Source organism: Homalodisca vitripennis, chromosome X (genome assembly GCF_021130785.1).
Source record: "Homalodisca vitripennis isolate AUS2020 chromosome X, UT_GWSS_2.1, whole genome shotgun sequence".
Taxonomy (NCBI): domain Eukaryota; kingdom Metazoa; phylum Arthropoda; class Insecta; order Hemiptera; family Cicadellidae; genus Homalodisca; species Homalodisca vitripennis.
The window spans coordinates 125,917,356-125,989,444 of record NC_060215.1 but is presented as its reverse complement, the minus strand read 5'-3'; the positions used below and the strand labels follow the sequence as shown (position 1 = coordinate 125,989,444).

General features: G+C 33.1%; 1 protein-coding gene across 1 annotated transcript; it reads right to left on the bottom strand.

Moving 5' to 3' along the window:
• Positions 1-15,251: 15,251 nt before the first annotated feature.
• Positions 15,252-70,181, bottom strand: LOC124369611. Its single transcript, XM_046827661.1, has 5 exons — positions 70,055-70,181; positions 32,546-32,718; positions 26,056-26,166; positions 15,470-15,556; positions 15,252-15,365 (listed from the first exon to the last, which is right to left on the bottom strand). Exons 1-5 carry the CDS (start codon positions 70,179-70,181, stop codon positions 15,252-15,254), a joined length of 612 nt encoding a protein of 203 aa, XP_046683617.1.
• Positions 70,182-72,089: the final 1,908 nt, after the last annotated feature.

The following is a 72,089-nucleotide window of genomic DNA, read 5'->3' as shown; positions in this document are numbered from 1 at the left end:
AATTTAACACGTTACACAATTAAGTGCCTTGGACAAATCATAAAACACTATTGGAGCACTCTGTGACCTGTCATGCTCTCCACAACTTGGTTTGTGAGATTTGAGTCTGCTGTATTAATCATAATTATAATTTGTATTGCCATTGGTCACATTTGACATATAATGAAATAGGCATAGTCATGTATTAATAATAATAGACAAAATAGAGAAAATAGAATAAAATATTTAAAAAATTAGACATGTATAATTACAGTACAATTTTACAATTGCGGTTTTATAATGTGTCAGTTTAATTACTATTTTGGCACTATTTAGTTATTCAGAATCAAAATTCTACATCCACATCATGATTTAGAAAATCCTCTAGATTATAAAATGGATTTTGTTGTAACCAATGTAAATACCTTACTCAACACCCCAGTTGAGCCAGTCCAAGCTGTTACATTAAGTTTATTAAAGAAAACAATGCTGTTCACCATGTGAGATGAACCTGTTTTGGCCAGCCTGTGCTGGGGTATATCAAGCTTATCACAATTTCTATTATTATAAGAATGTAAATCTTTTCCAAGTGTGAATGAGTGCAGATTAGTTTTTACATATAATAATAGATGGAAGATGTATAGGTTTATAATTGTGGGAATTTTTTAACTAATGAAAAGTGGTTTACAGTATTCTAAGAATTCAGACTCTTCATAAAACCCTCTTTTGTATTATCAAAATATCTTTAACGTGAGAAGAATGACCCCAAAGTATTAATCCATAATAAATATGAGACTGGAATATACCAAAGTATGCTGTCCTCAAGTATTCAATAGAAACAACATCTCTTGGTTCCCAAAAAAGATAACATACTCGCGAGAGCCTACTGCATAAGTTATTAATGTGATGGGACCAGTTTAGTTTAGAATCAATGTGAATACCAAGTAATTTTGCGGATTAGACATCTTGAGTGTTATTGGATAAGCTAAGAATAATGTTTTGAGTTTTTTCTTGGTTACATAGCAATTTGTTAGAGAAAAACCATTTTAAAGCTTCATTTTCAGCTTGTTTCATTATAGTGAGTAAAGAAGGGAGGTTTTTATTACTTGCAGAAAGAGAAGTGTCGTCTGCGTAGACTACTGTAGTAACATTCAAATTATTTGGTAGATCATTTATTATAATAGTAAAGAAAAAGGGGCCAAGTACTGAGCCTTGGGGGATGCCCATTTTCACTGGTTTTACAGAAGCATTATTACCCCCAATTGAAACATAATGCTTTCTATTAGTTAAGTAAGACTTAATTAGATTAGATAATTCTTCTGAGACTCCATAAAATTTCAATTTCTCTATGATAATATTAAAAGGGACACAATCAAATGCTTTAAATCCATCATCGAAAGGGCTACTGATTCTCTGTTTTCAAAGGCATTAACAGATTTAATTTACTACTTCCATGACTGCTTTTATAGTTGAGCGACCTTCCCAGAAACCAAATTGGGAATCGGATAGAATATTGAATTGTTTAAAGTACTGGGATAGCTGTTTATGCATTAGTGACTCTAATATTTTAGAAAATATTAGAACAATGGATATGGGTCAATAATATTGAAGCAATAGCCTATCGCCCTTCTTATAAATTGGAACAATTTTGGAGGTTCTAAGCAACTCAGGAAAGTAACCAAACTTGAAACATTTGCTAAGAATAAATGCTAATGGTTCTTTGATGATATGAATAATTTTTTTTACTAAACAATTTGAAATCCAATATAAATCCGTACTTTTGGAGTTGGAGAAATTTGATACAACATTTACTACCAGGTCCGCAGTAACGGTTTGCCAATAAAAAGCTTTAGGAGGTACTGGATTATTTCTTAGAAGGTCAGAGAATAAAACGTTAGTGGATGGGATATTGTTTGAAAGTTCAGAGACAGAATTTAGGAAAAAGCTGTTCAATTCTGTTGGTTCAAGTGTAACTGTGTGTTGTGTACTGGAATTACTTTCTTGCTTGATGATATCCCAGGTGGCTTTACATTTATTAGGGGCTTTTTCTAAGTATCTTTCACATGCTTGTCACTTGGCATGCTTTAAATGATTTCTATAATTTCCTTTACATTGAAGGTAGGTCCTTTAACCCTCGAGCTGGCAGTTGAAATTTCCTCAAGTGGCAGGCCATTTTGAGGTGTTTTGCAGTAGTATTGGTTTTTATTTTTTTTAAAATATAATTTGATTATAAACCTATATGTATTATATATCACTGTTTTCACAAGAAAATTTACTTTTTATTCATGGAAATAAAAACCCAAAAATATAAGAAATTTATCACTTTTTTTTACAAAGTTTGTTTTCATAAAATAAAAAAGGTATGTAAAAGTGGTGGGGGTGCACCTATAAAAGACATATTGTGTGAAAAAAAATATTTCCAAAATACCCAAAATGTTGAAAATTTTTTATAGTTTTAGAAAATGTATAGTTTACTACACTTTTTTTAATTAAAACAATTATGAAATACTCTAATCTGAAGATAGTACAATACGGCTAAATTCGTTGCTATGGATACGACTGTGTTACAAAAATTCATCAAAACCTTAATTATTACTCGAAAAATTCATAAAATACATTAAAAGTAAGCCTATAAAAATAAATAAAGAAGCTTTATATCATGATCATCGCATATGAAAATGATCCTAAAGCTAACTAAAACTATCACAACACTGCACATAGCCTAGAACACAAAATCTCACTAATATATTTTTTTCACATATATTTCTTCATAACATGACAAAATAAACTGATAAAACACAATATACGAGAATTTATTCGCATAAATAAACACACTTATTACATAAAAACACTTATTTTAAGTAATAAACTTACGTTTTAGATGGACAAGAATAACGCGACCGGGGTAACAATACAACAACAATGGCCGACTGTTTACAAACAACTCTCGTTTTCAATATGTCATACTTAAATCATGGCATACAAAACAAAACAAAATACATCGATCAAATCAGCAACTATTTCTGATTCCAGTGGTATATATGAATCATTGCAGTTTAGTTCGTGTATTGATTATAACAGATGTCAAACGGGCACGTGTCAAATCGACTGATTTTCAGGCGACTGCCACTACAGAAACATTAATATCGACTGATAATCAGGCGACTGCCAGTTGTAGGGTTAAGCTAATTCCCAACCCTCTTAGCTACTGTTTCTTAAATTTTTATAAATATTGCATAAATTAAGCATATAATTTCTCTTTTGTGCTAAACTCTGGTTGTACCATTGTACTTTTTAATTTTATCTTAAATTTTTCTACTAATAGGTGAAAAACAGTAATGCCAAAGATTTATATAGCATTTTAAAAAGTTGTCTCATAGTTCTTCTACTGTTATTTTATCACAGTTAAAGTCATCAACCATTTCCCAGTTTTCAGTTTTTAAAAGATCAATAAATAAATTAATTTCATTTTCTGACTGCTTGCTTACAAAATTTGTATTGCCTGCATTAATATTTGAAGGTTTATGGCAATATTTATTAGAATAAACCTCTAGCACATGAGAGTTATGGTCAGCAAAACATCCTTCAAAAGACTTAATTGTATACAAACTCTGTATAAAATTAACTAAGATATTGTATATACAATATGTACAGTGTGTGGGAACCTGAACAGCACATTTAAAATTTAGTGACTTAAGTAAGTTGGAAAAGGTTACAGCTTTATGATCCCGTAATAAAACCACTTCAATATTAAAATCTCCTGAAACAGTTATCAGTGTATCATTACTTGATACGTGTTTTATTGCCTGTTCAAACTTTTGAAAAAAATTATCAATATTACCTTGAGGTGATCTGTACAAACTAAAAACAACAATATTTTGTTCCAACAATTTTATACAGCAAATTTCACATTCTAGTTCACTACTATATTTTTCAAACAATTCAATTACAACAATTATTTTATTTATTCAATTGTGTTTATTTAATTTATTTTTTAGTCAGTAGAAACTTCTCAAAAGGGATAACTCTTCATAACAGTTGCTCTATACAAAACATCCATTCTCTGCAAGTTCAATATATGTGCTTAGACAAAATATATGTTACAGAGCGTGCTTGTAAGTACACTTTTAATTGTAAATAATTACTGAGAAAATTTGTTAAAAACATAGACTTATACATTTTTCACTAGTAAAATACTGTATTTTTAAAATTAAACTACAACACATAACAACTTGTACTTTAAATTAATAAATTTCATTACAACCACAGAGGTTTGAAAACTACAAAACACTTAAAAATGGCCACTTAATACCTTAGCCCAATGTGAAGCCCTGCTGATCATATGAAATATATTCTTGGTTTCAAAAAAGTTCATAATTTGGATGTATACAACTTTTAAAACTATTTTGGAGAACAAAACTAGAATTTAAACACAATTACTATACTCTTCCTACTTCTAAAATCTCTTGGTTATAGGTTTTTCTTAACAATAAGCTTTACTTCAGCAAACTTAAGCTAGGAAGGGAATCAACCTTCAACAAAGTATTTATTAATTATACTGATTAATAGTTAACAGATACCACAGAATTAATAGTTTCTTCGTTGCTTTTATAGGGTGTTCAAAAAAGTATGTTAAAAACTTCTCTGGCTGATAGTACTTATGATTTCAAGCAAAAAATGTCTTTTAAAGGTAATTTTCATATTGAGAGTAAATATCATTCCCAGGCTAATTTACTATTCTACATTTCATTAAATATACAAATAAATATTACAATAGGTTAAGGATTAATAAACGCAAGCTGAGTAGTTATATAGACCCATTTAAAAATAAAATTATTATTAGTTATTTTCCAATAAATGTCTCATTTTGTCCCCTCGGTGACAGTCCCTAACAGCTGCCATGACAATTTGTCTAAAAATCTTTAATATAAATCTCCACTCTTTAGTTGTATTACAAGGCGTAGGGAATCTTTTAATAATAATTTTGTTGCATTTTTTTCATGTCCCCAGGACTGTCTCTTAAGACAGCAATCTTTTGTCCAAATGCCACATAAACGTGAATTCAGTTCCAACGTTCCCTGTCTTGTGTGTTACAAGTTGTGGATATTCAGTACTACAGGTCAACATCATTCCAGTTTGATAAATTATTAAAATCTCCTTTTAAAACATATTCCAGGTAATTATTTATTCGAGGACATAAATTAATATACTACACCACCGTACAAAATTTAGATAAATTTTGGGTGGCAAGAACTCCAGTTGCTTATACAAAAACAATAATTCTATTTCCCACATTAGGCTATTATTAAACATGAGTTTAGAGTTTTAGTCAATGTAGCATTAAAACTGTAACAAGAGGTGTTTACAGGAGGCTCAGAAATTTTTCTCCCTTCATATTTGTTTCTTCCTGTATGCAATCAAAGTGAAAAGCCTGCTGCAAGACAAGTGGCGTGGCGTAGTACTTAGTATCCATAACTTGTACTTAGTAATTATTAGTAGTTATCATAAAAGATAATATCTATAATATCTGCATATTTTACAAGCAGGAAATAGTTAGATTACGGTAATAAAACCTTGTTAATTACTGTTTGGCTAGTATACTAGGTAAAAAAAGGACACAATTGTATGCCACCGAGTACAGTTCGAGTACTTTAGCTGTGCGCCTGACCTTGAGTGTGTGGTGATAGGTGGGAGGGGTGGCGGGGTAACGTTATGCGCTGCGTCCCGAAAACATTTCCTATGACTCATGGGTAAAACCCTCCATTCACAAATCATATTGGCCCAAATAACTCATTACACTCACATAAATCAGTCTGTTTTGTGACAGTGCTGAGTGTGGTGGTATAGCTTATGCTTCACTTTTACTGATAATGTCTGTTGAGTTAAAGTCTAAAGTCAAAGGCAGAACCATTCATAGTCAGGCTCGCGAAATTGTGAGTAATGTTTATACATTTATGAAGGAAGAGGCAGACCATCAAACTGTTAAAATTCTGTTGTCAATGGCTCGCCAAAGAGCTGCTACAGCAACTCGAGTGTCAGAGTGAGTTGTGACTAAAATAAACAGTAAACTTAAAAAGTTGAAGGTTAGTAACCTGTATGAGGCAAGTTTTACTACGCCAAACAAAAACCGTTTCAATGACATAGAACAGTTACTCATTTATATGACTTCGATAAACGTGTAGTGAGGAGACTAGTGTACAATTAGCATATTGAAGAGCATCGAATATTGACTGCAAAACTATTGAGGGAGGCTCTAAGGGACAAAATAAATTTCCAGGGTTGTGAGAAAAGTTTGAGTTGGGTATTAAAGGACCTGGGATTTACTTAGAGAAGGACGGCAAACAATAGGAAATTATTAATTGAAAAGCCAGAAATCCGAGAGAAAAGGATAACATACTTGAGAGCATTGAAAAATTACAGAGAGCAAGGACGCCCCATAATTTACTTAGACTTATCTCACGACGATAGAATCAGTCTTTTTACTGTCTTTCAGATTAATAAAACAGCAATGCCAGCATACTTCTAGACAGCTACCGTAATACTGGACCTTAACCTTGTTAGAATACTTCAATTATTGATAGTTTCTAGACTAAAACAACAGATATAAACATTTACCAACTCAGACACAACAAATGTTAGAATTTTACTTTGAAAATTTACACAAGTATGAATGACACTAATAATTTATATTATATGTAGATTTACTTAACATACATATGTAGTGCTAGAAACTAATGTTGAACAGAAATTGTGTAATGTTAAATTTTCAGTCAAAAGATCTTTGGTTTTTTAACTTTTAATGATTGTTAAAACAGTAATCCAATAAGTCAAAAGTATGAGTTTTGATATATGTAATTTTTCATTATCAACATTAGTCATAGATCATATAATATTTCAATGTGTATTATCATCAGATCGGATCTTAGGTATAAAGCGACAAGAAATGTGTAAATCTTACAATAAACCTAAATATTCTCAAACATTCAATTATTATTAATGTAATAATCGGTTTACTCTCTGTGTTATCTCTGATACTGCATTGGCAAAAAAGAGAGCGCGTAGACAAGCAGGTATGTAAAGGGGATTTCCATACTCTTATACAAGAAAAGCATCTTCTGTAAAAATTTTATACAACATTTTTTTACAATCCTAAATTGACAGTCCTTATTTATATACCTAATTTTCTATTATCTGTTGAGTCCTACTACCGTCTTTCAGAGAAAAAATCCTTTACATTACAATTATCATAACTCGGATTGAGGATTAATTTTTGTATATACTATATAGGATTGGATATTACATGTTGAAAGGAAAACAGTAACCACAATGATATCTCTGTTTCAAATTGACCTGACAGTTTGAGTTATTACATGATTCAACTCAGCTCTACAGGTAAATTTAGTTCAAATGCTGAAGTTGAGATAACTGCCTCCTTGAACAGTTGTTTTTCATATATGAAGCAGCTAAGAAGCTAGACTCAAACAACCAATTAAGACCCATCCATTCTCAGCAACTACTAGATTTCTCTTTAAGTTACAATACATTACTAAATATTATTTTATTATACTCCCTGAAAAGATATATCAGATACAAATCCAGCAGCACAGTTATCCTTTCCCAAGTGTAGATAAAGTATATGAAGTCACAATTCAGTGATTGTGTGATTGATTGATCAGTAAGTGTTTTGTTATATATAGTGCTCCTACATGTCACATTGGAGTATGAGCACAGTTTGTATGAACAGCATATAACATTGTGTGACTTGACTATAAATATACAAAAGAATGTCACTTAGAAAATTACTTAAACCTATTATCATTATTGTAAAGAAAATAACTGCACTATATTCATGTTATATTGTGTTATGATTAATATTATATTCGAAACAGTAACCCATTCTAAAGCAGAATCTATGAGCTCTTTACTTTGCTATATTACAAGTGCCTATAAAAGCGTAAGCATTTCATACTTATTATACCTTGTACTTATTGCTGCAATTTTGTCTTAAGTTTCAATGTTCATCATAGCGAGGAGTTATGTAAGGAGTGAACAGTAAACTCCAGTTCTCATATTTTTGACTTAACCACAGTTTGCTGCTGCAGTTACTAATAGCACTTGTTCCTGTCAGCAGTTAGTTGTTATTATTACTGGTCACTTTTAAAAACCGTTCAAATTCTGATAATGCGCTGGTGAAATTTGCAAGGGACTCCAGCCTGCACACTCATTTAGTTTCTGCCAGTAAACGTACTACAGTAAAACAAATAAATTACATAACGTAAATATCAGTTTTAATTTCAATTATTGTGTCAATTTTCATTTTCCTTGTTTCTGTATAAAGAAAGAATGCAATAGAGTGTATTTTTATGTACCAGACAGTGTAGCCACCTGCAAGATAGTTATGCTCCAAAAACTCTTAAATCTAAGTAAACCACAATTTACATATAGTTCCAGTTAAATATAAATAATACACATTTTATTGGAATTTTAAAAATATATTTGTAATAATATGTACTTTAACAATATTTTTATATATCACTTGAAGATTCTAGATAGGATTTGAGCATATTAAATAAAACTTAAAAATATTCACGCATAAATTTATTTTGTTTTATATTTGTTTTTACATTTATATGAACATTTATATTTTATTTTGTACATTATAATGTTTGCTTATAAACACAAATACCAGGTCAATAGCTTGCAATTTGATGTTGATATGAGAGTTGAATTAAACCTCTACAAATCTGTAATTTTTAACTTAGCACTTTTGGGATACAATATGCTACGAAACCCTTTCACTTTACAGATGAAATATCAAAAAATACTTAGCACCTAAAGAGTAGAGGCAAATCAAAGTTTATTATTCTTCTTGAGTACACCATAGACCAAATACGTGAATAGCAATTTATTTCTGCCCTCTTTCTAGGTTTCAGCAATGTGTTATTTTGCCTAGCCCATGAGCTGATTGTAAAAAAAAAACACGAACATGTTGGGATAAAAAGCTTACCAAATAAATGGTTTGCAAGTTACCTTACTGGACGATCTGAGTTAGTGAAACTCAACTGAGCTACACAACATACACTACCAATTACATAACCATATTTAACCAATCTAAACTACTACCAGTACTAAGTATGCCTCAAGGATCTGTTTTGGGCCCAGTACTGTTCACGATGTTCACCAACAACTGCAAATTACATTCGTAATGCTAGAGCCAATACTACCAGATTGATGTATGTAGAAGGTACAACTACTTAGAAACAGCAACACAGCAGATGGTATTCTTACAAGTACATCAAACAGCTTAAAAGCAGCCTTCAGATATTGCAGAACTAGTGACTTCATAGTAAATCCTTCCCCCTACACTTTAAATTAACTTGGTTAACTGTGCATTCAGATCATAAATACATGTGTATGTTATGTACATGTGTGTCATTGAATGTGAATGTTATCAAACACTTAAAATGGAATGGAGAACTAACTGGAAGCTGCATATTATGTGCTTGTTGAATCTCACCTTAGATATGGGGTGCCTTGACAATGGGAAACCTTAACAGAATTTTTCTTCAAAAAGAAAATGCTAAAGGCCAACCTTCATCATCACCAAAGCTGCAGATACGCCTTTCTAACACTTGGGATTCTTACTGTCAACACACTATATATACAAAAGCTATTCTTCACACTGAAAAATTAAGTCTTCGGAGAGGCAAAGAGCATGTGTGCACCTACAACACACGTCAATCAGCCAGGCACATACTGCTACACAGCACAAAACTCTTACATTGGTCGGAAACTGAGAAACATCTTACCCCAACATCTTAAGGTTCTGACAGGATACGTATTCAAGAAGTCTTTGGAGTTTCTTGGTAAGCAATCCGATCTACAACTTGGAGGAATTCATGGCCTGCTTCAAGAATCAAGAATCAAGAATCTTTATTGTCGGCCCACAATAACTGCATTGACAATGTCATCAGATGGTTTATACATATACACAGTATAACACCAACATTAAAGAATAAAATAATACATACTACATACTTATGGTAAATAGTACAAGTCACAAAGCATAAAAACTAAAAGAATAAATTGTCTACATTACAAGAAAGCATTTCGTCTACTGTATAAAAAGCTTTTATGCTTCAACTACCTGGTGCATTCTATTCAAGATTCTTAATTTAACCATTAATTTATAACTTTCACACCTGGAAATGCTGTGTTATTATTTTATTGGACACATACTCTACTTAAAATACGTATAACAAAGAGTTTTACTATTAGAGTTTATCAATGTTTAAAATAGTTTTAAATACAGTTCCATGCTGAAAATAATTTAATATATTCAAATAATTTTCTAAACGTTCTTTGGCTGAAAATATTTCAACTGGCCATTGACGTCTTGTATTTTTCTTGTAGAGGCCAAAAGAATTTTTATACTCAGGTGAAAAACATTGAGTCATTACCTTTTTTGTAATTTCATTTGTACGTTTTTTATTAATTTAACTAATTAAGTATTTATTTATTCTTGTGGTCAAAAGCCCCCCTTTGAGGCTGCCTAGTTTGTGTATATGGGTAAGTGTGCTAAAGTATATTGTTTGGTATTAGGCAAAGTTTATACTATTCTTTTGATAAGGTGAGATTAAAGGATTTTATTTGAATAAATGCTGCTGCAAAATGACTTTGAAAGCATTTGAGTTTAAAGATACTAAGAGGATATTGTTAGAAAATAAAATAACTGTCAAATATTCTTGTTTCTTTAATGGTTGACATGATGTAAAATAGTGGTATATGATCAAATTAATTTACTTTATAATTTTAAAAATAAGATAATACAATTTTCCGTTATAATATTACTTCAGATCCATCATTAACAGCATTAATAATGATGAGACCTGCAATAAACCAATGCAATAGGAGTAAAGAACAGTCTTGAAATAGTTTAAGTGAACTGATATAAATTCAGAAAATGTTATACAACTATTTTTTTATTCTTTCATTGTTAAGGTTATATAATGAATATTCATATTTCAAAAACATGCACTTACGTTATAAATATATATCAAGAGGTGAAACTGGAAGCAAAATCATACTCAGTAACTAAAGAATTTGTACAGAAACGTAGGATAAGTACTACTATTAAAATTAAACAAATTAAAACTAAAATTTTTCCACTTATTTCTAATTTTCTTCCTTGAGCTGCAACTCTGCCTTGATCCAGACCTCTTCTATTTGAGTGTTGGGCTGGTTTTGAGTTGACGTTGAAGCACAACAATGGAGCACATCCTGTGAACAAGTAATGAGTTGAATCTTAGACTAATTATAAAATACAATGGAGTATGGAACATTAAAAGCAACTGTCTAGTTTTTATCACAAGTGTTGTAAAGAACTTTGTTGGTACTAATGTATTTCAGTAACAATTATGTCTTGATTTTTCTAAACGCCTACTTACTTCTAATACAAAGAGGATTGTTATTACATAAATGGATAAAACATCAGTTAATATTAAATGTTTTTCACTCAAAACGGATAATAAACAGTATGCCCACGTGTAGTCGGGTAGTCCAATGCAAATATCTATTAATCGTTTGTCAAAATGATATCTATTATAAAATGTTTAGAATTACCATAGTGAAAAGGATTGGAATGTCTCCAAAACCAAATCGGAAAATACTGTGCACTAGTATATACTGATGTTAGTGATGGAGAATTAGGAGTCGTCAATGATATTGTCCCCTCTTGTGACCTTATATCTCTGTCTCATTAATCCAACTCATCATACATATCATCAGTAATTGAAGTCACTGAACAAAGTTTTATCAAAGGGGATAGATTAGGGATGTTTTCTAGTAAATAATGTAATGTTCATGATAAGTGTATATATAAATATAATTTCATTAAACATTGAATCACATAAAGTACTTGCTCCGCCGAGACTCAAACCCAGGAACCCGGATCTATCACTAGCCGGGTGAGTACACTACCACTACACCACGTACCCATTATTTATGCTTTAACTATTTTGTATTTTTTGCACAAAAGAATTAATATAAGCAAATGCACAGTCCTGTGTATTGCTCCGCACAATCTGTTACAGACCCTTACTGAGAGTGGGGTCACGTTGGTACTCAATGGTGAAAGTTTGGCCGTATGTAATAGAGTTAAGACTCTTGGTGTCGTGTTAGATCGTGGTCTCACTTCTTCCAATTACATTTCTCACCTCGCCCAGCGTGCGATTGGCAGATTGAAAGGTTCGTGCAGATTCAGCTTTTTACTGCCGGAGACTGCGAAATTGCGGCTTATGCAGACGTTAGTCCTCAGTCTTGTATTACTGTCTACCTGCTTATGAGAACAGAATTTCAAGAGAGGTTGTTGGCAAAATCCAAAAGCTGCAGAACTCAGCCATCAGGATAATTTTTAACCTGAGAGTGGTTGATCACATCTCTCCTTACCAGGATGCTGTCAAGTTACTTCCCATAGAGGCAGAGTACTTGCTGCTGACGTGTTACATGGTCCACAAAGTTCTCAAATTTAGAGAACCAAAGTATCTCAGCAAGAAACTCTTGTATCAGGAGAAATCTCTCAGTGAAGCACCCGCCAAGATGGAAGGCTGCACTTTCCAAAAGTTGAAAGTTGGAAGAAGAGGATACTCTTTTTTTAGTCCCAGCATTTGCAACGGCCTCCCCAAACATAGTACAAGTTTTATATCTTGTTCCTCTTTTAAAGATAAGATTAAGAAATTTTTAATCCATAACAACTAGTTCTTGGATGCAGAGCTATGATTTAGGTAGTTTTGTTAAATTTACTTACAGTATTTAGTGTTGACTTGAGTTGATTTGAAAAATATTTGTTTTCTGAAATATGCCTACCTACAAATAAAGAAATATTTAATTGTATAATAAATATATTTTTACACATACACTGAATTAAAATGATGCCATAATATTAAAAAGGCTACAAAATTGTCTAAAGCATTCATTAATTTTCTACAGCAGTTAGAGGGATGGGGAAAACTGTCACTAAATGTGCACTAATGGGTGGGAGGGGGGGCATTTTGTAATAATCAACTGCTTAATTTTCCTAATTCGAAAACTATTTTCAACTATTCGTATAATTTATTTTGGAACTTTAAAATATATATTATCATTGATTTATAATTATGATTAATATTCAAATATAACTTCATGACTATTTAAATTTACTAAATACAAGGCATTGTATATATGAAAATTCAATTTTGTTCAAATGCTAAACATTTTATTTTAACCGTCATCCAGCAACTATGAAAGTGAGCTTAGTTCATACTATTACTTGTGGCTACTACCTATACCCAGTACTTTCAGTATCCGAGTACATAAAGTACTAGTACTGATTTGGAATCATATGTTTCAAAATACTCCTAAACTGCTACAGGTTCCATTTACTGTTACTGGTAAACGGGTCCAAGTATTTTGTACCATAAACAGCAGTAAAATTGTAAAGTATCTGTATCATAAAAGAACCTGTAATGGGTACTTTTGGTTTGAGGTAACTTATACTCTCGGGACAGACAAGTACCCGGTACAAAGCATATTTTGCAGTAGTTCTTCCAAAGCAACGTGATCAGTTGTCACAGTAGTGAGTGAGTTGCAGAACTCTGAGCAATTCTGCATTGTGTTAATGGGTACTTAAAATTCGATGTCTAATTTGAAAATGATGAATGTATTCAACCAAAAACTACAAGAATATAATTATTTGTTTAGTATATATTACATACCTCTGGTAATGCTGATAATTCATTTTCAGCACTGTTGTCAAGCGGGTCAATTTCCTCAAATGACGGTTTTGCCTCGTTATCCATCTGTTATAAAAGAGTTCAAATGACAACACAAGGTACCTAACTATATAGCATTGCAATAGGTACAATAAAAAATGTAGCTAATAATTACAAGAAGTTATGTGTAATTGTGGAATAGATTCTTCAATTTATAATAGCCTAACTACAAACTAAATAATAATGGAAAGCATAAATGTTTGTTAAAGTTATATACATTTTATAAAATGCTTGGAGTGATGAGACAACCTATTACCTCTCATAACATGGATTCATCTTAGTACCCTACTAAATAGTAAGAATGAAGTATTGAAGATAATACTTATAATGTGCATGATTTGGTAATTTCAAGTAGTTTCTTACTATTACTTGTGGCTACTACCTGTACCCAGTACTTTCAGTATCCGAGTACATAAAATACTAGTACTGATTTGGAATCATATGTTACAAAATACTCCTAAACTGTTACATGTTCCATTTATTGTTACTGGTAAACAGGTCCAAGTACTTTGTACCATAAACAGCAGTAAATGGGTATAGTATATGTATCATAAAAGAATCTGTAACGGGTACTTTTGGTTTGAGGTATCTTATACTCTTGGCACAGACAAGTACCTGGTACAAAGCATCTTTTGCAGTAGTTGTTGCAAAGCAACATGATCGCTTGTCACAGTAGTGAGTGACTTGCAGAACTTGGAGCAATTCTGCATTGTGTTAGTGGGCACTTAAAATTCAACGTCTAATTTGAAAATGATGTATGTATTAAACCAAAAACTACAAGAATATAATTATTTGTTTAGTATATATTACATACCTCTGGTAATCTTGCCAATTCGTACTCATCGGCACTGCTGTCAAGTAGGTCAATTTCCACAATTGAGGGTTTTTCCTCTTTATCCATCTGTTATAAAAGAGTTCAAATGACAACACAAGGTACCTAACTATAGATCATTGCAATAGGTACAATAAAAAATGTATCTAATAATTACAAGAAGTTAAGTGTAATTGTGGAATTGATTCTTCAATTTATAATAGTCTAACTACAAACTAAATAATAAAGGAAAGCATAAATGTTTGTTAAAGTTATATACATTTTATAAAATGCTTGGAGTGATGAGACAACCTATTACCTCTCATAACATGGATTCATCTTAGTACCCTACTAAATAGTAAGAATGAAGTATTGAAGATAATACTTATAATGTGCATGATTTGGTAATTTCAAGTAATTTCTTACTGTTACTTGTGGCTACTACCTGTACCCAGTACTCTCAGTATCCGAGTACATAAAATACTAATACTGATTTGGAATCATATGTTTCAAAATACTCCTAAACTGCTACAGGTTCAATTTATTGTTACTGGTAAACGGGTCCAAGTACTTTGTACCATAAACAGCAGTAAATGTGTATAGTATATGTATCATAAAAGAACCTGTAACGGGTAGTTTTGGTTTGAGGTAACTTATACTCTCGGGACAGACAAGTGCCCGGTACAAAGCATCTTTTGCAGTAGTTGTTGCAAAGCAACATGATCGCTTGTCACAGTAGTGAGTGAGTTGCAGAACTCTGAGCAATTCTGCATTGTGTTAGTGGGCACTTAAAATTCAACGTCTAATTTGAAAATGATGTATCCAAGAACTACAAGAATTTATAATTATTTGTTTAGTATATATTACATACCTCTGGTAATCTTGACAGTTCACCTTCATCGTTACTGCTGTCAAGTAGGTCAATTTCCTCAAATGATGGTTTTGCCTTTTTATCCATCTGTTATAAAAGAGTTCAAATGACAACACAAGGTACCTAACTATATATCGTTGCAATAGGTGGAATAAAGAATTTATCTAATAATTACAAGAAGTTATGTGTAACTGTGGTATTGATTCTTCAATTGATAAAAACTACAAACTTCATAATACAGTAGAACCCCTCATATCCGGCCACCACGGGACCGAGCCCCTGGCCGGATAACGATTCGGCCGGATAAACCAACCTACAGTACACAGCACTTGACGAAACAAAACAATTGTACTGTACTGTACTAACCGCACTGGAAATAATCAACGAACTGTTTACAGGTTAAACCTATTAGCTCAACTGAGGACAACACAGGAAAATGTAAACAAATAGATACACAAAAATAACGCAGGAGTCGTGGGAGACTAGTGCGTGCAACTGCGCGTCTGCAAGCCGTGGTAAATAAATTTCGATATTGGCTTCCGGGAAGTGGCCGGATAAACCGAGGTGCGGTAAAACCGAGGCCGGATATGAGGGGTTCTACTGTAATGGGAATCATACATGTTTGTTAAAGTTTTAAAAACTTTTTTTATAAAATGCTTGGAGACAACCTATCACCTCTTATGATATGGATGCATCTTAATATCCTACTAAATAGTAAGAATGTATTATTGAAGATAATACTTATAATGTGTATGCACTGTTGCATGATTTGATAATTTCAAGTAATGTTGGATATCATAGAAACCAAGTTTATGTTAAAGGAATACATTAATTTTCTACAGCAGTGGACTGACAGGATAAACTATCCCACCTCGCCTTATAACTACAAATTTAAAATATTTTTACACCGAAATCTAAAGTAAATCAAATGTAATAATAAACTATAATTAATTGTTGTATGTGTTTTTGACTGCATATTTCTTGGTGGTGTTTTTCAACTGCTGTGTTTAATGCATGTAAAATAGAAATGTGTTTCCATACAAATAATTAAATTTGTATCTAATTTGGACAAGATATAAACTTATTTTTGCAAAATAGACAAATACTATTGATTAGCAATGAAAGGTTATTAAAACTAATTTAAGTATGAAATACCGTAACTAAAGCATTATTTGAATCAATCAATCAGAATAGCAGGATTTTGTATATTGCCCATCGTTATAGTTATAAAAGGTATAAAAAACGTTTTGAGGATTAGAATCTATCGTTAAAAACATCTTATACCTTTTGTAACCATAACGAGGTGAAATATCTGAAATCGTGTTATCCTGTCAGACATTCCATTGTAAATAATGTCTTATACGTTTTTAACCATAAGGAGGTGAAATATCTGATATCGTGTTATCCTGTCAAACTTTCCATAGTGAATAATGTCTTATACCTTTTGTAACCATAACGAGGTGAAATATCTGAAAGCCTGTTATTCTGTCAAACTTTCCGTAGTAATTTAACAAACAATCCTTTATACATATCTTATACAAAACTGGAAGTTCATATAATCTATACAGTTTGCAAGTTGATTTATTTCTACAGATAGAGTTATAGGGAAAACTATCACCCCTAAAATAAAAGGTGTACTGGAAAATTATTTTATTACAAATATAGTATATTATTGATATTGCTTTTTGACACTTTTTTAGTTATCAAACTACGAAATACAGGATTATATATTCCTTGTATATTATATATTGCATACCTGTTGAATGTCATCAGAATCTATGAATTTATGTCTTTTGTCTTCACGAGCACTCTTGTTCAGAGGAACCTCTTCAACTGTCGGTGTTGCCACTTCACTAGTGTTGTATAGTAGTAATATTTAGTTATTATAATTTTGTATTATTTAGTATATTAATATTTCATTTTAGAGTTAGACCTATATTCAAAATGAAAGAGATGCGTGAGAGTTGAAGCATTACTTAACTAATTGTATTGATCTAGCCATTATCATGAATCACTAGTACAAGTGGCTTACCACTCATTGTTTGCCGATCGTTAAAGAGTAGTTCTCCAGAAGCTTCTAGATGGATCTAGAACTTTGGTCACATTAGATGATGTAATGTAGACATTGTAATGATGGGTAATGATTGCCCCAACCTTAAAACCCCTCAGAGGATCTGATGTGGTATCAGTCTCAGCAGACTGCAAAACGCGACCAGTCCTAGCAGACTACGGTACACGTGACAGTTCACTCTCACTCTCTCTCTCTCTCTTTCTCTAGTCATCTTATCGTTTAATACTTAGAATAAATTCTGTGTAATACCAGTAGAGAACTTTAATTGTGAATGTGTTATAGAACTTTTGATTTGTAAATTATATCAGTGAATTAACAATAAATCCAAGTTGAACCACTTGTGCCGCGTTGTCTCTGTGAGTTCCTACTCTTTAGGTGTCAAGACCCTACCTGGTTATCTTACCACTCGGGTAATCAGCGTTGTCCCGAAACACTAGTCTGTTACAAATAGTTTAAATTAGAACAGATCCCAAGCAGTAGATCATTGTAGTAGGTAGAATATTTAATATAACAGTTGGTTCATTATTTTTTATAATTATTGGATTGATTCATTATTTTCCTACAACATATAAATTAAATCAAATTGGAAAGTATAAATTCTTGTTCTAGTTATATAATATATTTTATAAAATACAGTGAGGAGACAACCTACATCTCTAAAACAGTTAAAATTATATCAGTACATTAATATATCACATAGTATATGCTGCAAAAATTAATATCCTCTACTAACTGAATATAATATTCGACAAACACAAAGTATTTGAAATGAAATGAAATGAAAAATGTCTTTATTGAATACAACGTAAAACATATTCAATTGGCGAGGTTAAGACTATTAAGTCCTCTCTTACACCTAACATTAATTAATAAACTATACTATTACTGTAAAACAAGAGCCACAATACAGTTTACATTACTATTTTACATTCAAAAATTATAATCTCTATTTATATAAAGTAATAAAATTAACTAAAGGTTCTCTATGAAACTAAAAATAAGTAAATAAAATAAAACTTACAAGGAAATTAACAGACATTCATCCATCACCATTCATACAAAGCCATCGTCCCATACCCTATGCCACGATATCGTCAACCCGACGACGCCCAAAACAGATGGTCCCTAAGCACCCCCCCGAAACCGTTCCCGACTACGAATACCTCTGATATGATACGGGAGATTATTCCAGAGTCGACAAGCAGAGACTGTGAATGATTTACTGTAAATAGAGGATCTATGAACAGGAATAGATAACAGAGAGGCTCCACGTCGAGTATTCCAATTGCTTGTTTCAGAAATGAAAGAAAAGCGTTCAGACAGATAGTAAGGGGAATAATCGTTGAACAAAATAGAATGTAACATGCTAACAATGTGGAACTGATGGAGTAGATTCAACTTTAACAGATGTAACTGATTGATGAAGGGTGTTATATGGTCATATCGTCTAAGGTTGAAGATAAAGGGAACACAATAATTTTGAGCACGTTGTAGTCTGTCCGAAAGCTCAACCGTCATGTCATTTATAACTTCATTACAGTAATTGAAATGGCAGAAAATCAGGGTCTTCACTAGCATTACTTTAAATTTCATTTTTAAATAAATAGCAAATTGCTTAAGGCTATGAATACCAGCAAATATCCTGCCACAAATCTCAGTAACATTATCGGCCTAACTAAGAGTTTTTGTAATAGTCAGTCCAAGATTTTTGATCTTGTCACTGTATGAAAGAGGACGACCGTTCAATATGAGTGTAGGAGAGTTGTTCAAGTCGATACCGCTGAGAAGTCTGGAAATTCCAATAAGAATAGTTTGAGTCTTGCTTTCGTTAAGTTTCAGTCCGTGTTTGAAGGCCCACATTGCAATAGCGTCAATGTCAGTGTTCATGTCAGCGACAATGTTTGGATAGTTTGATACGGAAAAGTGGCTGTAAATTTGCAAATCGTCGGCATACAGGTGAAAAAATGAGTGTTTGTTCATAGCAGTCAAATCGTCGATGTAGAAGAAGATGTAAGAAGAGGGCCAAGGACAGAGCCCTGTGGCACCCCTCGATTCACAGGTTTCCAGTAGGAGTCTTTGTCGTTGGACCTAACACACTGCTGATGATCTGACAGATACGACCCAAACCACTCCACACAGCCATCAGAGAATCCGAATTTAGACAATTTCAAAGAAGTAATGGGTGGTAAACGCAGTCGAAAGCCTTAGAAAATTCAAAAAGCGTTAAAATGGTAACAAGCCTTTTGTCCATTGCCGAACGTATATCTTCAGTGATTTTTAAAAGAGCACTGATTGTACTGTGATTAGTATGAAATCCTGATTGAAAGTTGGATAAAATTTGTGGTGTTTGTAGTATTTGTGGTGTGGTAGGATTGTTACAGTTGCGTTATTTCTAAATATAATCTGTGTAGTATTTGATGAAATAGTAAACAATTGATTTTCATAAAAGTTAAGTTTTGTATATTACTGAGAGCATGAAAGTCAAGTAACTTTTAATACAACTCTTGTAATTATTAATATATTATATACAGAATATACACATAGCGTATGTATATTTTTTATAAATACCGTAGTAGTGGTTATGTAACATAAGTCAATCTTGATGGTACACTTACTAATAATAACGTACAGAACAAAATACTCTCAGAGACAGCCAAAATAGCAAGAGGCGTTCCTCAGGGATCAGTACTTGGTCCTGTACTCTTCCTCCTGCTGACAAATGATCTACCATTCCTACTAGGTGACCATTGCCAGACTATTATGTGTGCTGATGACACAGTCATCACATTGGCAAATAAGTCAGCAGAGGCACTGATCCTTCAAGCGAACACAACCATAAACAAAGCCAAGGAATATTGTGGAAACAATCAATTGGCCCTTAACAAAACCAAAACAGTCCAATTAAATTTTAGAACATAAAACAGAATATAAATATCCCTATTGACAAAATTGACACACTAACTGAGACTAAATACCTTGGCATTACAATGGACTCAAAACTCTCCTGGAAGCAGCACACCAACCAGCTCTGCAAGAAGCTCTGCTCTGGCACTTATGTTATAAGAAGAGTACTACAAGCAAGCAACTTTGAGACAGCAAAAACCGCATACTACGCATTGTTTGAATCGCACCTCAGGTACGGTATAGCAGTATGGGGAGGATCATCTAACAATAACCTTCAAAGAGTCCTCATTCACCAGAAAAGAGCGGTGAGATGTCTTGCAAACCTCAGATTCCAAGACAGCTGTAGGGAAGCATTCAGAGAGCTGAAAATCCTTACAGTAATATCCCTCTACATCCGAGAAGTAGTCACACATGCCGTCCTCAGTCAGAAGACTAGACATCAAGACCAGCATGAGCACAACAAAAGGAACACTGCCCACAGGGATCTCTTCTTGGACCGGCCTTATTTGTACTCTTTACAAATGATATGCCACAACATCTCCAAGACTATGCCTACAGTATTTTGTACGCAGATGACACAGTGCTGCTCACTGGAAAGAAAAGCACAGAAGACCTTAAAATTGCTTCATATATTGCATTGAAAGTAGCGGCTGAGTACTCTTCTGTAAATGACCTTGTCCTTAACGAATCTAAGACAAAGCAGATAGCTCTGGGAATAAATAGAGAGAAAATTTCAGAGCTCCCTAGTATCACAGCAACCAATGAAGTAAATCACTTGATAGGGATCTTGATAGACGAAAAGCTGTCCTGGGAGGGGTAGGTAAACAAGCTCTGTCAAAAACTTAGCTCAGCTATCTTCATTATAAAGAGAATCAAGACAATAAGCACTCAAGCAGCCAGCAAAACCTCATATCATGCACTGTTTGAGTCGCACGTGCGGTATGGCATTTTGCTATGGGGAGGCTCAACAGCAAGAAATATGCAGCGCGTACTGATCCTGCAAAAGAAAGCTGTAAGAGCAATATCTGGCCTGGGCACAAGAGACAGCTGTAGACAATCTTTTAAAGACCTAGGGATTCTCACTGCACCCTCACTCTACATCCTGGAGACAATAATGTATGCCTTTACACAAGACCTGCCTAGTCACCAATACAGACATGCCTATCATACCAGAAATGCTACAAACTATGCATTACCTCCACACAAGACAGCACGCTACGAGACGAAGCCAACCTATGCTGGAGCAAAATTCTTTAACCGCCTACCAGAAGCACTCAAGAGTACCAGCCGTAACCTACTCAAGAAGAAGCTAACTGCCTGGCTGCTAGGGAGATCGTTCTACAGCCTTGAAGAATTCTTGACCAGGAGAGAACAAGAACATTGACCACTGAGTATCCTCTGCTAACTTAGTATCCACTGCTTAGTATCCTCTGACAAATTATTCAAATGCTTCATATCCTATACTGTTTGACACCAATTCAGATCTTGAAGATCTTGTATTAAGTCTACTCAATAAGGATAGTTTGAAATGTTTAGCTAGCTGCTCCTATTGGCCAGATTTGCTTTAACAGTTACAAAACAAAATCATTTAGCATTTAACATTCTTAGTTTAAAACACTACAGGAATCTGCATCGATTCAGAATCAAAACTTTTATATTTTTCTAACCTCATTTATGTATTGATTTTATGAGGAAAGGGTACAAGGGGGACCTGGAGATCTGCTATACACTGCAAAAACAAAACTTCAAAACAGTTTTAAACATTGTCTTAATTTGGCGTGATATTGGTCACAAACCCCTATTTGACTCTAATTCCCAGTTGGAGTTAATGTGTAACATTTTTAATGTCAATTAAATAGAGGCAAACTGTTCTGTTGGCAGGATGGATCTCTCCCGAGATGACGTCCATTTGAACCAGTAAATATGTTTCTCGCCTCAACAAGCTATTCCAAGATGTTATATATACTGTCTTTTGGAGTCTGGATGCTAAAGCACCGTCCCCTCAAGATATAGCTACGTGAAGGTCTAGTTTAGTTCCTAAGAATGAGAATGAGGTCTCGATCTCCATTCCTTTTTTGAGACCAAGACCTCCTCATCTCTCACGAAACTGCTTGTCCTTGGGGGAATAAAAACCATCAGAGAATTGATCGCCTAAATGTATGATCACTCAATATGGGATTTGACAAACTAAGTGCTTTGGTGAGTGACTTTGAGTTACATGTACTTGGTGTAAGTGAAGTGTGGCTGCATCTTGACACTCCTTCTGACAATTACTCTATGCCAGGTCATACTATGTTGTGATGTGATTGCGATTAGCAGGTTGATTGTGATGGTGCTTGGGTAGGCGATGGTGTTGCTAACTATATCAAGCATAGTGTTGTGTTTGGGCGACATTTCATGTCAGTCAATATTGACCCTGGTATGGAGTATATCTGCGTTGTCTTAAACTTTAGAAGAGTAAAGGTTGGTGTTTGTGTGGGCTACCAACCACCGAATATGAAGTATACATCCCTGGCGGCCTTCTTTCACTCCATTTTTGTTGATCTTGCTGTCGAGGTGAACAATGTCTTGTTTTTGGGTGAGGCTAATATGGATATGCTCTCGAGGTCAGACATGAAGACTAGGTTTTTAAGTCGACTCTTGAGAGAATCAAATACAATTCAATTAATACATGAGCCCACAAGTATCACAGCTTATTCAGCCACTTTGTTAGACTACATAATAGTTGACAGGTCAGTTGAAACTGAGAGTAATAGCATTAATGATGCACCAGACATCACTGACCTCAGAGGTGTGAAGACAACGAACCAAAATCTAGTGTATTGTGTAGTAAACATAAGCAAATAGAAGATTGGTCCTAAATTGATTTCTTATTCAGATTTCTCCAGGTTTGATGTTAACAAAGTGATATCTCAGATAATGAAATACAGTGGAGCAGTGTCGAGCAGATGCAGGATGTCGATGACGTAGAAAAATTTATTACTTTCAATATAAATAAGATTTTTGACTAAAATGCTCCAATTATTTGCAAGAGAGTGACAAAAAGAAAAGTACCTTGGTGAAACAGAAAATGTAAAGGTGACTAAATTTTAAAATTTTATTGGAAAACAAGAGATGTTACTGATTGATAAAAGTACAAGTGCACTAGAAATGAGGTGAATGGACTGATAAGTAGATCAAATAAGGCATACTTTGCCATGAATCTGGCTACTTCTAAAATTTCTATAAAAGGTTAAAGAACGTGATATAGGTGGCAATATTACTAATTATGTTGATGAGCACATATTCATGCTGCTGATCGCATCTCGATCTCCACACACAGGCTACACCCATGTGGAAATCATTTCCTGTTTTTGTATATATGTGGAGATCTTTGTATCCTTGAGGAAATAAATAAATATTCATTCAAATATTCATCATTCAATAATAATGCAAGTTTCGTATCCCCTGATATGACAGTTACTAAATGTGTTATATATATTATAACATATATTTGTACATGACAACTAAAATGCGTAATATTGAGAAAGATTTCCATTTAAAGGCTGCGAGTCCTTTTATTCTTGGAGCGGTGACCCATTAATCAATATGTCTCTTAAAACTGGGAATTTCCCTATAAATTGGAAAACCAATATTGTTCAACCATTGCGTAAGTGTTGACCACTACAAGTGTCAAGCATCTGAGGCCTAAATCAATCCTTCCAGTTATATCAAAAGTTTTAGAGAAAATAGTAGATCACCAGATAAGCATACATATAAAAACAAATGATATATTACCATCACTGCAATCTGGATTTAGAGAAAACCGTGGTACCTGCACTGCCCTCACAAACATGTTTAGTGATCTGGTGGATGAAAACGACAAAGATTAAGTAAGTTCTGTTGTTGTCTTGATTATTCACAAGCATTTGACTATTATCAGTCATATGCTGGTAGCTAAAATGATTTACTATGGTTTCGTACGAAATGTCTTGAACTGCATACGTTCATACCTCAGTGGGAGGCAACAGATAACCAGAATTGGTAGTAACTCATCATTGCTGCTTGCCAGACAGCATTGATGTTCCCCAAGGTAGCTCTTTATTGGTCCAATTTCTTTCAAACTGTACACTTCTGACTTTTCCAGGTTTGTGCAGTATTGTACCCATCATTTATTCACAGATGATTGTCAGCTTCACTTGTCATATAACCCGGAGAGGTTGTGTAAGGCTATTGATCAAATATACTCTGATTTATTCAGTGGGGGCCTGTGGTCAGTGACTAATGAATGGGCTTACGCTTAACACTGACAAGTGCACAGTTCTTCACGTAACCCCACACACTATTTTACAGACCCTCAGTGAGACTAATGTACAGATCAGGCTGTGTGGCAGTAGTCTGGCAGTGTGTGCCAAAGTGAAAACTTTGGGAGTCATATTGGATTCAGGCCTCACCTTTAGCGAGCACATAACATATGCTACACAGCGTGTATTGGTTAGACTGACAGGTCTCTATGGATTTATAAATATGCTTCCAGAGTCTGCAAAGCTGCAGATCATGAAGTCACTTACATTAATAGTATTTTACTACTGCTAACCTGCATACCTACTGCATATGCATACGGAAATAGTATCTCAGGGGGGATGTTTGTAAAGTTCAAAAAGTGCAAAACTCTGCATTAGGTTCAGTTTTTTCCAGAATCTGCAGGAACATGTATTCCCTTTGGATAGAAAGTCGGTTTGGCCTCAATGGAAGATGTATGCAGGGTCCTGACAAACTTCATAACTCACAAAGTCCTATGTGTTGGAGAGCCTTGGTATCTTGTACACAAACTTTTGTATTGGGAATAAATCACTCAAATAGATCACTTTCAATAGTATTTGCCTATTTTGAAAAAAAAGCTTATATGTTGTCTAAATTAGCTGCAGATTTACTTATTTCAACGGAAATACATTTTGTTTTTACAAGCATTAAACAAAGCAGAGGAAAAACACCAACAATAAATATGCAGTCAAAAACAGATACAAATAATGCATTATAGTTTATTATTAATTTTTTTATTTACCTTATATTCTGACTTAAAAATAATTAAAATTTTCTGTTTGTTCGGATATTTGTTGGTCAATTGTTATACTGCATATAGTAATATATATTTCAACTTTTGTGGTAAACACTTATTTTTTGATCATTTTCTTAAAAATAATTCTTCAATTTCCATACTCAAACTAACATCTGATAGTTATCATGCTGTAAATCAACTATGTTGTTTATGCAGACAAACTATAGCCAGTTAATGTTTATGATAACATCACATGTAAGTGACACACCTATTCAGTGACACAGGTCTGCTCTGGTTGTATTGAACCAATAGACAAATAAACAGCACCTTATCACAGTTGAATAGTAGCGGAGTATTGACAAAAGCTATCATCAGGGTAGATAAAGCTAACACTTGATTGTTCGGATAATTATTACTCAACCAGTTCTGGTCTATAATGGTCTATGTACTAGTCTATTATTTAACATTTTCTCTTTACAAACACTCACAAGAGAGAATATTACCCTATACTATTGCCATACATACTTGAACTACATCATAATGTCAACAATGAATAAATAAGTATATACTTACACTCTGGTCCCTTGACCGTTTGTGTGATCTTTTCCTTTGTTGCCAGAGGATTTTAGTTTTTGTTAGCTTAGGTTGTTCGCTCGGATACATTTTGACTGGTCTTTGAGGTACCTATATTTGATCAAGTGTAATAATTACTAATAATTTTAAACAATACATCAATGGAGACATTTCTTTTTAGTTGCCAAATTGTTTTAAGATGGCTGACAGATTAGTTGTATTAGTGATTTAATCTTATTTAAAAGTGTGTTTAAGTTGTAATTAATCAAGAAACATTTGAAATTTGTGCACAGCTTACCTAGAGTATCTTAAAGTGTTTCTAGTAATACGTACTACTTTACCAAAAATTGATATATTTGGCAAGACTTGTAGAAACATGTTGGTCTTGTCATCCCACAGCACTGTTATTCAGGACATATATATCTTTTATGTTTTTCATAGTTCTAATAGTTAATGGTTCTCTTCACTTAAAAACTAAGAAACATTATAATTTTAGAACTATACTAATCTGCTACCACAGTATAGGCTTTAGTGAATAACACTAATGACTCCAAATTGAAGTTCCAACTCATAAGATACTGTATACATCCAACTCCACACCATACCAACTGTACAATAGACAATGCTGACACAGCTGCCTTAGCAGTGACCTTGCACACACCAGCTAATTCATTCCTGCTTGCTTCTATTAAACAGCCCACTTGTAATCATATGTATGTATGTACGAGTATATAATGTACAAGCATGACAATTTTTGTTTTTAAGATTGGTAAGACCATGAAATCATATAGCTAAGAAAATATCCCTGTATCTGATGTGAGATTGGGGTCAAATATGTGGCAGTGAAATGTAGGCTACAGTTCCATGCAGCATGTGGCACCGTGCAGGTTGCCAAAACGTTTCTTGAAACAGATCTTAAAAAGTAGACTCCAGAGCAGATGCATGACTAGAAATGCACAAATTGCAATAACTCAAAGGATAAAATGTGCTATAAATAAAATCGCTAAAGTACGGGAAGCCCTTCAAGAAAGAGTATGCATGTACTTACTCCAACCACTTCTACAAATAGCCACATAATTAACAACTCAATTAAAGACCTGGCGTAAAGTATCCTTGACAATGATCCTGTAAATAGCACTAGGGGACAAGAAAAATTAAGTATAGAAGTAAAAATTGATTCGACTCTTTCATGGAAGCTGTTATAGAAGAATTAGAAATAAAGGAATGAACATATTTATCTAGAATCAATCATCTAGAAGAAAAAAAACTAATTAAACTCCACAATCTCCTTCTGTGAGGCACACAGAAATGTTATCTGGTGTGTGTGCTAAACTCTAGAGAATCGGGGGTATAGAAAACCCCTCCAAACTAGCAGGGGGACTCGGAACTCGCGATAAGCTCAAATAAGAGTCTATCATTCATAAATCCATAAGTTGCTAGTAGAAGGTAAGCTGAATACTGCGGCTTTCATATCCAATAAAACACCTCTAGTATCTTGACAAATAAATGCTGAGCCCAACTGAAAAAAGGCATGTAAGATTGGGTCCTATGGTAGAGTTACAATCTGCCTACTATCATAACACTGCTTACTATTATGCAAACAGTTATATCAAGAAAGACTATGTGTAATGGACTCATATAACTGCTTTGTTACTATCACAGACAATGAAAATCTATCATTATAATCTGCTATTTACCTCAACACAATGATTCATCAAAACTGTTCAAATTCTTATAAATGGCAAATGACTGTATTACATTACACCATCCAACCAAGAGCTGAAGGACAGAATTTCAAATTAAAACATGACTATGATGTAATCGACCTCACTACTGGGACACTTCTGTTAAATTGTAATACCAAAAAACAGAACAGTTATAGGTTTGATGGGATGCGATTTGTAGTGCCTACCTATGACTAGCTGAAGACTAAATTTGAAACCAATACAGAGTCTGTAAATACAATTATTCTACTGTCAGAGGAAATGGAGGTAAGGAATGAATTAATGCTACACAACAGCATAAAAAAGTCGATATTGACAAATTCCTGACATCCAACTCCAGCTAGTGCAAGCTGTCTGTACCTGCATGTGGCAAAACAATATTTATTATCTCTAATCCCTGCAACAATAACCTGGTTCTCTTTCCAACAAAGGAAGCAGCAAATGATTTCCGAAGCCAATTAAAGCAGAATTATGAAGATGATAGCCTCAAGTCAATGAAAGACTCTTGTAGAGTAATGCGTTCCTTCTTATTAATAAACTCAACTAACGCTATAAAGCAAGAGGAGAAATATGACTGGCTCATAATAAATGAAGTTTTGATACTAGATGCTGGGGAAATCCTTTTTGTATGTGTTCTTTCTGGAGTAACAAAAGCTCTGTTGGTTGGAGACAAGCAACAAGCAGCAAATACACAACATAAACAGAACTACCTATCCCATTGCACATTATGATATCACAAAAGTAGCTACAGTAAAACACCCTCAGTTTCTCTTGCAGATTCACAAATAGTACTGTTGCCCTTCTCTCACCAAAATATGAGCAAGGAATGGTAACCTATAACACATTGAAAAATGAAGCTCGCCTGATTCTTCTGAATGACATAAATTAGTTGCAGCTAGACAGGGATCTGTACAAAGTCCTTGTCTCAAACAAGCTGAAAAACATGTTCTCAGTAATCTGGATTTCAATCTACAATCCATGAATACCAGGGAAGAATCAAGCCTTGTAGCAGTTGTGCGAATATCTAGGACCAATGGAACCAATGGAAGCATATAAGACTCCATACCACACTGCACAGTCACCATATCGAGACATACTGATAATCATCTACCACTCTGCTTTGTTGGATGATACTCTGAGTAAGTGGTTTTACTATGTCTCAATATCAGTGAGTTTAGTAGATCACTAGTAAACGAGTTTCTGTGGTTCATGTAGTATCATGGAGTTCAAATTGTACTAATATATGTTAACATTTGTAAGTTAGTGCCAGTTTAAAAAAACGATTAGTTTTGTATATCAAAAGTGTAAATAACGTTTTAGATATTTAGATCACACAGATAGCTTTGATTTGATTTTATATAGTGATATAATCTTAACCAACTGTAAGAAGTAATAAAATTACTTACTCTCTCAGTAAATGGAATTACACGTTTTCTTTATACAGTGAAATTTGATGATTTAATATAGACGAACTAATGATTATGAGAAATGACAGAGTTTGAAAGAATTTTACTAAGTTCTAGACATGGATAGTTTTGTATTTTATTTTATTTTAATAATGCAGCTAAACATTTGTAATCAACAGCTGTTAATTCATTAAGACTTAATACAATCATTAACCATATGCAGAATTCCAATAACTCAGCACACCTACACTAATCCTAGGAACAAGGAAACATCATCGACCCTTGAATGTTTGTGACTAAAGTTACAGTATTAACTTCTTGAGTCCTGAGAGTGTACTGTTATTAATACCCCTCTTGGTCCTGTTATAGTATTTCCTGTAATAGAATTTTTAGCTTTTTAACTTTAAAATGGCAAAATACTTTTTCCTAGTCACCATACTTTTAATTTTGAACTTGTTTCTAATGTAAGAATAAAAATATAAAATGGTGAAAGCTTAAAAACATTGAACTATTACAAGATTCCCTGAAGACAGAAAAAAGCAACTTCATAATGAAAATGCGCGATTCTTCATGAACAGTTACAAATGTGATATATTCCAATATTCCATACAGGATTAAATCTATTGTTTTGCTGATCATCAGAATGTGCTGATGTGTCAAATTACCACTAGCAAGTACAATTTACACATTGGCACACCCATTGGACCCAAAGGGTTAACAGTGTCACAATTGTAAACAGTGATTGTACTAAGTGTGGGTTGAAAGATTAACTATGTATAAAGTATTGAATCTTGTGGTAGTAGTTATGGTTCAATTACTGTAAATGAATAGTTCTAACTCTAGGGATGAGTTACCAAAACGTCAGCAATGCATCCAACATTTAAACTGCAAGTAAATGAAAGGAAGGTCAATATCTTAATTCTAACCTGTGGAAATTGTATGGTTTGCTTGGTCTCAATCTATGGTTAATCATATAATCCCATTTAGTAGAGTTAATTAGTCAAATTCTAATTTAATATTCTCTGTGAAACAATACAAACGGATATTTTAAAAATAATTTTCTTATCTTCTAAAGGATTTAAACATACTATCTGTTTGCAATTTTCTGTCACAAAGGTAATATCCGATTATAAGACAAACTTGTATGAGAAATTGAAGAACTTGCATTTTACGAATAAAATTTAACATGTTACACAATTAAGTGCCTTGGACAAATCATAAAACATTAGTATAGCACTCTGTGGCCTGTCATGGTCTCCACAACTTGGTTTGTGAGATTTGAGTCTGTTGTATTAGTACTATGGCCCAATTTGAAGCCCTGCAGATCATATCAAATGTATTCTTGGTTTCAACAAAGTTGATAATTAGGATGTATGCAACTTTTTAAAATATTTTGGAGAACAAACTAGAATTTAATCACAATTTAAAACTCTTCCTATCTCTTCAATATCTTAGTATAGATTTTTCTTAACAATAGGCTTTACTTCAGCAAACTTAAGCTAGGAAGGAAATCAACCTTCAATAAAGCATTGATTAATTATACTGATTAATAGTTAACAGATATAACAGGCTAGTTTCTTCGTTGCAGAAACAGGGTGTTCATAAAAGTATGTTAAATACTTCTGTGGCTGATAGTACTTATGATTTCAAGCAAAAAATGTCTTGTAAGGGTCATTTTCATATTGAGAGTAAATATCATTCCCAGGCTAATATACTATTGTATATTTCATTAAAAGAAGATGAAGAGATAAACGAAACACTCCACCCAACAGTGACACTGAAGGCAGTTTAGCACTTACGGAGAGAGAGATGCTCGTCAAAATCAAGTTGGAAGAAAAATGGTCCGGAAAGACAGAGCCAAAGCATACGGAGCACTAAAAAAAAAAAAAAAAATACCTAAAAGCCAAACTATAAAAATAGAAAAAAAGTTTCAAAGAGAGCGATTGAAGAACATAAATTTAACATCGTCTTAACCAAACAAAAAGGTGAGAAATCTAGTTGGCCATGAACAGGTATCTCTGCGTGTGGAAAAAGACTTTTTGCCGGATGTGTCCTTGAAAAGCAGTTGAAATCGTCAATGAAAAATACGACACCATAAACTTAAGAGAGCCAAATAATGGACAGAGTTATCGGTTCGAAAATATTAAGGAAATACAGAGTGCAGAAAGAGTTCAGACGTGTGTTTTTAGAACATGGTCATAAGCCTAACTTTAGAGATTCATCTTAAATTTGGTTTAGGTTATAGTATTTTTATAATTCACAGATGTTTTGACATTTTATTAAATAAATTTGCATTTACTATCTTAAATTATCTAAATCATTGAGTGGAAACTTTTACATCTTCAGTTTTTGATTTTCGAATCAATACCACACTGTTATATATTGTTATATTTTTATAATAGTGCAAGAAAAGTTAAAACCCGATTGAAGGAACAGCTCTTAGTATACTTTAAGGAAAGCCATCACATTATCAGTGATTTTTGACGATTTTCATCTTTTTGCATATGGCAATGGTCTCCTCGCCGATGGCCGATGTCCCCTCGCAGACGATTACTTTTTTGTACATTGAAACGTAAATAATAGAAACAAAGAGTTGTATTTTTCATTTTGATGAAACAAAATATCTAACTAAGACAGTTACGTAATTTTTATTATTGCTTATTTATTTTTCAAATCTTTCTAGTTTTATTTTTATTTTTTCCCGTGAGAGCACACGTTTTTTCAAATAAAACAACTTTAATTCTTAAAAATTATGAAGTTTTCCGTGCATATCCATCTTATAATTGATGTTGACTAATAAAATAATAAAAATAGTAGCCTATATTTGATGAATAGTATTCTTACAATACAATACAATTGGTAATGAACTATTTGTTTTTGAAATATTAAAGTCAAACCATAGCAATGCAGTAAATATACCCATTAAGAAATCGTAATATGGTTAAACGTTTATTGCTCTATCCCGTGGGGGTGCTTATTCATCTCATCAATAAAGTATAGGCGCTGATTTAGCACCCCCAAATCCAAGGGGTTGCTAAATCACCACATGAACACTGTCAAGGCGCTGAATTAGGACCACCTTTCGTGACATCAAAATTACGTCAGTAGCGAGGTGGTGCTATGTCCAGGGGGTGCTAATTCAGGCGCACCCCAGGGAGCATTTCATTAAAATAATCAAAATAACCCGAAGTCCGATTGATTAATAGTTTCTTTTCAACTGAAAAAACCTTAGGTTGGGACTTGTAAATAAATCATAATCTAACATATAAATAAATCATAAATTTGAAAGCAATAAGCAGGATGCTTCACTACAAGCTACTTGTTTTACTTATGTTGATTGACATGAATTGACTGACTTACATTGGATGCCATAATGTTGGGTTGGTCGGCTGGTCCAGTCATAGGTCGACGCAAGTAATCGGTTCGAGGACTTCTGTGCACCCTTTTTATAGTTTGATTCCTCCTGATCTTTCGTTTCATCACTTTTCTTGAGTGATTGTTGTGTCTTGGCATTTTTGTACGAGCTAGATATTCTGAAATGCATAACATTATTTAATTCAAACAGCATGAACAACAATGGGTGAAAGGCTATATTAAGGTATCAAGTGATGTCTATGAATATTTTTCACAATGTCAACTGTATGTAGAAGATAGTGTAATAAAATTCACTTTATATATTTACAAGGAATTAAGGTTTTCCATAAATAGGTTAGGAAACCCTTTATGTCATGGTATAAATTGAGTATTAAAACAGACTTAGGGGATGCGTATAGTGACTATAAAACCGCTTCCCCATTAAGTAAACCTTTACACTGGGTAAAATAGTTACATTAGAATATTATATTGTAATTACAGAGTAAATAGTAAATTACATTCGGAACCAGTCAGGTCTATTTGGGACTGTTCAGAGACATTGTTTTAGTTATAGTGTAATAGCTTGAAAAATTCATCTAAACTACACAGAAAATAAATAACTGTTTTATGACTGAAGAACAAAAAAAAGATTAGTTTGTAAGGAATAAGACATTACTTAAAACATCGAATTTCATGACTAAAGAGACCGGAAGAAGTGGGAGTAAATGAAAAGACCGGTATGTGTGCGGGAGTGTGATTCGTGTGCAGGAAAAATACTTTATGTTGTAAAATTGTCTTGTGTCAGTGCCCAATAATTATATAAGTTAAGAACTTTGTATCTAAATATTAAGAAAATAACATTAGGTGGTATCAGAGTATAATCAATTAATATTAAAATGTTTTATTTCAAATTTGAAAGTACTTACAATTAAAAGCAATGAATATAAAGATTATTTGCATAGATCAAATTAATAGTTTGTTAAAGAAAAAATGTTTAAAATTTCCATATAAGATATGTATGTTATTTTTAATTTGCACAAGAAATGTATACCAGTTAATTTCGTAAAGATAAAATGTAAACGTTTAAGTATTTAGAGAGAACACTCTCACCATGCATAGTTTGATCATTGTAATCGTTTAGATATTTAAATAAAAATTCTTTCTTCGAGTAGTTTGTAAAATATAATTGTTTGAAATATTAAAAGAGACACATTTCTTCATGCTTAATATGTTATGGGATTTGTCTGAACACTAACGATTTGAAGCATAATATTCAAGTACAAAAGTTATCATTAGAATCATTGCAATCTAACTTGTTATTAGAAACGATTCTTAAAAATTTGTTCAAGATCAATAATAAATTGTAATGTAAATAACATACTTCTGATTTTAAATAATGTTAAAACTATAATAAAGAAATTAGAATTTGAAATTACCTAAATAAAAAATATGTGTTAATCCATGTGAGTGTGTTGAATTTCTGATCGAACTTACTAATAAATCCTCACACTATATCCAAGCAGATATATATGTAGAGTGGTTCACAATCCAACTTTACATTGTGGATGCAAACCCACAACAACCTTACAAGATTTTTTACTTAATAATACACATGGTTAGCAAGAGGCCGATTTACATATTTTGAATGTAATAAAGTTGTACGTGGAAACGGATGGAACATTTTTAGGACAGCACTATCAAGAAATATGACCAAAGTTTTAATGAAGAACTTATAAAAAACTAATATTGATCCAATGCATGCTAGTTTCTAGATGGTCTTTTTTATGTGTAGACAAACATGAAGTATGTTAGAGAATTTTACAAAACTGATAAAAAATACACATGATTTTTTTTGCTAAATTTTGCGATCCAACAAATACATATACTATTACAATACTTTTTAATTACCTTTTAATATGTGTGAGCTAGTATAAAGTAAGTCTCTGTATATTTTTAAAAATCCATAAGAACTACATAGAAAATAGATAATAAATTATGAATCAAGAACTAACAAATATCCGTGCATTGCATTAGTCTTTAGTTCACTAATATGAATGACTAAGAATAGACTAGCCTGTCTATATACTTTTAAATAGAAAAAAATATACATGGATACATATTTAATATTATTATGGTAAACTATCAAGAAATTATGAAGCCATATATTGCACTAATTTTCCGTAGGTTAATGATACGAACAAGAATGGTTCTTCAATAAATGTAGGCTTAGCTTGAAGTTGGCAAGTACACTTTTAAATATCAACGCAAAAATAATAGAACAAACATTTTTTCTATCCTTTAGTATCATATTATTTGCCCATTTCCTTTTATTAAAAATGAAAATGAATAATGTATTTATAAGTTGGCTGAGTTTGGTTTAAGATCAAATCGTTTTAAAAATCAAATCGTGTCATAAACTTTAAATATATCTAAACTTACACCTATGTCTAATTAAAACTGTTTTAGTATAATTCAGTTGTTATATATTAAAAAAAATATATATTGTAGTATAAACAGATTCAAAAACATATGGACTATAAACTGCTACAATATTTCAGTCTCATCTTACAAGACAAATTCTATGTAACTTTCAAAAGTTGGGATAAATCTTGAAAAAATATAAGTTATACGTAAGTAAAATTATATATCTTTAAGAAGTTCTTTATTATTAGTAGCCTGATGCTATGTTATGTAAGTTCTGATTTACTTTAGGCCTTTAATCTATCATACGTATATTAATAAATACTTCTAAATGTTTAAAAAATTATTTATAAACATATCATATCAAATCAAATTCTCGACTGGATTTATGTCACTGATAGTTAAAAGTTTATTATGTATCTCAAACAGACCACAAACTATGTGAACAGATTCACTAGTACGATGTATCTTACCTGCCGGCTCTCGTAGTTGTCAATGAGTGAAGGATGAATAGGAAGAGGCTGCCCGTTGTTCCGCTATCCACTGTCGGGGGGGGGGGGGGCAGTGGATAGGGGGGCCTAAGCTGTTGGGTATGGTGGGGTAATATCAAACATGGCTGCCTTCTCCTACCAAGAATCAGTGTTTTCATATTATTGAGTCAGTATTAATGTGAACTTGTTTGAAATTAGACTTAATTTGTGTTCTAATAATTAATTTAAACCAATTTCCTTTGCTTGGAATAAAAAAAAAAATATATATTCTTGCTGTCCTTAGCTGTAACACGAACACTAGATGAAACATCGTGGCTATCTCCACCACACAATTCTTCCAGTGAAACAGTACTCAATTTTAAAGTGAAACTTTAGTTTATGCTCTAATAATTGATGTTATCAAAATTTCACTGAATCAGTGGAGTATTTAAAAAAGAAGTAGGCCTACCTAGGGAGCATAATGCCCCCCCACCCGAAAATGTTTAACAAGTGGATACTTTTACTTATTAATATTATTATTATATCAAATTATACATTATTTAATTTTCTTTTTTTCTAAACAATGAAATAAAAAAAATTAGTATGAGTGGTCGGTTTACATAACTAACATCTTACATTGCTAATGATAATAATAATATAGAAATACAATTAAACTCTAATTAAGAAGAAATAAAATTAGTTTGGATTCAACAAAGGAAGGAAAAGTAAAGACGGTATTGTTAAGGTTAGGTTAGTGTTACATGCTATATGGAGGCAAATGCTAAGCAAAATGAAATAGAAACTGGAAGAAACTTTTTTACAGGCTTAAACAGTTTACAATTTATCTGAATGTTGCTTTATATATTCTATTCAGGCTGTAGTTTAAATAATATTCAACATAACATTTTCTCTCTCACCCAAGCTTAATATTAAAAATTCAAATAATACATACATATAACTAATAAAATATTAAACGAAAGGTTTAGGCTCAATACAGTCAAATTCTAGATCCTCCACTGCAGTAGTCCTGCTGTTTAGTCTGGAACCCAGAGTCACGTACAATTTGTTATCAGTTTGGTGAGCAGCAAAGTTCTGAGACCTCAGCAGCTGAATATTGTGTTCCTATCTGACTTATGTCTAAACAGGAAGCAGATGACAGTAACAATTGCCAGCTCATCTGTAGACTGTGACTATTTCATACTGCACACAGTGCCAGTATTCTTATTTCTCCCCATCAGCTATGGCCTTTGTTCTTTATACTAAACATCATGTTAGAATTTAACATGTAACTGTATAAAAAATTTACATCTCCGATATTTTATAATGTGCTCACTCACGATAGTTATACTTTCATGGAAAAAGAGTTATAATACGAGTTAGGTTTTGTATTATTGTTGTTTATAGGTTGTTTAACTATGAGGATTATATTTATTTTGTTGGATATTATTAATATAATGTTTTCCTCTGTCACTGCTGGTATTTGAAGTAGGAATGAATGTGTTGGTTGATTTTTCGTTGGTTTACTTTTCGTTACGAAAGTCATTTGCCAACCTCTTAGATGTGTTGGTACCGTACTTGTGTATGAAACCCCGAAATTAGATTACCAAAGTAACAATATATCATGCTTTGTAATATTTTGCTAGAAATTCGTATTTCTATGCCTGTGTTTGTTCGCCACTGCGCCTCGCCTTGCGTCTGACGCATCTATGAATGGGCGTTTAAGTATACAAACACACACACACACACACACACACACACACACATATACACAAGACATATATATAATAAGACATATATATATATATATATATATATATATATATATAAGACACACACAGGGTGAGACCTTCAGTTACTTGAAGCTTCCCTGCAGTAAGTTTCCGAATTTAAGCTAGGATTGTAATTGCCTTCTTCTGTATAACAAGCCTTCTTTGGTTGTTTGCTACAAAATTACCCCCTCCGGCATCGACAGGACGTACCTTAAGTGGGTTTCAAAAAGTGCAAAGTATGCAGTTTGTGCTATTGTAAGGTCAGTTATATTCTTGTCTTGTTTAAGTTTATAAACACTAGAAAATAACTTCTTGCTGAGGTTGTCTATGTGTGAGGTCTGGATTAGCTTCCTGTCAAACGTTATACCTACATGGCTATCCAGTGTTACAACTGTGATCTGTGATGTCTCTTGATAACGGTGACTACATCCAATCTGACTAGAACTGTAGTCAGTCAGTCAGACATGGTTGATTTTGTCCTGTAATGAAATGAATGGTTCCTACAATGTGATGTGTGATTAGCGATATGTCCGCGATTCTCACCAGAGACCGAGTCAAGGTCACCTCTACTATTGTAGTTGAGTTTATCATGGTCAGACCTACCTTTATGTAGTATGACGTCAAGTAGTCGCGTTTTGGAGAACACACATGGTCGTACTCGCTTATGCATTGACGGATTTTGTTGAAACAAGTACCGTTGTAATTGTAATAAAATTGTTTAGATAGTCAGCGTCTAGTATATTTCGTATAACTATATAACTATAGTCTAGTAAATACACTTTGTTACTAGACTCTAAAAGTTTTCAACAGACGCCATTTTGTTAATATTAAAGCAGATAACAATTATTTTTTTGAAGTTTTCCTCTTATTTATTTAAACTTGTGTGTTAAATTAGGTTTCTTTAACGAAACTAGTTTTAGAAATAATAATTTGTTTTGTAAATACACAGTGGTGGATATCGGCTAAAAGAGACATTTCTCGACCTATATTTATATTTTTGGTTTTAAAGGATGAATACTATTAGCCACATAAGTTTGTGACACGCTTTTGTGAACACCCTGTATATTATGGCTTTTATAAATAGTAAAAAATGTTTAATTAAAAGTGTATAAAATAAATTATTAAGAAAAGATACATTATTTATTTTAGGCACCGCTTAACCACAAATATAGGTTCAGCGTAATGTGAAAGCAATCCAATCACATCAGTTAACCATAATTATTTCTAATCAGTAAACCTCTCAATAAGCTCAGTTAAAATACATTCTCGACTGCATTTTTTTATATGCTGTAAAAAAATCTTATAAATAATTGAGTGACATAAAAAAAAACTCTTGAAATAAAAGGAGTACCTGCAGTATCGTCTAAAAATTTACCTTAAAATAGGTTTCTTATATTTAGGAACAAAATATTTTTGGCAGGAATTTTAAAACAGAGAGAAATATAGAAAACGTTAGCACGTAACGAAGCAAGAAAACACAATTTAGTTTAGAATATACAGAATATATATATATATATATATATGTGTGTGTGTGTGTGTGTGTGTGTGTGTGTGTGTGTGTGTGTGTGTGTGTGTGTGTGTGTGTGTGTGTGTGTGTGTGCGCGCGCGCATTTAATAATTTATAAAATTTTAGTGCAAAGAAATGTTTCTGCTTCTTTGGCGAAATTCGTCTGAAAGTGTGAACAGATGATTGCTGCCATTACAATTCGGATCTTTTCGTAAATAAATATTATCATAATTTTCAGAATTATAAATTATTCAGGAAAACGTTCCAATTTTTCTCTCCATAGAAACCTCGCCGAATATAACAAACCAAGAATTAGCCAAATTTATCCAGCCGTTCCCGAGATTAGCGCTTAGCAACACATATAGTCCACAATCATTAAAATAATCTAAAGCCTTATTGCAAGTAGCTGCTAGGTTTTCTACTGTTTTCAGAGACCTGAAGTACACATATTTTGTAAATGCTGGTATCCTCTGAAAATACTACATTTTCAAAACAGGTGAAAAGGTTGGGGAAGCGATGATTTGTCAGCAGTCTGCATGCTTGCACGAGAGGCTGGGGGGCTACATAGTGTTGTAGCAGGAGGTGACCCGGCTGAGGGTCATAGCTGCAATATAATCACCCTATTGTGTTTTTTCTGCTGTCCCCGAAGGCACACGTCTCCCTCTTCCCACCCAAGATGGCGACATTCGGCACTGCCGAACCTTGCCGACCATCTACATAGGCAATCGTGCATGTCACAAACAAGTTGGACTGGGCGGCGCGGGGCGTCGTTCACTTCACGGTGGCCGCGCCTGTCTAATCACAACCTGGTCATAATTGGATAAGTACATTGATCTACATTGTTTTGAGTGATTTTCTCTTTAAATGAAACGAAATAAATCTCACAAATAACAAAATAATGTTCATAAATATAATAGAATAGAAAAGTTAAAATAGAAGTGATTCATTAGAATCTATTCGCATTCTTGCAAAATTTCTAACTCAACTAATTCCAAACATAAGCCCAAGCCAATATGTTATTCCATATATTACGTAATTATAATTTTTATTCGTTGACTTTTTTCGATGTCTTAACGTTTCTCGACATCGCGGCCACTCAATTTATTTTCAATTCTGGTGTGAGAAAGAGGAATGTGTATTTATCAGTGGTTGCGCAATACAGTGTAAAACAAGAAAGTGTTTTGGAATTCTCAGGTCATTTACAATAATGTTTGTTCCTTCATTATTTTTGATATTAAGTAAGATCAAGAGATAAGGTAATGTAAGAGTGGCTTGTGAGTTTAATTCGTTTCCGATTGTATCCTGATGAGATCGGAATGTTTGGTATTTGATATGTTGGGGTGGGGGAGGGCGCCAGGAAGCCGAGTCCACTTGAGAGAATAACTCATTTTATCGCGAAATGTGATTCTTATCAAACCGCAAAACCTATCTTAATTATAAATATCCTTTCCGGCTTAAAGCGGAGTTAAGACAGGTTTTACATGTGTCTGACATATCGAAATTTCAAACTATAGATGCGTTATTAGTTTAGACTTTGGTTACTTTGCATTGGAATAGGCTTCAATACTCAATACTGTGTAAATGTATGGTGCTTATTTACTCAAACTTCCGCAATCAGTTTTCTTACTTTGTTAATAAATGTTACCCAACTCATATCCCAAATATTGTTTATATAAAGATCCATATTCAATTTAATATTAATTCGATTAAATTTAAAAATTCGAAACATCTTTAACTGGAGCTCTGTTACACTCGTTGACACTTGTCTTTGTGACTACATTATTTAATATTAAGAGAAATAATATTGTGGAAGAATTCTTTATTGTTAAAAATACTTGTATATATTTAATGAGACTTTACCTGTACAAAGCCGAAGATTGATGATGAGTATAAAGGGACCTTTTAGAGATTAACTCAGTAGTATTTATAGACAATATTTAAGATACCGAACCATATTATCTACTTATGATAATTATTTTATTTCTTAGAATCTAATTTGCAGCTGATTACGAGATTTTGCAGGTTTTTTAATATAAATTATAGACTAAACATTTATCAGGAACAATAATGTTGTTTTACCAACAATATTGTTACTTTGCAGTAAAGACTAAATTGCTGACAAATAGAGCAAAAAGAAGAAGAGACGAAAAACTAAAGTTAGATCAGTTACGTAGTAGTTCAGTTATAAGTAAGCAGTGTTACAATTAATAGACTTTTAAAGTAATAAATTGTAATTTATTAATTGAACGCTGGCGAAGTCTACAGCTCCGGAACTAGAAAAAGTTCTCTTCTATCAGTCCGCAGGATATCTAAAGAACGAAAATTAAAATTAATAAATTAATTGAAACTTACATTCACCAACCTATTTGTTTTTATAAATTTTAACTTTTAGAAATAAAAAATGTATCTGATATAATAAATTTAGTAACCATAAAAAATAGTACCGAATTCTGACAGGAATTATGTTTTTTATGTCATTAGTTCATAAAGTGTAAAACCAAACACAGTACGTGGATTAATCTAAAACAAGTTTATTTTGTTTTAAACTCTAGTAGTTACTTTAAACAAACTTTGTGAACCAAAGCCAAAGACAGATTTATAGTTTAAAATTCAGAAGCACATTTAATAAATCGTTCTTCTTAATCTTTATAGTATACATCTCATAAAAGAAATCTTTGATTGCCAAAATAGCAGATTTAGCATTTATTGCGTAATATATTCAAAATCCTATCAAACTGCTATTTATTTGTAAATATTGGTCCAAGTTTGTGGTTAATTATTTGGCAGTATACGTTATCTTTCTTCAGACTTTCGTATTATGACAACAAACCTCTAGATTGGCAGCACAATCGCAAACACGATAAATAGGTCGATATATCTGTATACTTTCTTTGATAATATGGGGGGTTACAACTTCACGTAGTCGATGGAAACCCCTGAGTTCCGGTAAAATCAGGAGCGACGCGTTGGTGACGGATTTTGCGGTAATAATCGTACTTCTAGAGGTTCACCTACATTTACACCATAAGCTATAGCAGCTAAGCTCTGCTATTGGGTTTTATTTTTATAAACCCCTTACTCTGCCAACACAGACAACATATAACATTATGTATTCGTGCCCGTTGCACACATCAAATACACTTAAAATTAATATAATTTTAATATTAGAATTATCATTGCTATATAAATATTATTCCTTGCACGTGTAATTGTTTCTGTCGAAATTGTATACAAATCGTAACTTTAAAATGTCTAAATATGATTATGAAATACATGAACGTACGAGTTTTAACAGATTTAGTTCTATTTAAATTGCATTTTTTAATAGAAATTGGAATCTCTTAATAAATTAAAGTTACATTAAAATTTACAATACTTAAATACTTACATGTCAATACAATTATAAGTATGTAAATTTCCTAAAGAATGGTGTTTATATTTGAAGCGTATGTAGTTATTTTTATTAACATGCACTATTTAATTATTAAATAAATAAGTAACATACTGATTGTATTTAAAGTTAACTGTATTTAGATTACATAAGCAATGTTTAGTAATTATAAAAACAAAACTGTTAATGCATTATCGTGTTCTTTAAATTCAATAATATTTTTAATCCTCAGACATCCTAGTTGAAACATTTATACATATTTCTTCACATATTCATTATTTTTAATCATGCACCCTATTTAACATGTTCATTAGAAGTGTCTTAAAATATTTACCGAGAAGAATAATTACTTAAAATTAGCGTTACTTCAGCAGTAAACTAACGCTTCAGTAAGAAAATCGTAGACAGATTATGCAGCCGCGTATGAAACACTGACCGTATGCTTTAATAAAGTACACTCACGTCCTTTCCACTGGTTACAGTAAAGGGTTTTGATAATAAAATAAAATTTGAATTATACACTCCAACTTTGTCGCTAACAAAATATTTGCTATCGAAAAAAACCATTCAAATTCTCACATACCAACTGTTTCATATCAATTTCTAATTTTACAATAACCTTAGGTTTTAAACGGGAACTATGTACCTATAAAAGAAATGTTCAGACTAATTTTAATTTACTCTTTGCCTTCCATACGCCTTAATTTATATTTATATTAATTTTTTAAATTCCATGATTACGATAAGAAATGTTAAATTTGGTGGGACGAAACGCTTACGACTAAACTTGTCCACCGGGTGGATCTCATTTATTTGATATTTACACAATTAAAGTAGCTGATCGGATGTATACAATTTTCATTGATGGTCAGAATTTTACTTAGACTAAATCCTTCCCAACCGATGCTAAAGCGACGGCACAGATTATTTACAACGGTAGACGGACTGTAGTTCCGTGTCATAAAACTGTCGAGGCCATTTCTTACCTCCCGGTCCAAGACCCACTGTCAGACTCATGGATTTTTTTACAGGCTTTGACAAGGGATCGTACTCACACTGCAGTACTTGAACGGTTGTTGCAATCTAGAGTTGTGAGTGGAAAGAACATTAATCGAATGCCTGTCTATTATATTACTGTATCATCAATTGCAATATTGATAATTGTACGAAAATATCGCACATTTTGTACTTCAATATTTAATACAAAATCCCACTCTATACAAACTCGTTCAAAACTATGCACTTGAACTTATAATAATCAGAATAATACACACTTTTTTAACACTAGTTATATACATGAATAAAATCAAAGTTTTAATTAAAAACGGGTTTTTTGACAACACTCTTTGTACACAAACGTGACAAATTAATTGATAGTAGAATGTAGAATATAATATAACAATTTAGCAGTGTCTATCTGTGTATATGTGTTACTCAATCATGTACAAACTATGGAGTGATATTACTGAAATTTTATATGGACATTCTTAGATTGAATTGTTAACGTATAGGCCTATTTTATGAGGAAAATCACTCCTGTCATTTCCCCACTCTCTAAAATTGCGAATTTCCCATCTTGCTCTATACGGTTGCATTACATAATTATTCTAAAATATGTTATTAGTTTTCATTAATATTTTATTTTAATGTACTATAATTACTGTTTATGGTCTAGTGGTTAGATTAGAACATGATTACACATTGACTGCGGCAGGCGCATATTACTACTAATGTGACTGTACTAAGGTCGGTACATGACTCGTGTCACAGTGAAAGTGTTAAACTTGTCATAGCAAAATCGTGGATATCAGATTACATAGCAACTGACATAGAAGGTATATGCAATATAAGGTTTAACGGTCTCTATTTTCATATCTTAGATTAGGTTTATTTTTAGGATGATGTGTTACTATACAGTAAAACCTTCATTCATAAATTATAATTAATCATGTATTGGTAATTCAAAAATTTGAATTTATAATGCGAGATCATTATCAGTTTTCAAAGCTGTTTGAAACGTAGAAACGTCAAATTTAGCCGTGGACCTACAGTACTACAATCTTTGCAACTGTTCCGGCCGTGCATTAGTTTTCTACCTGTACTTATTCATTCTAGTTATGCTTACACTACGAGGGTATGGGGGCCATTATAAACAAGCTTGGATTACCTATTCGGGATACAGGCAGTCTGGAACAAGGGTCGAAAGAGTTCATAGTACTGCCCTCAAAGCTATGGCCGTGCATTAGTTTTCTACCTGTACTTATTCATTCTAGTTATGCTTACACTACGAGGGTATGGGGGCCATTATAAACAAGCTTGGATTACCTATTCGGGATACAGGCAGTCTGGAACAAGGGTCGAAAGAGTTCATAGTACTGCCCTCAAAGCTATGGCCGTGCATTAGTTTTCTACCTGTACTTATTCATTCTAGTTATGCTTACACTACGAGGGTATGGGGGCCATTATAAACAAGCTTGGATTACCCATTCGGGATACAGGCAGTCTGGAACAAGGGTCGAAAGAGTTCATAGTACTGCCCTCAAAGCTATGGCCGTGCATTAGTTTTCTACCTGTACTTATTCATTCTAGTTATGCTTACACTACGAGGGTATGGGGGCCATTATAAACAAGCTTGGATTACCTATTCGGGATACAGGCAGTCTGGAACAAGGGTCGAAAGAGTTCATAGTACTGCCCTCAAAGCTATGGCCGTGCATTAGTTTTCTACCTGTACTTATTCATTCTAGTTATGCTTACACTACGAGGGTATGGGGGCCATTATAAACAAGCTTGGATTACCTATTCGGGATACAGGCAGTCTGGAACAAGGGTCGAAAGAGTTCATAGTACTGCCCTCAAAGCTATGGCCGAGCGTGTGTTCCCCAGTGGAACCTCAAGGCTTTGAGAATAAAACCCAGAAGCTGTAACTGAATATAAGACCGCGCTCATGCAATACTGACCGATATCAGTTTGCAAGAAACTTAGCGGGGGTTTAATTTAACGTGATAGCAGTAACTCGTCTAGTTCTACAGTTTGAGCATTATTTGTTATAATTTTAGTTCTCTTCATGATTCCGATGGTAAAATGGTGAATTGTGTCACATGTGGTATGTTGATTTCATTCAACAACACGAAGTCAGCTGGCAGTAACTGTATTTGTTATTTTCACACAATATTTGTGAAAATAAGCGAGGTGGATATCGAATTTATTATTGTAGATGAACTTGCATGGAGGTGTACGAATGAGGCTTTGAAAGGGAGGAACAGTATGCGTCTTGGTTCTTGTGTTGAAAAAGGCAAAGTAACTAAAGATGATTTGATGACAATTATTAATGAAATTACTTAGAGTCAACAATTATGAAAGGGAATATAACACTTATTTTGAAATTATGCAGAGGAAACTCGGCAAAATACTAAAGCCATTCAAGAATAAAATGAGGAATATAAACCATATATAAATATGGAATACCTGATAACAGACAATAAGCTGTTGGAAGAGAAGGTAAAATCTGGAGGAGAGGCTAGATGAAGTGGAACAATACACTCACTGGAAATACACGGCATCTCTATGGAAAAATGAAGATGTGTTTGGTGCAGTGAAAGATGTTGGAAAGAGCTGGACTTGATTTCGTTTTTAATGGTGGACGCGTGTCAGAAACTGGGAAATGAGTGAAATGAAGACAATCTTTCTGGAATAGCAGTAAAGTTCTTGAAGTTTATGGGCAAAGAGTATTTCAACCAATATCGGTGTGTGACACGTACTGTGTCTACGAGGCACATCGACAGACCGGCCGATCTCTGTGAACGAGTCGCTGTCACCGGCGCGGACAATGCCATAAAAAGGGCAGCCCGGGAAGGAAGAACTACAAGATCTTGTAGGTCCGAAGTGGAAAATATCATCCTTGTGAAAAAATGCAATTTTACCTCTCGTTCATGTTTGTGCTGTGGTTTGTATGATACAGCTAATTAACAAAATGAGTGTTATTTTAGTTAATTTATAACGTTTCACTGTGATTAAATGTGCAGTTTAACGTGATAAAAACACAAATTCTGGGATAGTAAATAATTTAAATAATCATCTTAATTTAAATACAATTCATTAAATTGTCAGAAGCACGAAAATAATATGAATATTTTCATACCTGTTTCAATTGCGAGAAATCTGACTTCAAATTGAATGTAAATATTGATTATATAAAGCGGAAAACAAAACTATAAAATATCAAATTATGTAAGATTTATAAATTGTAATGGGGATTATAAGGCTGGGAAGTCATGTTTTGTGTTAAACAAATATTACATAAATTCGTTGCAGTCCTTTACGTTTAAGTCTAAAATTACTTAAATTGTAGGCGTACTGAAATTATAATTTAAATTTTCTTCTAGAGCCTTCCTAATTAGCATTTTACAGATTACAGAATTTATTAAATACTTGTGTTTTAGTGATATACAAGTATTCGATTTAAATACCGATTTTAGAATAAGGTATAATGTTTTAATGACTACGATTCGTTCATTAGCATCATTCTGTCTCGAAAGTTTGTTAAAAGAGCCTACAATAAGAACATATAGTACAAGCTTATGTATTGATCATGTTTATGTAAGAGTAGCTCATAAAGCATAGACAGAAGTTGAAGTTGCAGTACAGCCTGCAGGCTGACGTTACGCACCATGCAATGATTAACGTTAGAGTGTGTCTCTAGTGCTGCCGTGTACTGAGTCTTCTAGCTGTCTTGTTGCTTATGCAGCACTATCAACTAGGCCTAATTACATTCACCGGACTCAGGTTTACAATCAAACAAATCCTTCAACATCTTTTTACAAATTTTGTACTTTACTAATCTAGTTTAAATAGTCAATAAAACATATTTAGAAGTAATTCTAGTATGAAGACTTAAAAGCCTTAGATGAATCACTTAATATGTATGAAAGTAAAGTATTATAGTATAAATAATATATTTAAAATATAAAACCCATAACAAAAATATTATGGCAAACAGTTTAGCAATACATTCGTAAAATAAAGGATATGCACTTTACAAAGGATGAAAATTATAATAGGAATTTAAAGACGATACTGAAGATAGTGAACGAAGTAACTGATCAAAAACAAAATAAAGACAAAAAAACAGTGTGGAAAATTATTGGAAATTTGTTAAATCAACCAGCCATTGTTGACAATGAATTAAATCTTTTGTTTGTCTGTGAGAGAAAATTAATAATAAAACAAGTAAACCAGCAAACTTTAGCTTATTTAACTGTGGCATCGTTTTCAAATCAAACGTTTCGATAAATCAATATTTGGAGGACCCATCACTACTACTAGATGAGTTGATTAGTATAATTACAACTTTAAAAAATAGTACATCACCAGGAATATACAGCAATGCTATTAACTTATTACATATTTACACCCGAAAATATTCATATCATGTAGTATTTGACAAATTTATGTTTTGAAAAAAGATCTTTCCCTAACTGAATAAAACAAGGTGTATGGCTTCAGTATATAAAAGTGGATAAAACAATAACCAAAAAACTATGACTAACCTAAAGGAAACCTAAGGGAGCCAAGCCGTACATTCTATCAGTAATTAGAAAACAATTATTAAAATCGCCAATTGTTTGAAATTTGTAGAGGTTTCATCTAATTTTAATCGGTAACAACAAACAACAAGTTTTTTTGTTTGATCTCTTCTTAAAAGTTTGTTCGCACGAGATTGTTTGTTAAAATCTCATAATATACATTCATACACAGTTAATTTTTTTATCCCAGAGTCTCATTTCCATAATCAACTCCATCCTCAACCAGGGTTTAAGTTTTGAAAGACTACATAAATAAACGTGGTATTTTTTTAAATATTGTACACAGTAAATTCTGGTGCAATGGTTGGAACAACAACTGAAGTTATTATTACAACAGTGAATGAGTAGTGTATAGATTATATATGTTTCCGCCACTGTAGCGTGTGAAATTTGAGTGTGTCACTGATTGTGAGGTAGAGCTGTAAAGATCTATGGCTATTGTGTGAAACATGGCGGGTTTTATATGATCTAGTTAACTGAGCCGTATTGCTGAAACACATCCTCCAAAAGATCTAAATGTTTCTGGGCAATCGAATCTCTTTGCAATAAATCAACATTTATCAACGTAAATATAAGGAAATAATATACACTTCATTTTTTATTTGCCCATATTTCATTTTAGTCAATAAAAAATGAGTGAAGTAAACCATAACTAGGTGTAACGGAATTTTCAAATTGTAAAATGCGACACAAGGCCATAAACCATTAATCAAATCTCTCGAACCGGCTACCGCTTCTCCATCGTAAATTCAACTCTACTACAACACAATCCACAACACATCAAAAATTTAAATACATTCAAACCAGTAAATTTCGATGACTTTCCTCAAAGTATTTTGCATGTGTATACTTAACATTTTACAACAAACAAAAAATAAACAATTTTTAAAATTATTTCTTCAATTACATATGTTTTATCTGTTTTTTTTTAACCACAAAATGTTTGGGAATGGCCGTCAAAAATGTTGGATATAGCAGTAGGACATAGGCTTAAGCACTAAAAGGGTTTCAACTCTGAACACGTGATAGAGACCAGCAATATCATTGAGTCAGAGTGAGCAACACTACGCTGAGTTGTGTCCTATAGTTGAAGATGTTGATAAGGCAATAACATTGCAGCCGCATTTTAATGACCTGTGTACTCATATGTTTGTTTTATTACACAGTATAATAGATAATAATTTGTTATGTCTACATAAACATTTGTAAAAGAATAATTGCTTTTGTAAAAATGAATCAGATTGTGTGACAATGAGTTCAATTTTATATTTTAGGATTACATAGATCACATCAGTTATCTTATTACAGTTGTAAAACTATTATTATATAGTTATTAATTCTAAGTCAACTTTTTATAGTATATGGTGATGACATGGGGATATCACTATTGGGCAGACGACTAGTGCAATATGTTGATGCTAATGCTAAATCTGTTAATATAAAAACCATTTTATTCAATATTTTAAACAGCGTCAATAACAAAACAAATACATATAAACGTTGCCTTCTGCTGCCATATTGGCAAACTCCATACTGGAAGAATTGACATTTCAAAATAACTTGCTACATTTTGATCGAGGGTTGAATGACCATATGGATCATTTTTGCGCGAAATTATCCTGAAGCACTTATGTTTTAGAGTATTTAATGAAATATTTTCCTACTCAGGATCTGATCACGACGTATTATGGACCGACTGACCAACACCTATCCCGTATGGAGTTGTTTTGTGGGGTAGCTGTGCAAATAACCAAATTATGAATGTTTAAATTACAAAAAACGAACAATTTGTGCAATCGCTTACTTGAATTTCAGAGCGTTTCAAAATAGCACAGCTTTTAACTCTGCCGGATCCCGACACTTTGGAAACAAACTCTTCCTTGTATGTCAAAATGTGCTTTGATAATTAACTGATGTACAGGGTGAATCAGACCATTTGGGCCACTGATTGTAGCGGTAAGGCAAGTAAAGATAGAAAATTCTTTTCAAATGTACAACCCCCCCCCCTATTTTGTGGCAGAAAAATCCGATATATTTTCAACCACACAAAAATCTGAAAGAGGTCTTTAAGGGGAGTCGGTAGGGAGTTCGTTTTTGGGAAACTGTTAAATGTAAAGGTGGGAAGTGTGTTACCTCTCAGATCTTAAACAAAATTTCAATTTATCTTGTGAACTACAAAACCTTAAACACTCTTTTAACAGGCTTTTATTGGTATTTTATTAAACTATTTATGAAACTCCAAATAGTACCCAAACTAGTTCTGAGCCTAACCTTTCAAAAAATAACTATGCAAGTTTAGTCCCCAAAAATTTCGACATTTAAACAATTTTTACATCTTGGATATTTAAAAATGTTGTAATTAAACAGTTTTAAATACAACCGTAAGGTTTAGATAAATTAAAGGTAGAAAGAAATTTCACCTTGTCGTTTCTGCTAAATGTCGCCTGATCACGCCAGAGGACATTATTATAGATGGTTAAGGTCACGGAAAACAATGTTATATTTAACGACGCTTGCTATACATGCAAACCATATCTGTGTAATAAAGAGCATGACAATTGACTATTTTCATACGGCCTTTGCTAGTGGATCGTCCTGTAAGCAGTGACGTAGTCAGGATGTATCCCGAGTGTACAGAAAATATTAAATTAAGTAATAATCGCGATTGTAATTTGTGCAAAGTGTGGACCGTTACTAACAAACGCAACGTGACAAACATCATGCGTTTGTAGATTTTGAATACATGAATACGTAATTTTTATTAAGAATTCTGAATGGTTTTATTATATTCATCACATCGTTGGTGAAATATTTACAACATTTTTGGTAGAGAGACTTTGATATTATTTGATGAATTGTCTATTACAAGACAAAATAGCAAAAAATGTACGTTTCTGAAAGTTATCGTTAAAACATATTAAAAGTCCAATTGCAAAATAATTTAACAGAATTAACAAATAATTAAAAACAACCTTCACTTTTAAAACATAAAACAATTATTTTTAGTAATTTTATAAATATTATTAGCGAGTTGTAAGTTATTTTTAGGAGAAAGTTTGTAATATAAAGACCACAAGTAAATAATGAACTACAACGTATAAAGTACAACAAATATATGTATTTTTCGTCTTGAATGAATACTTTACCGTAGGTATCAAATTATTAATGGATATTACGGAGATAGAACCAAACCTAGTAACTAAGACAAAAAGGCGTTCTTATATTATCAGTTTAACACCGGTAGCGGTTCAGCCGATGAACACCTGCAAACCTCATAAATCATGACATATGCCCTACTGTGCCCTACAAAACAAGGCCATAAACTCCTGCACGTGGGTCCCCCGTCTTTGCCCTCGGCTGGGTTTGGCCTCGCAATATTCACGCAGTTGTGTTGAATTGCGTGGATATCGATATATTATACGTCTCCTTTTTGTAAATTATAGAGAAATTATGAATCGATTCAGAATTATCTGTTTTTAATCAAAGAACTATGTTTACAAATTATGTGAAATTACAAATTATTTTCTCATTAGAACTGACAAGATCTGTGGAAAGTAAGTAGATTAAAATTTTACGGTGCTATTCTATTGTCTTCTTTTCATCTAATTATTTTTCGAAATGTTTTAAGCGTACCTGAAACACTTGCAGATGATTTCCATTAATAGTGTATAAGTTCTATCGTTATTTCTGATCTAAACCTCATGGTAGGTTCAAATTATCGATTGATGTCCGAACAGGTGTATTCGTACCCAAATAAGTTTTTTTTTTTTCAACATAGTGTCTATTCTTACATTTTAGTCCAATCACAATGGGATTAATAATGCTTTAAAGTTTATGAAGATTATCCATTACCTTGAACTTAAGTAATAATATAATTGATTAAAAAGTACCCATTTGTAGTTATTTTATAAAATGTTAAAAGCAAACTACAAAGTAGAAATGTGTATACAGCTAGGTTGTTTCATGTGTTTTAGAATGTTTAAGTGCACGTTAGGCTTTAAGTGCTTTACTTACACTATGAAACTTCAAGTGTTAAATACTCATAATATTCATTCCCTTAAGGTAAGACGTAAACCATCGGTGCGGAAAACAGCAGATGTCATACGCCTCTAAACTAGTGGAGCAATATCTCGTGACGTACGCAGTCAGAAGCCTTAGAGGTTACGATTGTTACGGCATCAATCTTTGATTTATTCTTGCAAAATCCAAACCATTAACGGCTCAAAATATAAAATCAGTTCAGCAATGTCAATTTATTCAAGGAAAAGATTTCCATATACCTAACTGAAACCTGGAAAAATTCATATTGGACGATAGTTAATAATTTTGTACAGATCGTCTTAAGAATGCGTATAACTTTACCCGCCTTCAAGAAAAATGGAAAAAAGAAATTTTCGAAAGAGAGGTTTAATAGTATTGTATATGGCGTTAATATACGGCAGTAGCTTTTCAGCAGCCACACTGATATGCCAGTAATGTCACATAACATTATGGTTTGAATTCCTGAATGATCCTGGCCACTACGACTTCGTCAGCAGGAGTGAGATTTTAGAAGACCTTCGGAGTCCGCTTAGTACTTACATCTTTTTTTATATCAAACATAGTACGTGTAGTCAAACCCACGTTAAAAAACAAGCATTAAAAAGGCTTCTAGTTTCGGAAATACTCTTAATTAACCTGTTTGGTTCTATTATTATAGTATAGTGATATTTCAAGCAGTCTTGGAAAAATTGGCGTTGGGTTTTTAAATAATTCCAATTATGCAGAGCCTTTGTGGCTTTAAAGACTACGGTAAATGTTTACGTAAGTTTTGTAATTTATTTTGAACGTTTCATTATAAAGCATATGTGGAGAAAGTAAAAGTGCATAAAAATAAATTTAACAAAAGAAAATATTTTAAAATCGAAAGTAACAAACAGAAAATTAATTGTAAATTAGTTAGAGGTATCTACAGTACTGACAGCAAATCGGAAAGGAGTCCTCCGATCGTCTGGGAGTGCCGATGGCCGAGTGGTCATAGACATTGGACTTTGAGTCCGAGTTTAGAGATAGCGCAGGTTCGAATCCTGTCTGTGACCGTTGCAACTTTTATCAGTACCATCGACCTTGTACTATGTCGATTCTCCCCCTTTTTCTGTTTGATAAGATCCTCGCACAGGCCACTGGCCCATGAGGACGGGCAGAATAAGGCATAAAAGGAGATCGGCTTCTCCTTTTTTTTAAAAAAGAAAAGAAGAAAGGAAAGTTCAATAAAGAGTGAATACACGCACACGACCAGGGTCTGGATAGTGAGGCGTGGGCGGCGGACAGCTGATAGCCGTGTACTGGAACACTAAAACTCGTTCTGCTTATCACTTGCTGTATACTCACATGTTGATTATCTTACAAAGATATGTTTCTGTATCAAAGAAAAACGTGCTTAATATGAAGTGTACAAGAGACCATTTATAACACATGCAAAAGCTCAAATTATGTTGAGAAATCGTGTACACTTTTCTCCTGAACCCCTAGGATTATAACTCAAGGCTGAACTACGTTAGATATTTAGGGAATCTGCAACTCATATTTACCAAGGTTTTGTAGTGAGTTGACATGTGAATAATATTAAGATTCTTCATGAGTTCTCGCAAACGGTTTAAAAAAACGTGCAGACACGCGAATGGTACTCTAATGGTAATTTAAGTGTTGTAACAATCCTAAATGTGATCACAGTTTTTATTAACAGTATCAAGTTTTTACGCGGGTTTCTGCAGCTAGGCTACGAAATGTTCTAAATAATTTCCTAGCAAACGTCCAAGAGGTAAGGTTTGCAAGAACTTGTGCACAAAGCTCTTTTTTAATCCGTTCTGTGGTTTAGGAGATTTCAAGATGGTGACAGTTATCATTAACAGCTTCACGGTTTATGCGACATTTTTGTAAAATCTCCAAAAAACTTTTCTTGGGCTCATCTATAAAACTCATGAGATAACCTAATGGTAATTTTAACGTTTTAAGAATTGTAAACATGATATGCATTATTATTAAAAATATCGTGGTTATTCGCAGAATTTCGTGGTTAAACTGACACATTTTCAAGCTCGTTTCTTAGTGAGCACCATGTGGTATCACATACATGTGTACAACCCTCTGTGTACATCCGTTTAGCGGTTTCGCAGGTCTTATAATGATGGCTATAGTCTTCAAAGTATCTTGGAGTTTCGTAAAGTTCTGTAACTGGTTGTGAAATCATGGAAAGTCTACATATGTTACTATACCACATGTTAAAATGTCATGAATTATTTATCCTAAACAAATTTATTCACTCTGCAATTTTCTCTGGCATCAACGTTACCCATAAAACCAGTGTAGGAAAGTTCGCTTGCTCTCAGCCAAATCTCATGGAGCGACAAGAACTATCACCAAACTCGATGTTACTTACAGTATATAGAAATGAAGCTTATCCCTTAGTGTTGTTTCCTATTACATATTGCTTTTAGGACACATACAATTTTATAGCTGTTAACTCATTTTAGATATTTTTTACTGTTATATAATTTATAAATACCGTTTTGCTTGAACCCACTAAATATTGCAAGTTTATGCTAGTATCTAGATATACTGTCAAAATATTAACTATAGATTACTAATTGTAATTTTGACGATTACAATACAATTTTTGAATTGTTGCAAGCAATAAACATTTCTTTTTGAATGGTACTTTTTGTAGAGACGAAGGAGTTCAAAGCCACGATTTAAACTTTTAATGGTATGGAATATTTCAGTGCTATAAATTCTGAAACAATTCTAAACCATATTATAGAGTTCTTACGTGATTATGTGACTAAACATAGTACTTTTGTAAAGTGTCACCTTATGATCAAGTATCAAATTTAAGCGTTTTTATTAATCTTTCAAAATGATCTTATGTTGAACTGTTGTGATCATACACTAACACATGTGAACATCCGAGTTATTTCTCTAGAGCAGGGACAATAGCAAGGACGAAAGGCTAAATAAGGGATCTAAGGCCTCTCTGGACGTAATGTATATAGTCCGAAAAAGTTGTTAAAAATTGTATTGTTGTTGTAATTGTATTGTAATTCTGGAAATAAAAATGAGTAAAATCGGTCATCGTTACATGTGCTCCGTTTTTTGTTACTCAGTCATTATGTCCTACTTTTTCGAAAAATGTACGAATTAACTATACGATTACAAAGTTACAAATTAGTCCTTTGAACTATTACTTTGTAATAATTGTCTGTAGCTTTTTTAGTACAGTTGGATCTTGCGTAATTCACAGTAAATAATTATTACATTTTGTTTGCAACCGTGTGAAATGAAAATCTATTAGGATGATTAATGAAATTCCGATGGGAAATTACAAAGCTCAAAACCGAGCACATAAGACATTGCACAGTTGCACCTCAATATTTGCATTATTACACATCTAGACTATCTGTGATCTGCAAAAATACGTAAAATCGTAGGTATGAAGAATTAGGACCAATGGTGCGTTCAGAAGTAAATTTATAATATGTAGTATATGATGACATATTTTTACACCATTCACATAGCTGTTGACCTCATAACTAGCATACCACTTCATATGACGACTGCCTTCGGCTCGCTGGGGACTCTGCCACCAGGCACCTGACTGGGGTGTTGGCAAATTCGGGGATAAGAGAAAAATATATATTTTCAAAAAGGAGATGAGATTTCCAAATTTCATTTTGAAAGCTGTATCCGTTCTCGAGAATCGTGAGGAATGTAATGCTTCCCTAACGCTCAGCAAAATGATGTGTAATATTTAGTAATAATCAATGCATTTCGTATTATTCTTATCCGAATTAACTTAATTAACTTAAATCTCAAGACCGAATCTAATCAGCCGAAATTTAGTAGTATAACAAAGTAATAGATTGATTGATAACAAATTATGTAAAAGAAATTAACTATGACATTGATCATAACTTACAAAAGTAAGTGAATTTTAGGGGTATTTTCGGGACTACAATACTTAGTAAGTTTTTTTTAGATATTTTAATTTCCAATAAACATATAGCGCTTGATTTGTGATTCGATCTCTAGATCTATCAAAATAGACCCTTGAACAGAAATAAACAAGGAAAATGGCTTAGAATTAACAAAAGTTTGGACTTTAAACGCGTTTTATGATTTAACCGTTAAGATATAACAAAAAGTGACTGGCCCTTTGTTGTAGAAAATTTAGAACTTGATTCTGCCCTCAGATTTGAGCTTCGGAATCTTGTTTACCCGTTACAGAATTTGGGAGAAACAATTAACACTGGTTAGCTCTTATAATTTTTTTTATAATTTAAAAGTTGAATTTGCTACTTTTACACGTTTAGGCTATGTCTCCCAGGCCCTTGTGATGTGTTAGAAAAATTCGGGGATAAGAAAAATTTGGTTATAAGTTAAGTCCGAGATTAGGTTTTGCTAGGGAGTCAATTGTAGACTATAGTTTGTTTAATTTTCCTGATTTAACTTAAGTTTTGACTTTAAAGGCGTTTTTTCGCTTAACCGTTTTAGATACAGTAAATAATAGTTAAAAAAACTAAAAAAAAAACACGCTTTTATAGATAACCAAACTAAAAAATAGAAATTAATTTTTAATTACAAAGAGTTTATATTATGGTAGTAGAAGGCAAAACAATAATTCATAGTCAATCACCTCAAAATAAAATTATAATAAAATTTAAGTTATTAACAGAATAAATTAATTCAGAGTAAAAAGCGTGGGGTGCTTGATATATTAAATATTACAATCATTCTATCAGTAATTACCTTTGAGAGGAGACTTATGAAATGTAGTAAAATGCAATGCAATGTATTAAAAGTGACTGAAAATTGTTTGGAAGATAAGGTTCTGTCATTGGTCTGGTTTTCTCAGTACAGAACTTGGGAAAAAGACTGCACTGGTCAGCTCTTCTAAATTTTTTAGAGGAATTACAATGTAGAGCTTGCGACTTTTAGGCGTTTTCTAGTGATTCGAAAATTTGGGTGTAAGCAAAATCAGGTGGTTAGTTGATTTTGGAGATGAGGTTTGCCAGGCAGTCAAAAGTATTAGACCTTGCTTTTTGAATTTTCCGGATTTAACCAATGTTTTGATTTTTTGGGGTTTTGTGGCGTAACTGCTAGAGATGGGACAAACAGTGACAGGATCTGGACGCTAAGCCAATTCCCCTTGGGGAATATAGTCTTTAAAACCTGAAATTAAATTAAAATGAGAAATGTTCATGTTCATAGTTTAATTAGTTCTCAAATTTCGCTGGCCAGTAAACTTCATTAACACAGCCAAATCCCATGGAGGTACATATAGCTCATCTGAATTATATATTTTCAGCGTAGTAACGATATGTCGCAAAATTTCAAGTCCCGTGCTCATTTCTTTCGGGAGTTATCCTGCGGAAAACACATAGACAGACAAACATTTTCTACTAGATAAGTTATACCGACATATCAATATGTACCAAGTTACACGTTTACGGAGTAATACAAGCTCAATCCGGAACTGGATAGAATTACACAAATTGTAAACGCGTAAAATTTATCGTAAAATTGCCAATTCATGACGAAGACTTTAACATTGAGAGCGTTTGTTTGTCTTAAGTAAAATATGTAAGTTAGTGCATATTTTAGATTTAAGGTACGCTATTGACTCCAAAAACTAAACTCTCACGTACAAATAACAAATTATTTAAATTTGTAACCAAAATAATGAAAATAGATCAAAGAATCACGGAAGCCTTTTTACATCACATTTAGTGTTTAAGTAAACATTTTTTTTGAACCCGAAACAAATTTTTGGGCTGTAATCAGGCCCAGAAACAAAATTATCATTTAAAAATTGCAAATATAATGCATTTAATCGCTTTTTGCGGCCAAACCAGTGACGATAGGACATAAATTAACTATACCTTTTTTGTAGATCACTTCGTTTCATAATTTCCCATGGAAATGTGTTTTGAGTTACGAGCAACGGTTTGGGTGCTATAGGGGTCCGGAAACTAAATTGTTTCTTAAAAATGACAAAGATTTTTTTTCGCGGCCAATCCGATGTAGATAGAGCAAAAAGTCACAAGACCTTTTTTGTAGTTTACTTCGTTCCAGACTTACGAATTTTCGTCAGATTTGATCTAGAGCTAACGGGGCGCCCGCTATCAGGCTTCTAAAAAACGAATGCAAGGGTGAAAAGTACACTTTTAAAATTTGCATTTAATAAAGTTTAATAAATTTAATAAAATACATTTTAAAATTACATTGAAAAGTAATTTTAAATTGTATTTTTTTTTTCATTTTGTTTTTTTTTCATTTGTTTGTTTTTTCATTTCATATTTAATTATATTTCTTAACTGATTGTCTTGATTAATTATATTTATTATAATGTAGATAGTGTATTTATGTTTTCATTTCATTTTCTACGTGAAGAAATACTATTTTTTAATTTATTAAGTGCTTTATAATTATAACAGATAGTTTATGAAAGACATTTGTTTTTAGAATGCGGGTTCACAGTATCAGTGTGATTTTACGGTCTATGTCCTTATCGACCCGCCATAAACACTCTTAAAGAGGGTTGACATGTCTTTCGTTTCTAACTAAAGTGTCTTGTGGTTCCTAACTGACACTGTTTATAAACACAGAAGTTTATCTCTCAGACCACTCAGTCACACGTGTTTACTTACTCCCAAACACTTGCCACAACACCACAATACCCTACTGATCATTCTATTCAACTTTCACTTTATTAAATATATAACATATACATTCATAAATAGGAGTGTTAATTTTAGATTATTTTTCATATTCTGGTTTTTGGATAATTGTTTTAAGTTGAAATATTGCAGTATTTTAATACTTTTTATATTAACTCCTACATTTTATTATACTTCTAGGTTGAAGGCAACTGATTTTGTTACACTTCATATTCTGTATTTGAATATTTCCCCTCTATTAGTGAAGTACAACATGAAGAACAATATTATAAAGTTGTTACACCAGTGGCGGTTGATCTGGGCAGGCAGTCTGTCTATTAGCTATAGTACAAATGTTAGTTACTCAATTTTAAGTCTTTTAAGTTACATTTTTAGTAATTTTTTATGACTATAAAGGTTTATTTTCATAATGGAGTCTAGAGCATGTAGAATTTTAACACTTGTAGGCTAAACTCCCCTAACACGTATAACATTTTATATTGACTTGGTGTTAAGATTTTTATTATTGAAACACATATTAAAATTAATTTAACGGAGATACGTGTGAATATATCATGTATCAAAATAGGTCGAGAAAGATATGATATGAAAAGTTTACTTTTTGCATGATTTTTCTACAAGTATTAGTTCTGTGATGCGTAATTTTTGTATGTACTTCTTTTTGTATGATTGCCTGTATGTCTATCTGTCCACAGGACATCTTAAGAATGTTAAGAGTGAAATGATATATAGATTTGAAAATTCCTTAAAACCTGAGTAAAGCCTATTACGACACGTGGTGTGGCTAAAACGTGGCTATCTTGTATAAGTTACTTTTGAAAATAATCTATTTTTCACGTATTTCAGATGTAAATTGTGTATGTCTCACTCCAAGTACACACCAAATATGTGTAGGGTGGGAGCGAGGTATTACCATGGGATAATAAACCTCATTTATTCTCTTATTTGTTAACAAATCTCAAAGAAGCTACAGTATATGTTCAGCGGGTGGAGCCAGAACCATGGTGATGGTAAGCCAAAGTCTTTATGCTAAATGAATATTTTATTGTTAAAACTCTACAAAAAAAACTTTTTTCTAAATGAATTTTTAATTACTTTTGTAAAGAATTCCAAATGGCATAATTTGGCGGTACCTCTAGCGTGGTGGTACAATTTGTAAATTTTAGTTAGGAATATGTTTGTATTGTAAGAACCTAACATCAACATGAAGATGTGTGTTATGTAAAGACACTCTGTGGTTTTTTCATTTAAAAAAGACCAGCGAGTCTACTGAAAGGAACTGTGTCCTAGCTGTGACGCCAGCTGATCAAACTTCAGCTGCTTCATTACAATTGTGTATAGCGTTTTACTAAGGCGTGTGCTTGTTTATATTTGTTCTTGGTTAGTCTTTAGCGTTTTTTTTTTAATGGGTAGTAAAAATTATGAAAATATTGTTGAAGAAGGCGAAGTAATCAATAAAAGGAAGAGGTGCATAGAATGATAAAACAAGAGAAGAAATGTTACACATCCAAAAAAGAGCGTCACTAAACCAGAGATGAGTGCAAATAAATATTAATACTTTAGCTAAATTAGTCTTTATAGCAAAGATCTAACATCTATTTATTTCTCCATTAATTTATAAGGTTTAAAGAAATATCCACATTATTATCAGTGCAAAATTGTTTATGTATAATTTTAGGTTATGTCTGACTAGGTTATTTCATGATAATTTGATACTGTATGCATATTTACTATGAACGTAATAGTAAAGAAATCAGATCTGTGTTACGGTATTAACTTCGAGCTTCTTTTTTACAGATACTAAAATACCGTTCTTATACAGATGCGCCAACAAGTGTTTTGTTAATTAATAGTATATTGACAGAAAGAATGCCCCAAAGAAAAACCTAATCTAGGGAAGAAGTTAAGCGAGGTCTAAGCAAATTGATTCAAGACTTTACCGCAAAATGTTCAAAAATAATATTCCACCACTAAAACATAGAAATTTAAGCGCTGAACTTACAATTTATAAAATTCGATCAATAAAAAGCAATGCTAAAGAAAATTATTTGTTTTATTACATAATTTTCAAAGAGAGTTACAGCCCTCGTATTGGTAGAGCCCACATTGATACACTTGTAACATGTGAGACCCTTAATGTTTAAAGTGAAGAGCCCAGCATTGAACGATGTAGCAAAGCGTTCTGCTGTGGCTGAATTACTGGTACGTAAACGACGAATTTATCGATAAATGAAATATATCAAACGAAAATATTAGAAAGATGATTTTACTGTTGGGTTATGCTTTGATGTTATAATGAATAGTCCACTACCAGATGTACCAGTGCAAGATATATCCTGTTATAGGAAACTTGCTGTGAATGTGTTTTGTGTGAGTAACTAAAACAAAATCCTCAGTGTTGTATATGTACCACAAAGGAATATACCGCAAATCTCCCAGTGATGTGGCTTCTTTCACGAAGAACTTTTTATAGTTTCTCATTAGTTTATTGTGTTAGTTATGGCTTTTTAACAATAAACAATTCAATTATTAATGATTCAGATTTAGCAGTGACACAAATTCCCAATTAAGTACTGTAATGTGAGCTTGTGGACAGTTCATTAGCCAGTCTTATTAACCAATATAAAGTTTATATGAAATATAGATTTTGGGTGGGTGGGGCCAGCTTCATAATTATAGAATATAAAATGTAGGACTTTGTGAAATATTATATGCAGCAAAAACGTTCAATTAAGTCCAGTAAATCTGGACGAATTGAAAACAAAATTATCATACTTTTAAAATTTTAAAACTTAAAGAATATGATTTCACCAATATCCAGAGATATTATTCCAACAGTTTTTGTACTTTTTAACGATTCATGACAAATTATAGGCCCTACATTTAGCGGTACTCATCAGCACAAATTCAGCAATAAATCTTTACTTTTTTTAACAATGAAATTTTAACTTTGGGTGGGGTAGCAATACGGTCGTAGGATACCGACAGTTCTTTATCTTTATTGCTAAATCCGATGTAGCACAATTTTCCAATTTAGGGCAATAACTATCACAAATTTAGAACAAATATGAAATTTTAACTTTCATGGGGCAAGCATGACATCGATGGAATACAAAAATATTCTCTCTTTATTATTACTGATTTTTATGTAGTAAAGGTTTTAAATGTAGTGCTGTGCTATGCTGTGCTATTCACGGGCAGAAATTTAGCACAAAATGTTATTATATAATTATAAAATTATGAAATTGCAAAATAATGGCTGGGGCCAGCATTATAGAGTTGTGATGTGGCAAAAGTAAAAAAAGTGCTACTCGCCATATAAAATTCAGCACAAAATTATTTAATTAGTTTTGACTACTTTGAGAGCTAGGGACTTGTTGACATTTTATATCCAATATTTTAAGCCATTTTTATGACACTTCCTACACACCAGACATCTTGGTTTTATAATGTCACAAATCTGTCATAAAATAACTATAAATAATTTAAATCCTTTTTCTTTTAGTGGGAAGAGATAACTTGATTCTGGCCCAACACACTACATACACTAATGTATTCATTTTCCAAGCAGGCATACATTTTTTTCTATGTTGCTGCTAACTTGCACAACATAAAAAAATTTAACAAATTTAACACAGAAATAATATAGTCCATGTACATCAGACTTAGTGCTAAAGTGGGTAGGGCTAGCTTCGAAGTGTTAACATTAATTGCTACAATACTGATATTCATCATGAGACAGGAATTATGCTTTCAGTCACGGAACACAAGACCACGCGGTTAATTACATTTTTGTTAATAAGGTGCCACTAATAGCCTACTGAAGGAAACGTGTTTTTATAAATTTTTTATAAATAAAATTGTGAATAAATCATCGCCATACGGTGACATACCTTGACAGAGTCAACGCAATTCATGACGCATTTAGGAATAGCAATTCATTAGCATTGTCTCTGAACAAAAGTTAGTATTTATGATGGGAAATTTAAAAGGAAAGGATATCCCAATCACAAAAAGGACTGATTCACCAAGGGCTAAGAAGCCCTCTCTAACACTTAACCTGGGGACCAACGGCTTAAAGGTGATTTCCGAACTACCTCCAATGGCCGGGCAGGCGGGCTGCTTGGAAGGTCAGGATCGCTCAGCGGTCACCCATCCAAGCAGCAGCCATGCTCGACGTTGTTTGATCCGGTTATCTTGCAATAACCGTTGTACCCGCTACACAGCGCCATTGGCAAAGGAAAATAAATCTACTACCAATCACCAGGTACCTTATACGGGGATAATTAAAATGTTCTGCAATAAATACAGATTATTCGAGGCGTATTTAACTAAAAACAAAATTAAATTAAAACAAATACAAAATATTGAACAAAATATTTAAGTTGAAATCTCAAGTCAAGATCAAAGCTAATACTTTATGTCTACTCCTGGATCAAAAAGTACATAATATATCCAATTTTGAAAGCAGACATCAAAGTAATAGAGCTACAATAACGGGAGTTGTATTAAAATTGAGCTTGTTTATCGCTGAGTTTTTACATATAAAACCGTTCTACATGTACTAACAATACTTTTAAATTTTGTTATCGACAACAACACAAAATACTGGTTTTTGGCGTTTAAACCAAACTGTAACTTTGAAAATTCATAACATAGAATCATATAATCCAATTTAGACCAGATTTTATTCAAAATAAACTCTTGTTTACTGTAATTTAGTTTGAAATTATGAACTTTAAGATATTATGAAAATAAAGTTGCTTTTAATTTACCATCTTAACTTATTTTGACCAGGTGATCTCCAAAATTTGGCATGGCCACTTTCTTTATCTAGAGCGTGTAATTTTGTAAATTAAAATAGTTATAAAGTTATATTTATCTATGATTGATTCTAAAGTTCCCACATAAATGTTAGTTTTAGTTCGTTTTAGGCAATTGATTATTTTCAAATAAAATGCTCTTTGGGGGGAGGGGGCACAGGTCCAGTTCGTCCCTCTCAGTCGGTACACCCCTGCTATGGATAATAATGGTTCCAAAGTAAAACTTTCCTTAACCTAAAAATGTATGTCTGTGATTTATGTCCATTGCAAGATCTCTTGAATTCGTGGACAAACCTTCCTAACCTTACATGTTCCAAGATTATGAGTGATACAAAAATGTATATTGGTATTTGTATTACATTCAGTAATCAATCATGAGAAAATCTTTAAAATGAGTACTAATAACCCCACATGCCTGAAAAGAACAGTAAATAAATAAAGATATGTAAACGAAACTTACTTGTTCAAGATGGCGCCGGTTCCAGGACAGGACAACTCAGGACTTTGCTGACTGCTGAGGAGGAGCGCACACGACACACGACACACGACACAGGATACAGGACACACGACACAGGGCACAGGACACACGACACACGACACAAGAAACACGAGCTCTGCGGCGACCCTTACAGGACTGAGAGAAAGAGTGGGGATGGAGGGGCCCCTCCAGCCAACTACAGATAGCCCGTGTATTAGAATTGTGGAATTAGGTGACACACTCGTTCTCGCTCCATACTCTTCTGGATTCATTTATTACCTGAAAAACCTATTAGCTATGCACAAGCTTTTTATAACGAAGCCTTACCGCCAGGCTTTTCGAACGTAAGCAGATTTTTGCGGTATGATCCACTTGCCGTAAAGTTTATGAAAATAATAAGAAAAAAATACCATATATATATATATATATATATATATATATATATATATATATATACGTATTTATTTTATAATATTTCGTTAGGAAATGCAAATGTTATAGTTTTAATGTAGTAGTATAAAGTTACGTACCTACTCTTTACCCGCATAAATGTATACTAAATCTAATAAAAAAGTATTCATTACATACATGCCACTCATAAATGATTTTTCTTGTACTATTCTTTAAAAATTAGATTGCAGGGTCATCAGTATATGCAACTAACTCTGCACCCCACTGACGTTGTTCAATGTACGTGTGTTAATTGTTGTTCTCATTGTAAGCCGTTCTTTTATTTTAAACCAAATCCGTTTACCATTATAACAAGACACAATAAAGTTTTAACATAGCTTTAATTTAGATTTGAAAGCAATGTAAAATCTTTTGACCTTTTATTCTTCGTCTTGAGCTACTACAAAATGTGTGTTTGAGATCTGACAAGTAGTAAAGCGCAAAAGGTTTGGTAATACATGACGGATATAACACACCGAATAATGTATGACTTAAAGGTTTATATTTTACTTACGGAACATAAAAGTGGTTTTTTAAAGTTCTAAACGACACATATAATTTATATGATCCCTAAACTGAATTTGTCATTTACATTAAATAAATATCATTAGATAAATTTTGTATTTATTAACGATGTAATATGTTGTGTATGTGAGTGATGAATCACTCGTGAAAAATCAATAATTAAATACAATTTTATATTCACTTTTTATGTGATTACAATATAAAGTTTGAAAGTAATATTTCGTTATAACTGAAAAAAGAAAACCCCTAGTATCACTGTTGAACATCTATTATTTAATGCATTTGATTTTAATCCAAATTTCTAAACCAATGAATTAATACAATAGATTATGGCTAGAGGATTGAGATATAGACCTCTTAAATAAAAGTACGCTTGGAAAATAAATAAATATTTAATTTCAAAACAATCTATTATTTCATTCTTTGAAAATGACAATGAAACTATATTGTAAATACCAGTAACGTAACATAAATAAAAAAATAAATAAAAAACATAAATAAAAAAATCTGTAAATATAAAAGGGAATTAAATGTTTTCATATAACTTTAGTTTTCATAATAGTATTATTATAAAGGATAACCAAAATCCGCTATCAAAACCACTTTTTATAGCAAAATTATCATACCTACTGAGATCATAAACATTTTAACACAAAAACAAACTTGCTAATATTACTTAAGCATACCAATATTACAGTAGTTGCACATTTTTAATTTAGCCATCAAGCCATATATAGTTATTATTACTGAACATGGACTGAAGGTTGTCTTGTTAGAGAACATAAAAATTCCTGGATTTGTCCTTAAGAACAACTTTAGTAGAATATTGCACAAGAAACGTTATTGGCCATTTACGAAGTAGAGGAATGTGAAGGTTTTTTTGCCAGTGAATATATTACACGATCCTGTAAAGAATTTATTTTTGAAATGGTCATGTTAAAAATCTCCCAAGAAAAAGAATGCCTCTACGTTGGAGGCATTTAAAAGCCAACCAATGCAAAACTTAAGGTACACATAAAATCCAACGTTATGGAAGAAACAAGAGCAGAAACTATTTCTTGAGCATGACAGGTGATGTAAATGTAGACAGCTTATAGACACATAGCAGGGATACATTTATTTTAAATGAGAGACTAAATAGTCACGTTTTTACAGACTGTTGCTTCCTGCCACAAGTTGGACTTAAAATACTATTCTGTTAATCTGACTTACGTCCGACACTTACATGTGACCCCTAATGTTTTTGGTTCCCATTACAACTGTTGGTTAATAACAACAGCTTCTAAAGGTTTAGTTATGTAACTTTTAATACTTAATTAAATTAATAAATTGTTTGTAGGTTGTCTTTCTATACAATGAAACATGATAAAACTGTGAAAAGCTGATGTATAATTACAATTAAGTCCTTTAAATAAAATCTTTATAAATAAATTCAACCTAATAAAAAGATTGTATTAACTCCATGGTTTATGATTTGAGATTCAATAAGTGTTTGATTCAAAAATGTAACAATGCAAAATCAAGAAAGATTTTCAGGCTCCTGAAAACAGTCTTGATGTGCCATTAAAGTATTTTCAATGGCAAAAAGTTTAAGGTAGAGCACAAAAGGTTGTAGTCATGAGCACTCTTCAAAGGTTTCTCTACGCACTGAAAGCTCAGTTGTAACCCTTTTTAGTTTACATTTTTTAAGCGAGAACAGGCTAAAACTTTTAATAACTAAAAGTCAACAGTCAATTGCTCAGAAATGTTAAAGCAAATGGAATTTTCTGAAAATACAACTTTTTCAAGGACAGTTAGCATTTAGCAATTTCGGACGTCAATAGTAAAGTGAGTAGGAGCGCCATCTTGTTGATAATTAATATCTTGATGCTGTATATTGTCGAACACATCCAATATTTGAGTCAAATTGTGTTGCAAAATGTCAGGATACAAAACTCCAGTTAAACTTCCCGGAAAATTTGAGGTGCTAAGAAATGATCGCCAATCACACTTGCCCAAACGTTAATACTCCGAAATAAAATTTCACTAAAATGGCTGCTCTCTTGCAGCTTTTGGGTTTTTAGTATTCTAAAAGTGCGTGTTGTGAATGAAAATACCCCTTGGCTTGTAAAATAGCTTCGTTTGTCAATAAGATCTTGTTGAAAAATTTCTATTTTCAATATCAGAATTTAATAAATAGCGACAAAAGTCTTTTCTAACATCATAATCATCAAGTTTAAAAGGTCGTGCACTTTTGTCAAATGATAAGGATAGAATTTATTATTCTGCACAACTTTCAAACTTGTACTTTTACTCCCACCAATGTCACCTGCAAGATCTCTGTTACTAATCTCCGGGTCTTGTCTAACTCCGCCCAATATTTGTTATACTGTGTTCAAATCCAATGCTGATGTTCCCAAGTCACTCGAACTCGCCGATCAGGATATCGGACAGTGTACTCTCTTTGAGCCGTACTAGCATTGCCATCACAGAAAACATACACAAAATGCTATATATATATATATATATATATATATATATATATATATATATATATATTGAAACTCAGTACTTAATAAACAATCTTTACAATTTGGCAATACCTAAAATTTAGCCAAATTTAAACATACCTACATTAAAATTTATTTTTAATTACTATATAAAGAGAAAATAAAATTAAGTATATTAAAATATCAGAAGTTTGAATAAAAATGTTTTTCATTTCTTATTGTAGAATATTTAGATCAAACCATCGTCAAATACTTTCATTAAAACCTGGTTGACTCTCAATTAGAGCGTAGTAATATAAAAGATAATGATAATTATTTCAATAATGACAAATTTGGTCATAAGCACGGGATCCTTATATATAACCATGTAGCTGTAATGAGTGACATGAGTATGGTGTAGGCGTACCTGATCTGTTACATGTGTACTGGATTAGCACTGCGTCGAGACCGTGCCTCAATGGAGGATAACAACAATCTAGAACATTGTTTATAAGAGATAAGGCCAATCATGTGATAAAAGAGGCAGTTCTGCACACCTCCATTACAGATTACGTGACTGATCTCGCATTCAGTCCTGATTATTAAAATCTTATCACCTACAGATATGATTACTTGATATGTCACAAGACAGACTGTAGGAAAATGTAAAATTTGATACAATACAACGCTGGCTTTGCGGAGTGGACTGTAATGATAGAGCAGACCGCTGTAACCATTTTTTACGTACAATACAGGATCTTGAATGTGCAAAGTAGTTATGTGTTAGGTTATTTATTCAACTAAGGAAGAGATCAGATTGCAGATCTTGAAATGTAGCGTTACTGATTTTTGTTATCACTGAACGATAGCACATATCCGGAAAATCCTGTTACATTCACAATCCTTTCATATTCAAAAACCAATATTCAAACAAAACAGTGAACATGGATTTAAAATAGCAAATGAACTGGCTACTTGGTCTTCGACCTCTGACCTTGTTTCTTTGGAATGGTGATGTCGCAGAGTACAATCTTTAGTTTTCCACTCTGTATATAAGAAGGAAATTTCGTCTTTTATTCTCTCACACAAAGAAGGCTAATGTATATGGAATTTATGGAAAGATTCTGAAAAATAAAACTATTTTTTGATGACCTGTTTGCAATCTAATAAATCCAAATTAAGCATCTAGTATTTATCCTTTAGATTTCAATTGCAAAATTACCATCCCATTCCCAAATCCGCTGAAATTACCTATTGAACACCTTCTCTAAAGTTTTTTTATAGGTAATTAAGCACAGGCTGTTAATATTTCTGTTGTAAAAAGTGTGATCTATTCACACAACCACTCATGTTTAGATCAAGAACCGACGGCTTTAGGAGGATTCCTGGATCTTGCCAAGGCTTTTGACACGGTCATCAAGCCGAGACTCCTGGATAAAATGGAGAACATTTGATACGTCGACTGCCCTGGGAGTGGTTCTGGAGGTACCTGAGCGAGAGGCGGCACCATGTGTGAATGTGAGGTGTGTGTGTGTGTGTGTGTGTGTGTGTGTGTGTGTTGTGTGTGTGTGTGTGTGTGTGTGTGTATGTGTGTGTGTGTGTGTGTGTGTGTGTGTGTGTGTGTGTGTGTGTGTGTGTGTGTGTGTGTGTGTGTGTGTGTGTGTGTGTGTGTGTGTGTGTGTGTGTGTGTGTGTGTGTGTGTGGCGACGACAGTACCATTGACTATGTCAGCAAGCTGAGACACCTGGATAAAATGGAGAACATTTGATACGTCGACTGCCCTGGGAGTGGTTCAGGGAGTACCTGAGAGAGAGGCGGCACCATGTGTGAATGTGAGGTGTGTGTATGTGGCGGCGACAGTACCATTGACTATGTCAGCAAACTGAGACACCTGGATAAAATGGAGAACATTTGATACGTCGACTGCCCTGGGAGTGGCTCTGGAGGTACCTGAGCGAGAGGCGGCACCATGTGTGAATGTGAGGTGTGTGTGTGTGTGTGTGTGGCGGCGACAGTACCATTGACTATGTTAGCAAGCTGAGACACCTGGATAAAATGGAGAACATTTGATACGTCGACTGCCCTGGGAATGGCTGTGGAGGTACCTGAGCGAGAGGCGGCACCATGTGTGAATGTGAGGTGTGTGTGTGTGGCGGCGACAGTACCATTGACTATGTTAGCAAGCTGAGACACCTAGATAAAATGGAGAACATTTGATACGCCGACTGCCCTGGGAGTGGTTAGGGGGTACCTGAGCGAGAGGCGGCAACATGTGTGAATGTGAGGTGTGTGTGTGTCCGGCGGCGACAGTACCATTGACTATGTCGTTTGTCAAGGAACGACCCTGGGTCATGTCCTTTATTTACGATGACAAGGGGGAGGGGTGTTTGAGGGTTCCTCTTGGCAGGAATTACGGCCTCTCTTAAAACTACTAGAGAACTCACACGTGTTCGAAACTGGTTATACTATAACATTCTTACGTGAATGAGCAGATAGATGTACATGTACAACTTACCACACTGCTGATGATTTACCACATACCGGATCTATATTAATACTATGTGCGTGTGCCTTTACTTCTTAGTAGTTTCTCAGTACATAACTGTTTTTGAGAATAACTAGCGTGGAATGGTATATGTCTAACAACTAAATAACAATAACGTACTTTACAAAACGCAAATTAATATGTATTTTATAGTCTTAACCGTGGAATTAGGTGATGCTCCTCTACGCCTGAAAAAATTTTAACATTAGTTTTTCAAGACATGTAATTTACTGAATGAAGCTTTTTTGTCTCGAGTATGAACGTGATTACGCCAGTAAAAGTAACAAGGTTGAGAGCCTCCCTTAAAAAATCCCGTTAGATTTGTGGAGTTTCGTTTGTCCCGAGACACATGAATTCTATTGCATTACGTGTCCCACTCCGATGCCAGGGACTGGCTGTGTTGCCAAATTCCCACCTACGGATGAACACATTGTTGACCCCGTGAGAGCCCTCTGGAGGATCAGTCGAGCCGAGCAGCGTATCTGTGAGTGGCATCAATCCTTACATACCTATTTATCCTTAGCTCATCTGTCTCTTCTTAGTTATTTTATGTCGTAACCACCACGTACATCATTAGTCACACGAGCCCGAATGCAATGTATTTAATTTATCCTCTATCTAAGAAGCGTTCAACACTCATGACCAGCACTGGAATCAGTTTTCTCATTACGTTGTCTCCTAGTAAAATTCCAGAAACACATCAGCACTGTAAAAAGCATTTGAATCCACGCACTTTTTGAGGTGAGCTATAACACCTTGGGCGTTGACACATTTTTAATTGAGATTGAAAATCTGTTTATGGGTGGAAAATGGACATCTGCCTGTGAAGCAAATGATAACAAACCACCATTCTGTGCTTTTCCCTAAGATAGTTTTTTTTCTGTTTCTTGTCTCATATTTATGTAGGTCCTTTAGTTAAAGCTCATTTATATAAAAATGAGGATGTTTTTAAGATATAGAGACATTTCAATGTTAACATGTTCCCGATTTTTGAATTATCAGTCATAAAATCATTGTTTGCTCTCTTATTTTTCAAAGAAGATATGACAAAAATTCTGGAGGATAATTTGGCATAGACATGATCAACGTGGTTTCATAACAACCCTCGATCGAAGTATATTCCAAGAAACTATGAAGAGTAGACTTTAATGTAGATCTCCATCCATAATACCAGGATCACTCCTTATATATATATAAACACAATGAAAAGTACAGGACATTATTTCAATGACTATGTTAAGATTGAGTCTGTTGAAATGTCATACACATGTCTAAGGGCAACAATGTGTATTGTTTCAAACTTTGTTTTCAGCTTCTTCCAAGAAAAGACTGTCGGGACATAGGCCTTCTACATAAACTTCCCATGCAATAGTGACGATTCAATGTCATTGACGCATATTATGAAAGAATTGGGCTCAATATTGATCTCTGGGGGACTCCATAACTCAGCACAGTAAGTTTTAAGCTTTGAATCGAAATTGTATGATCTCAGTTATTAAAGTATAAATGAAACAAAAGCATCGCTTTAGAATGCGTAAGATTCTAATTTTTCAAGCAACATTTTGTGTTCAATGAAGTGACATGGTCTAGAAAAGTTAATAAACACACTTAATGTGTGTCTACGACCTTATATCCCCTCTATAACCTTACCGACAAGAATTCCTATTACAATTATGGATTTTCCATTTCTAAAACCAAATTCTTCTGACAGCAGGTTACTTTTTTCAAAATATTTTGCATTTATGACAAAAGCAGTGTTTTTGAATAAGGTATTTTTCTCAGGATGGGCGTATCAAACCAAGCAGAGATGTATTTACTGAATGCATTTTTTTTTTATAAGTTACATGCACTTTTAAAGCTTTTTGAATAAAGAAAAAGAGTAATGTTTGAAAAGTAACATGAACTTATATGGCCAGTCACGTCACAATATATTTAGAGCATTTATATAATCCACAATGTAATATGTTTAGATTTCATTTTTAATTTTTGATTGGGAGTTTTAAACGACTTGACAAAGCTCAAACAAAGGTGCTATCACCAAAGGGGTATCACCTTGTCTCTGTCTACGTAAGGGGTTCCTTATTCAAGTGACGAAAGGAGATTTTTTATCAGCAACATATGCAAAACCCATGGAACGCGTTTGTAACGTTAGCGGGTTCACTCAAAGTTTATTATTTAGACTTTTAATCATTTACCATAACGGTTTTTATTGTTTATGATGTCACATGACAGTTTTGGAAGTGTTTTTGGTAGAGATAATTGATTTTGATACATTGTAGAATTTCGAAGTAAGGATCACGTTTTTATACATTTTGTTGTTGGCCCAAACATGTTTTAACTCCTCACTAAATACAGATATATCAATTCTTGAAAGACCCATAACGTCTTTTTTGTATGATTATA

Excerpts from the sequence above, each read along its gene's own strand:
- LOC124369611 (XM_046827661.1), bottom strand. The coding sequence starts at position 70,181 with ATGCCACTCACAGATACGCTGCTCGGCTCGACTGATCCTCCAGAGGGC. Across the intron at positions 32,719-70,054 it reads CTGGCATCGGAGTGGGACAC|AATATCTAGCTCGTACAAAA; the intron begins GTAATGCAATAG and ends TATGCATTTCAG. Across the intron at positions 15,557-26,055 it reads AACGGTCAAGGGACCAGAGT|ATGGATAAAAAGGCAAAACC; the intron begins GTAAGTATATAC and ends CTTTTATAACAG.